Here is a 72,089-nt window from a genome sequence, read left to right as displayed (position 1 = left end):
TGGTCTCATTACTGCTGGGCAATGCTGAGGGTCCTGACTCTCCGCTAAGCCTCCTCTGATGTCCTTGCCTCTACCAAGTGATGAGAAGGGCTCCCTTAAAATGGCTGGATGCGAGGTGGAAGTCCAGGTTCTCCATATGACTTCCACTGACACTGCAGGATGGAGACCTCACAGTGTAGCGGGTGGAAGGGGGATGAAAATCCTGGGTCTCTACTGGCTTCTTTGACACCACCCTAGTAGGGATTTGGGAATATCTCTTACAGCATCAAGGGTGTGGAAGTCTAGGCTTCTCTCTGAGTCTTCACTTGCATGATTGGAGGTGGGGCTGCAGTTTTCTCTATGGTTTTTGACTGGAGCTGAGAAGGTATTATCTAAAAGTTTTTTGTTTTGTTAGGTGGCCTCTTTCCTGGCCCTTTAGCTATAAAGAGTAAGCTTTTTTGTTTGTTTGAGCTCATTGGCATTTTCAGGTTGCTTGGCTTCTTTAGTTCCAAATAGGCAAATTCTGGGAGATGGTGAGGAACAGGAAGGCCTGGATTGTTGAAGTCCATGGGGTAGCAAAGAGTTGAACACAACTTGGCAACTGATCAGTAACATGGGACATATGAGATAAAAAGAAAACCCAGAGAACTCATTACTCTGTTTCTTGAATGCTAGGTTTCTAGCTGGTTTGCAGCTTCCCTCAGTCTCTCAAGTTCTTCTGTTTGTCTTATATAATGCTCAGGGGTTTTAATTGTACTTAGTGGGAGAAATAGGAAAATTATTTATATTCCATCTTCCTGGAAGCAGATGTCATTTTTTTCAGTTAGTGCATTTTCATTCAACAAATGCTTTCCTGAGTTTCATATATAGACAGATCTAAAAAACTCAGAAAGGAACATGAACGCTCACAAAATACACACACAGAATCTAAGAACTCTTCATTGCTGCTACTACTGTGGCTCAAACCATCATCTCCCATCAGAACTATTGCAGTTATCTCAAGGTTACTTGACTGCCTACTATTAAATCTAATATAGCAACTGGGGAGACTCTGTTAAAACATAGACTAATCACTGTGCTCAAAATCTTTCAAGGGTTCCCTGTCACCAAAGACAAATTCCAATGGCCTATATGGTCCCATGCATTCTCCTTCCCTCCCCCTCCATTTACCTCTGACTCCTTTCCTCCTGGTCTCCCCTTATTCACTCTGTTGCTGCCACAGTGGCCATCACAGCTAGACAGCTCACATGTTGGACACAGTTTCTTTCATTGGGAACATTCTTGCCCCAGCTCTCCTCATGAGTAGCTCTTTCATCTCCTGCAAATCCCAGATGTTACCTTCTTAGGCCTTTCTTGACTACCACACTTAAAACTGTAACTACCCATCACTTCCTCTCGCCATTACATTCCTCTTTTTGCTCTATTTTCTCTGCAGTTTTCCTTCTAATAATCAGATTATTTACTAATTTGCTTATTCTCTGCCTCTCCCCAATAAAATATAAGCCCCACGAGAGACATGGGGTGTCTTGTCGGCTATTTAACTGCTGCGTTGTCCACATTAAGAACAGTGTCTAGCATATACTAAGTGCTTGTTATATAGCTGCTTAATGAATAAATGACCCATGTGTCCAAGTTCCAGTGAGACAAATATCTTCATGACACAGCAAATTGCTCTAATGGTCCAATTGATGGGAGCTCTGGTGATACAAAAGGAATTCTAGTCAACCTTCCTTTAAAGCACTTATATATAGATCCATGTTCTAATATTCCACCACTGTGTCTCTCAGATCCTCCCTTTGTTTCTTACTATCTGTCTCATTCTAGACCCACTACAAAATTTTTTCAGTAATTACAAGCCTAAATGAATAACAAGATTGACTTCGGTCCAGCGATATTGTCATCACACCTTAGCTTGAAAAAATCCTTATAACAGATCACATTATAGGTTAGTGACCAGGGCCTACCCTTGGGTCAGTTGTGGGTCAAGTGGTATAGTATGTGACCACCTCAGCTGGATAAATTGCATTGGGCAGTTCTCTCAAAAGCAGCAAGCAGGCAAGGCAGAGGCCCAGAGAGGAGTAGATTCTTCTTTCATATGCTGAACCACTTTGTCGATTTACAAAAATTTGTACAAATTTTAAAATCCTTAAATTCTTTCCTTGACTATTATACCTGTGTACAGGTTAGCCCACACATTAGAGAAAAGAAAACCAGATTATGATTCTGCATTTACCAAAGAGCTCTCTGACCTCTTCGACATTCTGTCTGGTAGAGGACTTTGCCCTTTGAAGAACTTAAGAATCCATGTGCAAGAAATAACAAATAGTTTAACTCAACTTTTATTTTTGAAAGGAAATTGAATTTCAATACAAAACGGAAGAAGGCTTTCCTCTTGAGTTTATGCATTGTCAGAAAAGTGACAACACTCTTTGCTTTGCAGTATATCCTGGAGGGATCCCATAAAACCCTTGAGAGTTACTGGGGGAGGGCGGTGCCATGTTTCAGATCTTATGGCTCCACTACAGTGATTTTGAGCTCTCTGAGCTCTTTGGAAGCATACATAAATAAAGTAGAAATGTCAGAACTAAGTGCTGAGAAGCATGATAGGTAAGGGATGGCAGTCTGGAGTCAGTGCGTATTTGGAATTTTTGGTTAAGAATTCTTTTCTGGCTCTACTTGGGCAAAAATTGTTTCTAACACACAGGGCATAATTAGGCTCAGTGTAAAATATCTCACATTTTATGCAATATGAAAACACTTCATATACAAACTGTGCTGTGACAAGCAGCTTTCAAAACACAACAAAAAGATGAAAAAAATATTAAACATATTTTCTTTCCCAGGAAATTTCTATCACCTCCAACAGCTGCTGGTTGGTATGCTGTTTGGTGGGTTTCTTCCCTACCATCATACCTAATGATGAAAGGAAAAAGCTATTATGAATAAATCATGATAAAATTATTAAAGCCCAAAGAACCAATGGGATGATTTAATGAGTATATTTTAGTTTTGGAAAAATGGGGCTAGTTTCAAATTTTAAGAGACTTTTGTTTTCACTTCAGAATCTTTTCCTTTTCCTTATTGAACACAAGATACTGATTATTAAGCAAACATTTATTTACTTTTCACTCAACAACCAATTGATTTTGAAAGTAGACTCAGAGTTTGCCTTTTGTTGGTGACACATAAGAAGGTGCTATTAAGCAAAATGCACATACAAATATCTGCTTCTGCTCTCCTACCTTATGGAACACTCCTTTATAATTGAGTAAGCTTTAATTACCCTGATTAGAATGCAACATTACCCAAATTGAAAGGAGGTAGATTAAATAGTAGCATGTCTGAGCTTACATGAATTATCTTCTGATGACATTAGAATGACAAGTGATTACCATGCTTTTTTCATCTTCATTTGCCCAATTATTGTTGTTTAATTATCCTACTTAGAAAGTAAGGCCAATAAAATTTTCAAGACAGAAATTTGTATCACCTTTGTACAGCTTTATATTAATAAACGGCAACCAATAAAATAATCAGGGCACAAAAATGTTAACATTTAAAAAGTCAATTTTATGATATTGCTTTCTTAGCATTTAGTACGCTTACTGTCGGAGCCATCTGAGGAAAGGACAATTATTAAATAAAAGCCTTGAAAGAAGTTGTGCTCCATATTTTTGCCTTTCTGCCTTTTCTCTGGCTGTAGTGCTGCGATTTATTTCTGCAAGAGAAACCCTGTTCATTTGGGTTGGTGCGTCTGAGTAGATCAGACTCTGAAACAAAAGTTAAATTGCTTTTATTGTGAGAATCAAATTAATTCTGGCTTCATTCCTTCAGTTGTTAAAATTGTGCGAAATTCAGTCTGGAGTGTTTTTGGAAACCTCTCTCCTTCTCTAGAGGGAATCTTTCATATTGTCTGAACAAGAGGTCCTGCTACCATCTTTGCTCCTGCTGCCTGCGGCTGTTGACCTGTTTCTCATAGGAGTCCTCTCTCTGTTCTGTCTCAGAAATCTTTAACACCACTCTCAAGTGTGTCTGATTCAGAGCCTGCTTCCAGGGACATTTCACAGCCAACACCAAATATGGGGCCCCAAGAGTAAGGAAGACACATATATCTGCCCTTTGAACATACCCCCTAAAACCCGCCATCTCCCACATGCCTGCAAAAGCCCTCTGTCTTTTTCTCCTCTCTCTCTCTCTCCTCCTTCCTTCCTTCCTCCTCCTTGGCCACCCGCCTCATTTTTTGGTGTGCTTCATGTCCCAGCAACAACTTCTCTCCCCATCTTTATTCTCCTTCAAAAACATTTTGGCTATTATTATTTGGCATCTACATTTCTATATAAATATTAGAACCAGCCTTTAACTTTCACAAAAGAGCCTGTTGGAATTTGGATGGAATTCCACTGTGGCTCAAACAGTAAAGTATCGGCCTGCAATGTGGGAGACGAGGTTCAGGCCATGGGTCAGGAAGATCCCCTGGAGTAGGAAATGGCAACCCACTCCAGTATTCTTGCCTAGAAAATTCCATGGACAGAGGAGCCTGACAGACTCCAGCCCATGGGTTCACAAAAGAATAGGACATGACTGAGCAACTGACACTAATAGATCTCTATTTATACAAATATAAGTAAATGTAAAATATGCATATTTTTATTCCTCCAGCCTTGACTGACTTACACAAAAGGCAGCATACATTATACACTATTGTAGACTTAAAAAAAAAAAATTTAACCTATACCCTGAAAGCTTTTTATATCAATGCACAATGTATCTTCATTCTTTATAGTTGCATAATATTCCATTTAGTGACTATATCAGAATTCACTTAAAAGATTCATATTGCTTTCAGAATTTTACTATTGCAAATACTGCAATAAATTTTGTGTAGAAATATAATTTCAAAGGTATCCTAATATGTCCTAATGTACCTGTAGAATGAATGCTTTAAAATGGGGGTGCTATAGCAAACAGCAAGTGAATTTGTAATTTTTAAATTTATTGCCACATTGCCCTCCATTGTGTACTGTATTATATTCTTCACCAGTAGAGGAGGAGAGTACCTGGGCTTCCCTGATGCCTCAGATGGTAAAGAATCTGGCTGCAATATTGGGAACTCGAGTTTGATTTCTGGGTCAGGAAGATCCCCTGGAGCAGGGAATGGCTACCCACTCTAATATTCTTGCTTGAGGAATATCATGGACAGAGGAGCCAGGTGGGCTACAGTCCGTGGGATCACAAAGACTCAGACACGACTGAGCGACTAACACATATACAGGAGAATATCTGTTTCCACTAGGAAGATTGTAAAGTATTGAGCCAAATTTTGTAACAATTTTAGAAAATTTTAGTTTTTCTCTTCTTTAGTTTTGGTAAATTTGTATTTTTCTAGAAATTTATGCATTTTGTATAAATGTCTATTTATTTCTGTATATATTTGTTAGTAAGATTCTAATTCAGTTCAGTTCACTGTCTCAGTCGTGTCTGACTCTTTGTGACCCCATGGACTGCAGCACACCAGGCTTCCCTGTCCATCACCAACTCCCGGAGATTACTCAAACTCATGTGCATCGAGCTGGTGATGCCATCCAAAAGTCTCATCCTCTGTTGTCCCCTTCTCCTCCTGTGTTCAATCCTTACCAGCATCAGGGTCTTTTCAAACAAGTCAGTTCTTCGCATCAGGTGCCCAAAGTATTGAGGTTTTAGCTTCAGCATCAGTCCTTCCAATGAATATTCAGGACTAATTTCCTTTAGGATGGACTGGCTGGATCTTCTAGCAGTCTAACGGACTCTCAAGAGTCTTCTCCAACACCACAGTTCAAAAGCATCAATTCTTTGGTGCTCAGCTTTCTTTATAGTCCCCACTCTCACATCCATACATGACTACTGGAAAAACCATCGCTTTGATTAGATGGACCCTTTTTGGCAAAGTAATGTCTCTGCTTTTTACTATGCTATCTAGGTGGGTCATAACTTTTCCTCCAGGGAGCAAGCGTCTTTCAATTTCATGGCTGCAGTCACCATCTGCAGTGAATTTGGAGCCCCCCAAAATGAAGTGTGTCACTATTTCCATATCTATTTGCCATGAAGTGAAAGGACAAGATTCCATGATTTTAGTTTTCTGAATGTTGAATTTTAAGCCAATTTTTTCCACTCTCATCAAGAGGCTCTTTAGTACTTCTTTCCTTTCTGCCATAAGGGTGGTGTCATCTGCATATCTGAGGTTACTGATATTTCTCCTAGCCATCCTGATTCCAGCTTGTGCTTCATCCAGCCAGGCAATTTGCATGATATACTCTGCATATAAGTTAAATAAGAAGAGTGATAATATACAGCCTTGATGTACTCCTTTCCCGATTTGAAACCAGTCTGTCGTTCCATGTCCAGTTCTAACTGTTGTTTCTTGACTTGCATACAGGTTTCTCAGGAGGCAGGTAAGGTGGTCTGGTATTCCCATCTCTTTCAGAATTTTCCACTGTTTGTTGTGATATGCGTGTCTAAGGCTTTGGCATAGTCAATAAAGAAGAAGTAAATGTTTTTCTGGACTCTCTTGCTTTTTCAATGATCCAGCAGATGTTGGCAGCTTGATCTCTGGTTCCTCTGCCTTTTCTAAATCCAGCTTGAACACCTGGAAGTTCATGGTTCACATACTGTTGAAGCCTGGCTTGGAGAATTTTGAGCATTACTTTGCTAGCATGTGAGGTGAGTGCAATTGTGTGGTAGTTTGAACTGTGGTGTTGGAGAAGACTCTTGAGAGTCTGTTGCTCTGCAAGGAGATCCAACCAGTTCATTGTAAAGGAAATCAGTCCTGAGTATTCATTGGAAGTACTGATGCTAAAGCTGAAACTCCAATCCTTTGGCCACCTGATATGAAAGCTGACTCATTGGAAAAGACCCTAATACTGGGAAAGATTGAAGGCGAGAGGCAAAGGGGATGCCAGAGGATGAGACGGTTGGGTGGCATCATTGACACAATGGACATGAGTTTGAGTAGGCTCCAGGAGTTGGTGATGGACAGGGAAGCCTGACGTGCTGCAGTCCATGGGTTCACAAACAGTCTGACACAACTGAGCAACTGAACTGAACTTGAAGATTCTTTGGCATTGCCCTTCTTTGGGATTGGAATGAAAACTGACCTTTTCCAGTCCTGTGGTCACTGCTGAGTTTCCAAATTTGCTAGCATATTCAGTGTATCACTTTCCCAGCATCATCTTTTAGGATTTGAAATGGCTCAGTGGGAATTCCATTACATCCACTAGCTTTGTTCATAGTGATGCTTCCTAAGGCCCACTTGACTTGGCATTCCAGAATGTCTCACTCTAGGTGAGTGATCACACCATTGTGGTTATCTGGGTCATGAAGATCTTTTTAATATAGTTCTTCTGTGTACTCTTGCCACCTCTTAATATCTTCTGCTTCTGTTAGGTCCCTACCATTTCTGTCCTTTATTGTGCCCATCTTTGCATGAAATGTTCTCTTGGTATCTCTAATTTTCTTGAAGAGATCTCTAGTCTTTCCCATTCTATTGTTTTCCTCTATTTCTTTGCATTGATCGCTGAGAAAGGCTTTCTTATCTCTCCTTGCTATTCTTTGGAACTTTGCATTCAAATGGGCATATCTTTCCTTTTCTCCTTCACCTTTAGCTTGTCTTCTTTTCTTGGGTATTTTTAAGGCCTCCTCAGACAACTATTTGGCATTTTTGCATTTCTTTTTCTTTGGATGGTCTTTATCTCTGCCTCTTGTACAATGTCATGAACCCTCTGTCCATAGTTCTTCAGGCACTCTGTCTATCAGATCTAATCCCTTCAATCTATTTCTCACTTCCACTGTATAATCATAAGGGATTTGATTTAGGTCATACCTGAATGGTCTAGTGCTTTTCCTTTCTTTCTTCAATTTAAGTCTGGATTTGGCAATAAGGAGTTCATGATCTGAGCCACAGCTAGCTCCGGGTCTTGTTTTTTTGCTGACTGTATAGAGCTTCTCCATCTTTGGCTGCAAAGAATATAATCAATCTGATTGCAGTATTGACCATCTGGTGATGTCCATATGTAGAATCTTCTCTTCTTTTGTTGGAAGAGAGTGTTTTCTATGACCAGTGTGTTCTCTTGGCAAACTCTGTTAGCCTTGGACCTGCTTCGTTTTGTACTCCAAGGCCAAATTTGCCTGTTACTCCAGGTATCTCTTGATATCCTGCTTTTGCATTCCAGTCCACTATAATGAAAAGGACATCTTTTTTGGGTGTTAGACCATACAACTTCAGCTTCTTCAGCATTACTGTTTGGGGCATAGACTTGGATTACTGTGCTATTGAGTGTTTTGCCTTGGAAATGAACAGAAATCATTCTGTCATTTTTGAGATTGCATCCAAGAGTCTTTTGTTTGCTATGATGGTTACTCTATTTCTTCTAAGGGATTCTTGCCCACAGTAGTAGATGTAACTGTCGTCTGAGTTAAATTCACCCATCCTAGTACATTTTAGTTCACTGATTCCTAAACTGTCAGTGTTCACTCTTGCCATCTCCTGTTTGACCACTTCCAATTGGCCTTGATTCATGGACCTAACATTCTAGGTTCCTATGCAACATTGCTCTTTACAGCATCAGACTTTACTTCCATCACCAGTCACAGCCATAACTGGGTGTTGCTTTTGCTTTGGCTCTGTCTCTTCATTCTTTCTGGAGTTATTTCTCCCCTCTTCTCCAGTAGCATATTGGGCACCTAGTGACCTGGGTATTTCATCTTTCAATGTCCTGTCTTTTTGCCTTTTCTTACTGTTCATGGGGTTTCTCAAGGCAAGAATATTGAAGTGGTTTGCCATTCCCTTCTCTAGTGGACCGCATTTTGTCAGAAATCTCCACCATGACCACCATCTTGGGTGGCCTTATGGCATGGCTCATAGTTTCATTGAGTTAGACAAGCCTGTGGTCCATGTGATCAGTTTGTTTAGTTTTCTGTGATTGTGGTTTTCATTCTGTCTGCCCTCTGATCGATAAGGGGTTTATGGAAGCTTCCTGATTGGAGAGACTGACTGAGGGGGAAACAGGGTCTTGTTCTGATGGGTGGGTGCATGCTCAGTTCAGTTCAGTCGCTCAGTCATGTCCAACTCTTTGCGACCCCATGAATCGCAGCACGCCAAGCCTCCCTGTCCATCACCATCTTCCGGAGTTTACTCAGACTCACGTCCATCAAGTCCGTGATACCATTCAGCCATCTCATCCTTGATCGTCCCCTTCTCCTCCTGCCCCCAAGCCCTCCCAGCATCAGAGTCTTTTCCAATGAGTCAACTCTTCACATGAGGTGGCCAAAGTACTGGAGTTTCAGCTTTAGCATCATTCCTTCCAAAGAACACACAGGGCTGATCTCCTTCAGAATGGACTGGTTGGTTCTCCTTGCAGTCCAAGGGACTCTCAAGAGTCTTCTCCAATACCACAGTTCAAAAGCATTAATTCTTCGGCACTCAGCCTTCTTCACAGTCCAACTCTCACATCCATACATGACCACAGGAAAAACCATAGCCTTAACTAGATGGACCTTAGTCGGCAAAGTAATATCTCTGCTTTTGAATATACTATCTAGGTTGGTCATAACTTTTCTTCCAAGGAGTAAGCGTCTTATAATTTCATGGCTGCAGTCACCACCTGCAGTGATTTTGGAGCCCCCAAAAAATAAAGTCTGACACTGTTTCCACTGTTTTGCCATCTATTTGCCATGAAGTGATGGGACTGGATGCCATGATCTTTGTTTTCTGAATGTTGAGCTTTAAGCCAACTTTTTCACTCTCCTCTTTCACTTTCATCAAGAGGCTCTTTAGCTCCTCTTCACTTTCTGCCATAAGGGTGGTGTCATCTGCATATCTGAGGTTATTGATATTTCTCCCGGAAATCTTGATTCCAGCTTGTGTTTCTTCCAGTCCAGCGTTTCTCATGATGTACTCTGCATAGAAGTTCAATAAGCAGGGTGACAATATACAGCCTTGACATACTCGTTTTCCTATTTGGAACCAGTCTGTTGTTCCATGTCCAGTTCTAACTGTTGCTTCCTGACCTGCATATAGGTTTCCCAAGAGGCAGGTTAGGTGGTCTGGTATTCCCATCTCTTTCACAATTTTCCACAGTTTATTGTGATCCACACAGTCAAAGGCTTTGGCATAGTCAATAAAGCAGAAATAGATGTTTTTCTGGAACTCTCTTGCTTTTTCCATGATCCAATGGATGTTGGCAATTTGATCTCTGGTTCCTCTGCCTTTTCTAACACCAGCTTGAACATCAGGGAGTTCACGGTTCACGTATTGCTGAAGAGAATTTTGAGAATTACTTTACTAACATGTGAGATGAGTGCAATTGTGCGGTAGTTTGAGCATTCTTTGGCATTGCCTTTCTTTGGAATTGGAATGAAAACTGACTTTTTCCAGTCCTGTGGCCACTGCTGAGTTTTCCAAATTTGCTGGCATATTAAGTGCAGCACTTTCACAGCATCATCTTTCAAGCTCAGTAAATCTTTAATCCAATTTTCTGTTGATGGGTGGGGCTGTGTTCCCTCCCTGTTATTTGACCTGAGGCCAAACTATGGTGAAGGTAAGGGAGATAATGGAGACTTCCTTCAAAAGGTTCCATGCAGGCACTGCTGCTCTCAGAGCCCTTGACCCTGCAGCTGGCCACTGTCGACCTCTGCCGGAGATTCCTGGACACTCACGGGCACGTCTGGTTCAGTCTCTTGTGTGGTCACTGCTCCTTTCTCCTGGGTCCTGGTGTGCACAAGATTCTAGTTGTGCCCTCTAAGCATCTGTTTCCCCAGTCCTGTGTAAGTTCTGGCAGCCCTATAGTGCGGTTAATGGCAACCTCCTTCAAGATGGCTTGTGCCATACCCTGGTCTGCTGCGCCCTGAGCCCCTGCCCCTGATCCTGCGGCAGGCTACTGCTTACCCATACCTTCGCAGAAGACACTGAAACACAGTCTGGCTCAGTCTCTGTAGGATCTCTGGGTCCTGGTGCACACAAAGTTTGTTTGAGCCCTCTGAGCGTCTCTGGCAGATAAGGGGTTTGATTCTAAATATGATTTTGCCCCTCCTACCATCTTGCTGGGACTTCTCCTTTGCCCTTGGATGTGGGGTATCTTTTGTTGGTGGGATCCAATATTCTCCAGTCGACAGTTATTCAGCAGTGAGTTGTAGTTTTGGAGTTCTCACAGAAGATGAGCATACATCCCTCTACCCCTTCATCTTATGTCACCAATGTTAAGATTCTAATTATCTTAATATTATTCTGTATTTGTGGACATGAGCCCCTTTTCATTCCTAATATTGTGTATTATGGCTTCTCCCTATACTTAATCCATTTAACTGAATAGGATTTCTCAACTTTGACCTTTTGGGTCAATGATTTTTTGTTAATAGGAGCTGTCTTGTGCTTTGCAGGATTTAAAATATATATATATTTTTAATGTATTGGCTGTGCTGGGTCTTCACTGCTGCACAGGCTTTTCTCTAGTTTTCGGTGAGTGGGGCTACTCTAGTTGCCGTGTGCAGGCTTCGCACTGCAGTAGCTTCTCCTGTGGTAGAGCATGGGCTGTAGGTGTTATGCCCGAGTCGTGAAATCTCCCATTGACCACCAGGGAGCTGGTATCTGATGCAAAAGCAAGAGAGTTTTTGTTACCAAGCTCGAGCTGGGGCTCCCACCGTTACCAACGCAGCAGCTAAGGAGAGGAGCCCCGAACTCTGGGTTACATTGCTTATATAGGGTATTCTCACGAGAAAAATTCAAAAAACAGGAGTTTCTGGGTTGGGAGACGTCTAATTGGTTACCTTCTGTGGAAGGGTTAGGTGTTGGGTTCTGATTGGTTTTCATTTCTCGGGCTGGCCACGGGTTCTGATTGATTCCCATTTCCCAGGCTTAATTCAAATTTCCCGGGCAGGTCATAAGTCCTGAACGTAAAGTCAGGAGATCCTGATCTGGGATCTGATTGGCTCGCAGGTGGTGGGGTGAGGTCAGGGGATTTCCAAAGACTCTTTCCTCAGAACTCTAAAATGGAGTCTTTTTTTAACAAAATGGGGTGGCTTAAGTTCTTCAGGCACTTGAGCTTCAGTGGTTGTAGCAGTAGTTGGGGCTTGAGACATGAACCTCAGTAGTTGCAGTTGGGACTCTAGAGCCCAGGCTCAATGGTTGTGGCACACTGGTTTAGCTGTGTAGCATATGGGACTCTTTCAGATCAGGGATTGAACCTGTGTTTCCTGCATCGTCAGGCGGATTCTTTGACAATGAGCCACCAGGGAAGCCCACATGCAGGATTTTTAGCATCATCTTTGGACTCTACCCACCACATCCCAGTGACACACCCCACCCCAGGTTATATTTCCAATCACAATTTGTCTTCAGTCTTCTCCAGATGTTCCCTGGGGAAGGGTTGGAAGACGAGGAAAGCAAAATTGCTCTCAGTTGCAGATCACTGATATAGAAGCTTGAAAGTATTGACATTATACCTTATCAAAGAATCAATTTTGGCTTTGCAAATTCTATCTTTTCCTAATGAATTGCTGCTCTTTGTTTACTTCTTTATTTAGACTCTTGTTTATTGCCAACATTTTACAGTTGATATTTAATGCTTGGTTTTCACCCTATTTTTTAACATGAGTTTTAAGACTACATTTCCTTCTAAGTATCAATTAAAACAACCCAAAGGTAGGTGGAATCATAGTTCAGCTTTACCTCTCAGTTTTAACTTTCATTATTCTTTTATCCATGTGATATTTAAAAATGTGTTTATCATTTCCAAATTTACTTACTTTTTAAACTTATTTTTTAACAAAACAACTTTTTTCTTAATTGTCAAAGAATATGTCTGTAATTCTGCTTTTTTGACATATACCAAGGCTTAGTTTATGGCTTAGAATGTGGTCAATAATTTTCATAACTGTTCTATGTGTTCCTGAAAATATCTGGTTACTGAATATAGTTTTCTATAAAAGCCCACTGTTTCAGTCCCTCAGATGTTTTCATATCATGTATTAGTAGCATAAATGAGTGGGGTTACTTGAGGTCAGATGAGACTGGTCTGAGAGGCTCAGGACAACTACTTCAGCACTCGTAGGGCAGAGAGACTTAAGATCTGGACCAACTTGTAACCCTTTCACAGCGTAACAGTTTGCCAGAGCATAGCAGCTTATAAGTTTTTCATTAAGTCAATATTAACAATATTTTCTACATCTTCCAAATCCTTATCGATTTCTTTGTGTATTAATCCATAAATTACAGAGAAAATTGTGTTTAAGTTGATGTGGCTCAGGGCAGGTCATGACAAAATATGCCAAAGTGGCATGTTGATTATTTTAAAGTTATTTAAGAAACAGCCAGTGCCAGAAGGACACTCTGACCCTCTTTGTCCCCTTCCTTTGTTCCCCTGAAAGCAGGAGATAAATCTCCCATGAGAAAGGTAGCTTCCCTGTAGCAGGATGTAGAGAGACATCCTTATCACCAGCGACAGGGAATTAGGGCTGAGAAGGCTGTGTAAACAAATTCTGTTAGATTCTTCACTAATTAGTACTCAGACCTAAGCTTCTTTGTCTTGTCAGTTCCTCACAAATTTATTGTTTCTTTGTCTAAAATGTATGAACCCTTCCTTCTTTGCTTTGGTACCTTCTCTGAGTTTCAGGTTCTGGGGGGACCCCATAGTTACAAAGCTAAATTGACTTTTCTCCTATTAATCTGTCTTATTTCAATTATTACACCAGCCAAAAGAACCAGTAAGAGTAGAGGGAAAATTTCCTCCTCAGAGTCTTACTTTTATACTTTCTCTTTTTGGTTCTGTAAATTTTGGCTTTATGATATTAAGTTCAGTTCAGTTCAGTCGTTCAGTCGTGTCTGACTCTTTGCGACCCCATGAACCGCAGCGCGCCAGGCCTCCCTGTCCATCATCAACTCCTGGAGTTCACTCAAACTCACATCCATCGAGTCAGTGATGCCATCCAGCCATCTCAACCTCTGTCATCGCCTTCTCCTCCTGCCTTCAATCTTTCCCAACATCAGGGTCTTTTCGAATGAGTCAGCTCTTCACATCAGGTAGCCAGAGTACTGGAGTTTCAGTTTCAACATCAGTCCTTCCAATGAACACCCAGGACTGATCTCCTTTAGATTGGACTGGTTGGATCTCCTTGTAGTCCAAGGGACTCTCAAGAGTCTTCTCCAACACCACAGTTCAAAAGCATCAATTCTTCAGTGCTCAGCTTTCTTCACACAAATTAGAAACACTATATATTCTTACTAAATGTTAAGTTTACCAATTGCTGTGCTTTATTATTGCTTTCTGTTGTCATGTCTCTTTTGCCTAACACTATTGTAACTATCAATTTATTTTATGTTATTTGCTTATTATATCTGTTTTTAATTTTTATTTTCAACTTTTGTATCCTTTTTTTTTTGGATATATTGCTTGTAGGACACTTATAGGTGGATTATTCCTCCATTCTCAAAATATTTGCAAAATATTATTTCTCATAAGTTAGTTGATTCAATCTCCTAGTTAAGAAAAATTGCAATCATTGGCTTTAAGTTTTTTGATCATGATTGTGACAAAATTGGAAAATGCTAGTGATTATTTCCTGATGTGACTTACTAATATGACAAGTATTTCTTAAGTTGGTACAAAAATAATTGAAGTTTTGGACATGAATTTTAAATCACAACTAGGCTCAAATACATCTTTACTAATAAAAATAGGGACCATTGCAATCAAAATTTTTGCCAACAAGAAATGTCTGTATATTCCTGTAGTGTAAAAATGCATGCTTCCGGATTTGCTGAACCCTTGGAAAGCATTTTGTGCCTCCTGCTGGTTGTAGAAGCATTTTCCCTATAAAAAGTTGTCAAGATACTTGAAGTGGTACTCGGTTGGCAAGAGGTCAAGTGAATATGGTAGATGAGGCGTAACCCAACTTGTTCAACTTTTGAAGCAATTGTGCAATTGCTTCAATTCTTTGTGCACAATTCTTCAATTCAAAACTTTTGAAACAATTAGTTGTGTAACCTGTGGTTGGGCATTGTCATGGAAAATAATTGGGTCCTTTCTGTTGACCAATGCTGGCTTCAGGCATTACAGTTTTCAGTGCATTTCATCAATTTGCTGAGCATACTTCTCAGATGTAATGATTTCACCAGGATTCAGAAAGCTGTAGTAGATCAGACCGGCAGCAGACCACCAAACAATGACCATGATCTTTTCTTGGCACAAGTTTGGCTTTGAGAAGTGAGCTGCTCATTGTTTGTTGATGTATAAAATACACTTTGTCACACATCAAAATCCAATTGAGAAATGATTCATTGTTGTTGCATAGAATAAGAGAAGACACTTCAAAATGACAATTTTTTAAACTTGCTCATGAGACACCCATTTATTGAGCTTTTTCACCTTTCCAATTTCCTTCAAATGCTGAACAACTGTAGACTGGTCAACGCTGAGTTCTTCGGAAACTTCTCATGTAATTCTAAAAGGATCAGCTCCGATGATCCTCTAAGTTGGTCATTGTTAACTTCCAGTGGCCAGCCACTATGTCCTCATCTTCAAGCTCTCATTTCCTTTACAAACTTCGTGAACCACCACTGCACTGTACATTCATTTGCAGTTGCAGAGCCAATTGTTGTTGATATTGATGTTGTTGTTGATGATGTTGCAATTTGTCTCTGCTGCTTTGCAAACCACTTTGAATTCAAATAAGAAAATTGCTCAGATTTGTTTTTTGTCTAACATCATTTCTATAGTCTAGAATAAACAGCAAATAATAAGTCATTAGCAAAAAAACAAAGTGAGAAATGGGCATTAAAATGATGTATAACATAACCATATTTATTTAAGGATGTATTCCAATATCATTGCAAAGTTCAACAATGCAAAACCACAATTACTTTTGCACCAACCTAATACAATCTTAAAAACCACTGAGAAGACAGTTATAATACCATCAGTTTGGGTAAAATAACTAATCAGAACTGCAGATTTCTTTTGGTTATTGTTATTACAGGGCATGGCAACAATCTCTAAAGTCTTCAAAGTCTTACAAGAATCTTATCTTTAAATGCTGCTTCCAAGGACAAGTTTATATTAATAGAACAGTTATGAATATTCACAAATCCCCTTGTTGCACAGGAAACGCGATTGATATTCTTGTGAATACTCTCTATTTAATACTTTATCAAATCAGACTATTTAAATTTGTTTTATGATGTAGAAAGCTCTCTTTCTGTAACTTCAGGAGAGAAGGGACATCATTTCTTTTAGACTCTTGTTAATTGTGAAGACTTCTACTTTTTTAATGCGAGTCTTTGTAAACTACATTACTTAGCATAAAAAGTAAAAAGCAGGCCTGCGACCTCATTTTTACTTGCAAAAATGGAATAAGAGATGAATGGGACTGTATTTATTAACAGTGAGAGAGGATGCATATAACATTAATCTTCCACATTCTGATTCTGCAAATGAGATATGTGCCGTTCCTCATTGAGTGCAAAGTATGCAAGAACGACAAAATTGACAGGACGATGTCAACAGATCCAGGAAAAGGTATTCCTCTTTTCAGGATAATTAAAGTTTCAACACTATAGAGCAGAGGACACTGCAGCACTCCTGGCTGGAGGAAGAAGGAAACTCGCTTGCCTAAGTGCCCTGCAAGAGGCTGCAGACCTGCCTTCCTTCTTGTTAGAATCTGATCACCTCACATCTCCATTGCTTGCTCTGACCTGTATCAGAGTTGGACTCTGCAGGCCACTTGATTTACATCTTTGCTGGAACCTTGTCTTTCAGAGCCAGCTAAACTGACTGAATTAGGTCAAACTGATATCAACTCGGTAATTAAAAATACAGCAAATGTTATTGTCCTAACAATTTTATAGTAATATTTAGAGTGAATGAAGTATAATCAGTTAAGAGATAATTGTTGGTCTTTTAAAATTGGTTGTTTTAATATCTATTTAAAATGTCTGTAAATGTCTTGCTGAATTTTCAGTGATCTCCTTAAGGCACAGTTCTTTTGCTTCCTCTGAACTTGTAATAACCAATAAAGGTATGCAAGTGTAGTCTTCAAAATCATATGTAATAGGCTAAATTTAAAAGGAGAAGAAACAAGCTTATGCATATGTGTGGAATTTCAATATGCATTTTTCTTCCTAAAATGTGGCTTTTCTGTGATCTCTAAGATTATTCTGAGTAGTATAAAACAGATACTAACCATGGATGTATGTCAATGGATCTCATTTTACAAACTTCCCTGCACCCTAAAGGACACAGTTTTAGCATTTCATATTTCATCTTGGAGAAAAGTTAGGTAAAAAGTGAAACCAATGTATTTGTGGATACATGACTTAGATAAGGCCCACCTGGAAGTAAACAGAAAACTCAAAATAGCAATGGCTTGAATAAAACAAATTTCTCTCACATTAAGAAAGCTGGATATAGTTGGCCCAAGGTTGGAGTGATGCTGCATGTGTTAGAGGCTTACATGCTTCCTGTTGTTTCTCTGCAATCCTTAGCCTGTGGCTGCCATCCTTAGCCTGTGGCATCCATCCTGTGATCTAACATGGCTGTTCAAAATCATCCATCACATCTTTTTAATTGAAGTATAGTTGACCTACAACATTGTGTTAATTTCTGGTATACAGCAAAGTGATTCAGTTTTATATACACACACATATGTAAATAAATATATATACATACATATTTATACATGATTTTTCATATTTTCCATTATGGTTTATTATAGGTTATTAGATAGTTCCCTGTGCTATACAGTTGTTAACTCCAAATTATACCACCCTCATCCCATTTCCCTTTTGGTAACCATAAGTTTGTTTTCTGTGTCTATGATTGGTTTTGTAAATTTATTTGTATCATATTTTAGATCCCACATATAAATGATATGGCATGTTAAGTCCTGTTTTCATGTGTGCTCAGCTGTGTCCAACTCTTTGCAACCCCCTGGATTGTAGCCCACCAGGCTCTGTCCATGGAATTCTCTAGGCAAGAATACTGGGATGGGTAGCCATTTCCTCCTCCAGGGGATCTTTCTGTCCCAGGGAATCAAACCTGTGTTTCCTGCTTTGGCAGGCAGATTCTTTTACCACTGAGCAAACTGCAAAGCCCTAAGGCCGACTTGGTCACCAGTTAAAAAATCAAGATTCTGTATGGAGAAAGAATAAATGGGATTATGAAAACTAGAGGACTACTGGCAGTTTGCCTCTGCTGGCTCAATAGTATTCTCTCTGTTCTTTTGAAGAATACAAAAACACAATAATGCTTAGTTCAGAAATTAATTTTTCTGTTGGTAGATTTTCAGATGCTGCTATTGCTATAACACTTACAGTCAGCTGAAATTTGTCCCACCACCAGGGTTGTAGACTTCCCAAGAGTCAGTTTAGTTCAGTTCAATCACTCAGTCATGTCCGACTCTTTGCGACCTCATGAACCGCAGCACGCCAGACCTCCCTGTCCATCACCAACTCCCACAGTTTACCCAAACTCATGTCCATTGAGTCGGTGATGCCATCTAACCATCTCATCCTCTGTCATCCCCTTCTCCTCCTGCCCTCAATCTTTCCCAGCATCAGGGTCTTTTCCAATGAGTCACCTCTTCACATCAGGTGGCCAACCTATTGGAGTTTCAGCTTTAACATCAGTCCTTCCAATGAACACCCAGGATTGATTTCCTTTAGGATGTACTGGTTGGATCTCCTTGCAGTCCCAAGGACTCTCAAGAGTCTTCTCCAACACCACACTTCAAAGGCATCAATTCTTCTGCACACAGCTTTCTTTATAGTCCGACTCTCACATCCATACATGACCACTGGAAAAACCATAGCCTTGACTAGATGAACCTTTGTTGACAAAGCAATGTCTCTGCTTTTTAATATGCTATCTAGGTTGGTCATAACTTTCCTTTCAAGGAGTAAGCGTCTTTTAATTTCATGGCTGCAGTCACCATCTGCAGTGATTTTGGAGCCCAGAAAAATAAAGTCAGGCACTGTTTCTACTGTTTCCCTATCTATTTGCCATGCAGTGATGGGACTGGATGCCATGATCTCAGTTTTCTGAATGTTGAGTTTTAAGCCAACTTTTTCACTCTCCTCTCTCACTTTCATCAAGAAGCTCTTTATTTCTTCTTCACTTTCTGCCATAAGGGTGATGTCATCTGCATATCTGAGGTTACTGATATTTCTCCTGGCAGTCTTGATTCCAGCTTGTGCTTCCTCTAGCCCAGCGTTTCTCATGATGTACTCTGCATATAAGTTAAATAAGCAGGGTGACAATATACAACCTTGACGTACTCCTTTTCCTATTTGGAACCAGTCTGTTGTTTCATGTCCAGTCCTAACTGTTGCTTCCTGACCTGCAGGAGTCAGTGGTGTTTGTCTTATAAACTTGCTAGCTACACTTGTTATTGTAATTACATAAGACAACTATTATGTGTCCTAATGATATATGAGTATGGCTAGAACTTTTTGAATGATAAATAAGCTTACTGTTTTGCAAAGAAAAAAATGTGACTTGCTTAAAAATTGCTGCCAATTTAGATGTGGGTAAAGTTCCCATAAAAATCTTGGAGGAAAAGGTCTAGAGGAATTCTGCACTTTGATTTCATCACAGATGTTTCTTATTTCACTTTAAAGAAACTAAAACTGGGGCTATAGACATTATTTTATGGATAGTGAGATTTATATAAGAAAGATAGCATGAAACTCCCATCATAGACTTTCTTAAGAAATGGCCTTGGGCCTACATCAAATGTTTAATAAAAGATGTTTATACATTTTAAGCTAAAATGCTGCTGCTGCTAAGTTGCTTCAGTCGTGTCCAACTCTGTGTGACTCCATGGACAGCAGCCCACCAGGCTCCCCCATCCCTGGGATTCTCCAGGCAAGAATACTGGAGTGGGTTGCCATTTCCTTCTCCAATGCATGAAAGTGAAAAGTGAAAGTGAAGTCACTCAGCCATGTCCAACTCTAGCAACCCCATGGACTGGAGCCCACCAGGCTCCTCCATCCATGGGATTTTCAGGCAGGAATACTGGAGTACAGGAGTACTGGGGTGCCATTGCCTTCTCAAGTTAAAATGCTAATGGTACATTTTTATTACTCAATACTTGGACCCATGGACTGGACCCCACCAGGCTCCTCCATCCATGGGATTTTCCAGGTGGGAGTACTGGAGTACAGGAGTACTGGGGTGCCATTGCCTTCTCAAGTTAAAATGCTAATGGTACATTTTTATTACTCAACACTTGGACCAGTTTTTTAATCTACTGTCTCAATCAATTTAGATGTAAACCAAACCAAATGTCTAATTCTCAAGTTTGGTGATGGATACTCACTTGTTAAGAGAATTAATTATATCAGAAGTGGCCAAAGATAGTACTGACTGAAACACTTATTCCATTCTTTCCATTTTGGTTTAAATAAAAATTTCTAAATGAGATAGCTTTCCACACCCATGTTCAATATTAGACAAAACTGGGCACAAAACCCGGTGTTGCCTGTAACACTGAAAACTTTTTTGCAAGTTTGTTTTGGGTTTTGTCTTTTATAGGTGTGAATATGACTTTAGCATCCAAAGTCACTAAAGTGATGACCTCTCTTTCCCCTAAAATTGGGATAGAAGACTGTTAAAGGGAAGGCATTTAAAAGCAAGTGGCATTAATAAAATGCTTGCCTGTGAAAACACTTTAATATGAAACTGTAGTGGCAGATGTCTTGGTGTTTATTAAAAGCCACAAACTCTCGTTTACATGGATTTATATTTAGATTCATCCTACATTAGAGACGTTCTTAGTTGGTGAAAACTGCAATAGATTTTTACTATTTTTTCAACATTTCTAATACTTTTTCTTCAATTTGTCTTAGTTAACCTTTTTTACTTTTAAATATGAGAAACCCAATATATTTAAAGTAGACATGATTATCGGAGAATGGCACCCCACACCACTACTCTTGCCTGGAAAACCCAGTGGATGGGGGAGCCTGGTATGCTGCAGTCCCTGGGGTCCCTAAGAGTCGGACACAACTGAGCTGCTTCACTTCACCAAGGACAATCCAAAACTTGGGCCTAAGGTGCTTTTAACCACCTGAAGGGATCAATTTCTCAACTTATCCAGCTCTGCACTTGGACTGCTATTTAAATTCTGAATCTATATTTGTGAAATATTGGGCAAGTTAATCTTTATCAGCCTTGGTTTTCTCATATGTAAGATTATAACAGCATCCATCTTTTAGGGTGTTACATGATTAAATTAGATATGCAGGTAAGTACTTAGCCCAGTGTCTTGCACTTAGTAAGTTCTTAATAAATAAGAGTTGTTATGATTTTCTGATTGATCAGAGTCTTGAATTCCATTCTCTAGCAACAATCTTCTTGTGTTTACTCTTAGTTTCTGCCCCCTTACAATTGTGCCTTGTTTATCAAGCACCAAATTCTCTTTAATAGCGTGCTGTTGGCTCTGCCCCCACTGATAGTGCATCTTCTACACCAATCTATAGATTAGACAGCTATCTTGATTCAGGTACCCACTTCAGATACAGTCAGCCATGACTTAGTAGAAGCTGTGAGTAGGCAGGATGGCTTCTTCGAAGAGGTTAAAGGAACACAAGCATCATTACTAGTGCATCTGTTGAATTTGTCTTATTATCTTCTGTTAATTTTAATGTTCTTGTTTTTCACTGTCAATATAAATTATCAATTCTTTTCATCAAATGAAGGCAAAACCTCAGAGATTTAAGTATATGTCAAAACTAATCAAACTGCCTTTAATCTGCTAGAAATAAATCCTTTAATACCAAAGGAAAATGAGTTACTGCTCCTACTCTTGAGATTTGAGTTGAACTTTTTGGAACCTTAAGACATTTTCAGTGAAAATCTTAAGACTGTGGAATTCATCTGGTTTTTGAGTCAAAATGTTCTCTGTTTTCTTTACATTTTTTCAGCTGAAATGTGAAAGTTTATAATGATATGTAATACTAAAATAACAGATTTATAACCAATAATCCAGCCATGAAAATAAAATGGAATCATAAAATACTGATATAATCTAGAAGCTGTCATAAAAAGAAGAAAACAAGAACAGATGAGACAAATAAACATATCAAAAGTGTTGCTTTGAACCCAATAATATCAATAACTGCACTAAATGAAAATAAACACCCCAATTAAATGATAGATTTTCAGACTGGATTTTTTTAAAAAGCAAAACTATATCTGGCCCACAAAAAGTGCACTTTAAGCATAAAAGATATACCTAGGTTGAAAAGATATAAAAAGATACCATGTTAACATTAATCAAAAGAGCTAAAATAACAATATTAATACTAGACACAGTAGATTGCAGAGAAAACAATACTACCAAGGATGAAGATGGTTATATCATAATGATAAAGATTAAATTCATCTCAAATAATGCTCTGAACATGTATGCCCTAATAATAATAGAGCTTTAAAAAGCATGAAGTGATAACTGACAGACTAGTACAGAGAAATAGACAAAAGTACAAATACAGTCAGGTTTCAACAATCTCCTCTCAATAACTGATAGAACACATAGGCAAAATCAGTGAGGCTATGCATGTGTGTGCACGCTCATCCACTTCAGTTGTGCCCAACTGTTTGCCACCTGACAGTCTGTAGCCCACCAGGCTCCTCTGTCCACAGGATTCTCCCAGCAAGTATACTGGAGTGGGATGCCAGGGCCTCCTCCAGGGGACCTTCCTGACCCAGGGATTGAACCCACAGCTCCTGTGTCTTCTGTATTGGCCGGGCCATTCTTCACCACTAGTGCCACCTGGAAGACTTGAATAACTCTATCAACCAAATTGACCTAACTGACACTTACAGAACACTCTATCAATAGAACATACATTTTTCAAGTACACATTGTTACCCACCAAGATAGACTGTATTCTGACAGTAAAGCCACAATAAATGTAAAAAGATTCAAGTCATATGTTCTATGACCTCAACAGAATTAATTTAGGAGTCAACAACAGAAATATCTGGAAAATTCTCAAGTATTTGGAAACTATAAAATACATTTATAAGTAACCCATTGCTTAAGAAATCAAAAGGGAAATTGAAAGTACTTGAATAAATGAGTATGAAAACATCAAAATTTGTGGGATATAGCAAAACAATATTTTAGAAAGGGGAAAATTTATGAGACTGACTACTTTAGATAAGAAAAGTTTTATATTAATGACCTCAGTTTCCACCTTAAAATGTTTTTTTTTTTTAAAAGAAAAATGAAACATAAATTAGGCAGAAGAAAGGATATAGGATAGATCAGAGGGTAAGTCAATGAAACAGAAAATGTAAAAACAATAGGAAATTGAACAATAACTTTTTCAGGGAATCAAAATTAACAAACCTCTAGATGGGTAAAAATGAACAAATTATCAGTATAAAAGAAAAGTCACTACAAATTCTACAGATATTAAAAGAATAATAGAGAGTATTTGAACAACTTAATGCTGATAAATTTAACAAATTCCTCAAACGACACATTCACCAAGATCACACAATAAGAAATAGGTAACTTAAAGAGCCTTATATTTATTAAAGAATTTAAATTTGTAGCTAAAAATCTTCCTAATGTGCATCAGATATATCTGGTACATAAAACCTCAAAATATTTTAGAATTCAAATGATATAAACCAGAGGCAAAAAATTCAAATATTTCTAGATGCCAGGTAAATAATACAAGTGAATCCTGTAGAATAGTTATAGGAAAAAATAGCTGCTGTAATCACAATCTAACTTTATTTTTATTGAACTATGGTAATATATAAACATGTAACAACATAAACATGATAGCCAAAATTTTATTTTAAATTAAACATTAAACACAAATTCAACATGTATTATTAATTTCATTTCGGTTCTTCGGAATCAGAAACCTGACTTCTTCTGAACTTAGATATTAATATTTTTTTGTCTTTTCTATGGCATTGTGGACAACTTAAAATATTTTATAATCAGCATTTATTTTTCTACAGATTCATAATGGAAAATAATTATTGATAGAAGTAGGCACTTCCAAATAGGGATAGAAGCTTTACACAAAATGTGCTCTTTCTTCCTCCTTTTATGTGGGTGGCTCCTTCTCATTGTTCAGTTCTCAGAATTAAGATTTCCTTCAGAGATGCCCTCTCGCTGTTATTGTCTTTCATTCATTTCTCTTAATAATATATATATATATTTTTTACTAGTAGCTACACTTCTCTTTAACCTAATACTCATCTTCTATCCTAGTCTAGTTCAATGGGTGCAAAGCCTGTTTCCATGGTCATTGCATAACTTATGATATCAACAGCCACGGGAGCTCCACACATAATTGAAGAGTCACTAAAATCTTCTAAGCTCTGGTCAGAGGGCAGGAGCAATAGCTGTCAAGTATAATGTTGTTGTTCAGTGATTTCGACCCAATTGTCTACTCCAAATGGAGAGAGAGAGAAAGCATTTTAGAAAAAAAAATTTGGAGAGCAATTTAAGAGCACTTAGCATTTAAACAGGGCACACACTTTGACCTAACTCTTAGCCTTTCAGAAATATAATCTATAGAGACTTACGCAATGCACACCTTTTAAAGCAGCAATCCTTTTCCTGGACATTTAGCCATGAGAAGTCAGACAAGTACCAAACATGTGCAAAGATGGATTCTCATTAAAATGTTATTTGTAAAAGCAAAAAACAAAAAAAAAACCCAGAGATTGGAAATGAGCTAAATGTACTTCAAAATTATTTAAGTTTTGGTACAATCATCAATGAAATACTATGTAGTCATTAAATTAAAATTATTAACTATAGTTAGTTATAGTTAAAAATAACAGTGGAAAGAAATTTATGATATATTAAGTGAAAAAAGTTTAAATAATATGTATACAATCATCATTCCCCCTTTTAGTAAATTCAAAATCTAGTGGGCCTATATACGGGTATATGTATGGTCACGCCGAGAAAAATATCTAAAAGAATATATAGAAAGTTGATCATGGCAATTATCTCTGGCTAGTAGAATATCTAAATTATTTTTCATACTATTTATTATTATAAGGAGTATGTATTAATTTTATAATTTCTAGAACTAAAATTTCCATTTGTGGAAAATATTAAGAAGCTTATCTTTTTACTCTTAGAAATAAGTTTAAATGCCTCCTATGCCTTTCAATCAGAAAATTTCTCCAATTATGGGGTATTTCACATTCAGAAAGGAGAACTTTAAAAAAATATATTGACTTCTTTCAACATGATCAAGAACATATACTTAAAACCTTTTTTCGGGGGAGGTTTACGTCACTGAGTATTGTTTTGAAGTTATGGCTTCTATCAGGATCAATCTGCAAAATAAACTTGATTTTATTTATATTTTACTACATAGGTGTTTTTAAAGTGAATTCAAATAACTAAATAGCTAATTAGTATGGTATTCCATTTGGCGTGCATAACATAACCTCTGGATAAAAGGTAAGCGATCATCCCACCAACGGATGGTCAGATCATCACCGTGACAAGTCATGCTGTGTCAAATGGGTCTTCATTTCTTTGACAAACACGTCCAGTAAGAGCCAGTTCACTGAGCTAGATCATAGTCTAGTGAGTGTAAACTTTCTTTCTGTGCACGGATCAATCCAAACAGCCTGATGGGATCATCGTGAATGTTTTCCTCTATTTCCTCGCTTTCTGGTGGGAAACTGTCCACCAAAGTGGTCTTAGAAAGGCTGATATCCATTGCATGCATCTGCCCCTCTTCATCTTTGTCTGACAAATGAGTTTTCTGTTTCCTGGGCTTTTTTCGCTTCCCCTCATTGTTGTGATCTAATGAGGCATAGCACAACCTTACTTCAGTTTCCTAAAAGAGAAAGGCATGGTAAGTTTTCACTGTTAGCCATTCTTTTAACTTTGACCTCTGGGAAACTCTAAAGCCTACCAAAAACACACAAGTTTGTTTTCTGGTCTTCATGGCCTTATTTGCCAAATTTGTCGATATAACTACAAATAGTAAATTCAAGATTTTGGAGTGGAAAATGCTTAAAAGAAAACGGTTTTCTCTCTTATCCTCAGAATACACATGAACTTTTTAGATGGATTTTTTTAAACCAGTTTCTCCCCCTGCATTCACCTCAGGGAGTGCCTGCCCTGTATTTCACCTACCAAGTAACAATGTTCTGATTTGTTAAACTGGGAACAAAGCATGACAGGAAGGAATATAACCAATCAGATATGCTTTACATATGTTTAATAATTGGTTATTTGATACCCACAAAAGTCTCTACTTTCTCTACATTTGAGACTCAGAAGTACAAGGTTAACAGGGTTTATTTGTATGACTGGGGCTTCCCTGATGGCTCGGTCAGTAAAGAAGATACTTGCAATGCAGGAGACCCAGCTTTGATTTCTGGGTTGGGAAGATCCCCTGGAGAAACCCACTCCAGTATTCTTGCCTGGGAAATCCCATGGGCAGAAGAACATGGGAGGCTACACAGTCCATGGGCTTGCAATGGTTGGACATGGCTTGGCAACTAAACAACCAACAACCATTTATATGACCAGCATTTGGCGAGAGTTGCATTTCCCATTTTCCCCTATTACTTCCTTCTGCCTACCTGTCCTCAGATCCTCTTTGAGCTCATTTAGGTTTATCTTGGATTCATTTGCATCCAAGAAAGCCTGGCGGTCCTCTCTGGCCTAAAGCTGGGTCAGCACTAGATTAAAAAGGGCAGGAGACTAGAGGAACTTGCAGAAAGCAATAAGCCGGAAGACAAGATCTTGAATTTGGTGTTTGAAAGTTTTAGGATTGAATTCCAGCTGTGACATTCTAATCATGGGACCTTGGGCAGTTTTTTTTTTTTTTTTTTTTTTTAAACTATCAATATTTTTAACCTCTTGCTATCAAATGAGAGTACCTATCTTAGGATGTTGGGTGGGAAGTTCTCCTGGAGGAGGGCAACCCATTCCAGTATTCTTGCCAGGAGAATTCCATGGATAGAGGAGCCTGGTGGGCTACAATTCATAGGATTGCAACGAGTTGGACATGACTGCTGTGACTTAACATGCATCTTACAATGTTATTAGCAAATGGAGGTAATTTACATTTGACCCTTAAACAAGGTGGGAGTGAGGGATGCCAACCCCTTGAGCAGGTTGAATATACATATAATTTATATGTAATTTAATATCACATATAATTTTATAGTCTGCCCTCCATATCCACAGTTCTGCACCCACAAATTCAACTAACCCCTTGCTGTATAGCTCTGCAGTATGCATCTAGTGAAAAAAACCAATGTTTAAGTAGACTGCACAGTTCAAACCTGGTTTTCGAACCAAGATAAGGTCCAAGGCATGGTGGTATTATGGAGCTGTAGGCTAAAACTTTAGAACAGCCATTGAATAAACAAAAATAAAGTTTACCATTCAGCATAAGCCAAACTTATATCAATTTGTGGGGTTTTGGGTAAAGAAGCAACATTTGGATTAACAACCCCCCGATGCATGGATTAGCTTCTCCCTGTTGGCACTTGTTTTATGCTAAAAGTTAAAAAGTCTTATCTCCTCTACCAGGCAGGGGAATGGTTCTATTTGTAACCTCTCTGGTATCTTTGGTCTGACTTCATTTCTAAAATAATTTCTGGATAATTGTGGATAGGTAATCGGTATCATTGCCATCGAATCTCTATACTCTGCCAGATAGCCCATATGCTATTTTCAAATTATCTTCCTAAGGCATAACTTTTATATTTTACCATCCTGGCCCCGAAACTTTAGCCTAGAGTCTGAATTTTATAGCATAACATTCAAGGTTTCCTATGCTCATAATTCACACTTTCTATTTGATTCCCGGTACTCTCCTACATAAACTCTGTATTTCAAGGAAACTGGACATTTCACTGCTTTCTTAACATAACTTATGCTTTAAAAGCTGGTTTGCCTTTGCCTAGAGAATATGTCAGTGAAGTTAGCAAAATTACCAAAAGGCATTCAGTAATAGAGAGGGGTGGGTAACATTTTTGACTGTCTAGCACTTTATTCTATTCTCTTTCTTTAATAAATTCTCCACTTTGTTTTAGGAAATTTCTTTCCTCTATCTGGTCCTGGAGAGCCAGTCAGTTTACAATGCTGTATCCCATCTCAGCACAGGAATAAGCATTCGACCCAGGCTGGAACCAATTAAACTACCCATCCTTCTGCCAACAGAAGCTGGGTCAAGAGTAGGCATATGACTTCAGCAGAGCCAGCTACATGGCCTTTTGGGGACTGAGTTACAGGTGCAGAAATAGAAAAGATATCTTTCCCTGGATTTGGGAGAAAGAAAATCTGGGTCTCCTGTGGCTTTGCCAGCCTCAATGGAAGAGCCTGTTGGTAACAGAAGAGAATAAAGTCAGTAACAAAGAAGTTGACTTATTGGAAAAGACTCTGATGCTGGGAGGGATTGAGGGCAGGAGGAAAAGGGACGACAGAGGATGAGATGGCTGGATGGCAACACTGATTCGATGGACGTGAGTTTGAGTGAACTCCGGGAGTTGGTGATGGACAGGCAGGCCTGGCGTGCTGCAATTCATGGGGTTGCAAAGAGTAAGACACAACTGAGTGACTGAACTGAACTGAACTGAACTGAACAAAGAACTAGGGAGAAGAAATGGAGGAGCCCTCATATTTAATCATTTCAAAAATAAGATACCCTCATATCTCAGTTAAATGAGCCAGTGATTTCCCTTTTATGATATAGCTTGAATTGAGTTTTTATACTTATTACTGAAAGTATTCCAAATGTTTTTCTGGTCCACAACTGGTCAACATTTATCAAGTCCTGCAGAGTTCAATGAATGTGAATCTTGAGAAAAGACCACAAATTGTACGTGTAATGGTCATTTGTGATTTACCAAGTATTGTTTCAGTTGAATAGATGGGTGGAAAATACACGTGCATTGCATGCTCATGCATGTTCAGTTGTGTCTGACTCTTTGCAACCCCATGGATTATAGTCCACCAGGCTCCCCGTGCATGGAATTTTCCAGGCAAGAATACTGGAGTGAATCACCATTTCATCCTCCAGGGGATCTTCCTGACCCAGGGATCAAACCTGTGTCTCCTGTCTCCTGCATTGGCAGGCGAATTCTTTACCACTGAGTCACTTGGGAGGCCCAGGAAATATATAGGCAGGGATAAAAAATATATGTATCTGTGAATATAAACAGAAATTGGAGAAAAGTAAAAACCAGTTTAGGAATTAGAGACAAAAACAGGTTGAAGTAAAAGTTTTGTTGTTTTGTGTTTTTAAATATTGCAGAGATTTGGGTATATTTGTAAGTCAATAATACTTCATTCATTTAAAGAAATGGAGGCAAATAAATTGAAGGTGCAAGATCTTGAAAGAAGTAGAAGAAATAGTCAAGAGCCCAAGTAGGACTATTGGCTTTGGAAAGGGGAGAGGATGCTTCTGACATGGAGGGAAAGGAGGGATGGGTGAGGTTTTGATGTGAGGATAAGAGAAAAATAAGTTCACATTCATGTCCCTAAAATTTTTTAGGGGACTCTCATGAACCCATTTTGTCACTAAGTTTCCCAGTCAACTCTTCCTTGTTAATAGCAGACTTAGAGACTGAAATTGCAACTTTTGAACTGTACACATCATTTTCAAAGGACAAGGAGCTTTTTCCTGTTTCCAATATTTGATCCATCAAGCTTTTTTTGCATTGCATTATGGATTCTTCACACTTTTGTAACTGAACAAAGTAACTGAGTACCATGGTAGCTAACTGGGCAGTGTTTTCATGATAATTGTCATTGTGACCCCATGGACTATATAGTTCATAGAATTCTCCAGGCCAGAATACTGGAGTGGGTAGCTGTTCCCGTCTCCAGGGGATCTTCCCAATCCAGGGATCGAACCCAGGTCTCCCACATTGCAGGTGGATTCATTACTAGCTGAGCCAGCAGGGAAGCCCAAGAATACTGGAGTGGGTAGCCTATTCCTTCTCTAGCTGAAATCTCCACCCAGGAATTGAACCACTGTCTCCTGCATTGCATACAGATTCTTTACCAACTGAGCTTCTAGGGAAGCCCTCTAATAAAATGGAATTGAGCAAATATAAGGAGATTGCTTCTGGTGGGATAAATTAGGAAATTGGGATTGATCTATACACACTGCTTACTATATGTAAAATAGATAGCTAATAAGAACCTACTGTATAGCACAGGGAACTCAACCCAATACTCTGTAATGACCCATATGGGAATAGAATCTATAAAAGAGTGAATATACATATATAGCCGATTCACTTTGATGTACACCTGAAACAAACACAGCATTGTAAATCAACTATACTCCAATAAAAATTAATTTAAAAGTAGAGATTACTTCTAATTTGTGCAATTAAATTTGTGAGAAGGATAAAGACTAATTCCCTTAGAAGTGTCTTTAAATATATAATTTATAAAATAACAGATTTTAATGACACTTTAAGGCTCTGCACAATTTGCTCTTGAGTATAAACCAGATGCAGTATAAATAAGGCTGACCTATTTAATTTACATATATTAAACAGCAACTTCTATTCAAACAGCAACAGAAGTCTCAGTTCTATTATAACTAAGGTGCTGTGGATCACTGCATTTCCGGTGGTATAGTTATATTTTAACCTTTCTCAAGAGGTTTTCTTTTTATTATCATGAATTTTGCAAATCATATTATAACAAGCAGTTTTTTCATATCTTTTATCTAAAATACATTTAACAATTAATTGAATGTCACATGGCAGATTTGCCCATGAGAGAGTTACTTTACATTCTGCTTAAATCTCACCACATCTTGTTTTCATTAAAAAATTTTTAAGAATTTGATTTTTAGAAGGCTCCTATAAAGAAAAAGGAAATTCTATCTTAATGGGAAGTTTCCAAGTTTTGACCCATTATTGGGAGGAAAATGTTTTCTGTCAAGTGAGATTAACTTTGGATTCTGTTTCCCTACTTGGTTTCTGAGTCTCCAGGGCAAGTTTTATATCATCTCTGTCAAATGGGAATAATCATACTGCCTCCCTCATAGGAATCTAAAATGCTAATACCTATAAAGCACATAAGACAAGTCTGATGTATAACGAGTACATAGGAAACGCTGGCCCTATGCCTGTTTCTAGGAAATAGCATGAAAGCACATTAAAAAAAGGGATGCGATAGGGAAAGAGAAGAAATAACCATTATAACTGAAATTTATAACACTTCAACCACAAATACGCTAAGAACTGTGAACAGTAGTGCTATGTCTGAGGAGGCTGAACTGATGTGGGTAGGAAAAGTATAAACTACTCATTTCTTCTTGGGTTTTTCTATTTCTGCTTATGCTTTAGTCCTGCCTATCCCCAAAAAGCCGTGTGTAAATCTTGCCATAAGACAATAGCCATGCAGCTTGCATTAAATTTACACTCATTTTCCTTATAAAACAGAAGTATGTTCTTTTATAGTTAATTTCTTTTCACTAAGATCTTTCTCTCCCCATTCACCATCCATTCCTGACATGTAGGTCTTCTGAGCATTCGGTATGTGTCACTTTTTATAATTATTTCTTTGATACATGTAACTTTTTTTTGCTCTGAAAGAAAAAAAGCTTAATTATTTAGAAAGAGAATCCACTTTTCCCTTGAAATCTACTGCGTTTGTAGTTGTACACAATTTTGACTCTTTAAGTGTGGCTCTGAAAACTATTTATTTGCCTTCTGAGTTTTTCATTACAGCTTAGGTGCTAGAATTTGACAGCAGTTCAGAATGCAAAATTTCTAACAGGCTGCTTCTGATGTTTATCAGAATATGCTGCCTTTATGCTCTTGAAACAGGGAGATGTGCCATGACCCAGGCTGCATCTGGCCCTTGATACAGGAAATAAAACTTACCTGCGAAGGTGGGGCGTCTTGCAGTTTGTTCACAGATCTGTCTGGTCGTGCTTTCATCTGTTCATAGCAGTTTTCATCCACTGGTTCTGGGGAGTTGAAAAGAGGTTTACAATGGGAAAATTTAAAAATGCTGGCACAAATCGTAATACATGACCCAAACAACACTTAGCTATAAATGTGAAACCCTTGGGAGTCACTTGATTAGTCTATTTTTGTGGCAGTGCAAAGGTAAGGAGGTACAAACTGCTCTCTACAGATCAGACTGTGGAGAAGCCTGTTGCCCCACAGTATTAATATCTAGACAAAAGATGGTCACTTGGCTATTATTCTTTTTATACCATTGCAGGACATGACAGTCTCTGCTCAAACTACCATTTATATGTTACAGAGATCCTATGAGTTAAAGGCTTGCCTGCGCCCTTCTATTTAAGTATGATTACAAATGGTACAGGTGGCATAAAGCACGGAGCACATATATTGATGACCAAAATTTGGTAATTTTTTCCATAAGAAAGATATTTTACTCAGAGGCCTTTTTAACCCTACACTATTTTTGAAAAAATATATTTTAGATTATGTTTGTTGTCCCACATATCAGTGACAGGACAGTTCATCCAGGCTGTTTTGAGGGGTATGCAGTGGGGAATATAAGGCTGATACTAAGTTGTTGGGGAGGTTTGGCCATGTCCACCAGCCAGCAGGCATGAACCTATTTCCTTCTGTGGGGGATGCTTACTGAGTCATCCATACCTTTCTTTCCCCAGATACTCTATGTAAAAGGGAGAGGAAGGAGAGCTAATGACTTGTAGGATGGAGAGTAACGCTGAAGAAATGTTGATTGCACCAATTTGACCCCATAGATGAAAAGATGTGTTTATAATACAAGGTACTTTGTAATGCTCCAACCCTTTCTGATAAGCAGTGTAGAGAACTGGCCCATAATGTTTCTCAAAGCGTAAACCATGGGAAATATGCATTAGAATCACCCAGGAAGCTTGTTAAATAGGAGGTTCCTAAGTCCTACTGTGGAATTACTAAGTCAGAATGCACCTGTGCTCACTGCTCATGAAGCCTGCAGATATGGTAGGCTTTGAGCTACCAGGACACAAAAGAAATAAAATCTTCAAATAGTATAAGTGGGCACCACAATTCTGCAAAGGGAAACAGGAAGAAAAATTCTTTAATAGTCTATTCCTGAAAAATAGTTTTGATTCCGCAGAGAGCAGAGGATTAAAGGATGCTTTACAATGGTGGCAGAGGGTGGGGAGAGACAAAGATTATTTAAATTCTTGACTTCTATAAAATTCTCATGTGTTTAACTTTAGGAGATTTCATACTGTCTTGATATACAGATATTCAGATAAATGTAATTCATTACTGGGAATCTGTTTGAGACATCAGTCAACAGGAGTTAACCCCACCTACCCACTCCAGTACTCCTGCCTGGAAAATCCCATGGACGGAGGAGCCTGCGGGGCTGCAGTCCATGGGGTCGCTGAGGGTCGGACACGACTGAGTGACTTCACTTTCACTTTTCACTTTCACTTTTCACTTTCATGCATTGGAGAAGGAAATGGCAACCCACTCCAGTGTTCTTGCCTGGAGAATCCCAGGGACAGGGTAGCCTGGTGGGCTGCAGTCTATGGGGTCACGCAGAGTTGGACATGACTGAAGTGACTTAGCAGCAGCAGCAACCCACCCTCCACCAATCATGAATTAAGTGCTTACAGGGCAGGGATAGAAATAATTGGTAGCCCTTGTCTGACGGCTTCTCTCATCAGAGGGCTGGGATCAGATCACAGCTGCTTGTTTTGAAACATTTAGGGGTTTTTTAGTTGTGGGGGAGTAGAACGTTTCAAGGAATAAAGGATGCTGGGAATTGAAGAGTACTTATTACAAAAGAACAAAAAGTGTGTAACCCATCACTCATTGATGGTTTGGCTCTTCTCTTTCCCTGCTTTGTCATCAGTGTAACCCTATATTCGCTACTTTAAAAGAACCAGTTAAAACAAAGGAAACCAGAGAATCTGTTCTTTTAGCCAAATTATTCACTGTAGATACACTTTTGTATACAGAGCATAAAGCACTGTTCCCCTGGGCAATCTTCTGTTCTAGAAATAGCTTTATTTCATAGAAATCTGTGTGTGTCAGAATTCATGGTAATTGAGTCTTCCGGTATTCTCACTACAAACTAGAGTGAAATAAAGAGAATATAGCAAAACAGGATGTTGATTCACACTGAATGTTGCAATACAACTTACAATACGCAGCTTTGAAAATACGTAATAAATGATCTGCTAAATATACTCGAATGTATGGTTACCATTGAAATATTTAAATATGATTGTGACAAAAAATAAGCTACCTCAAATTATTTGTGGAATTATGTGGGGGTAATTGATTTATAGGTAAATTTAATTTTTGGAAAAATAAAACTTACCTAAGGCCACATTATCTACGTTACCATAAATTGGTGTGTCTTCGAGATCATACTCATCTTCCCTATAAGAAGGAAATAATTTGCCTTGTTAGAATCTACATAGTTCATATCTAATTTCTCAGGTATTTTCAGTATTGAGTAAATTATTGCACATTCTTATCCAGCCTTGACCACCCAAGGTAGATATGCAAGTGAGTCAGTAAATACAAGTGTGCATGCATGTGCGTATGTATGAATTTGAAAAGTATATTCTGGATCTTCTGTTAGTAAATAATAGCAAATACTTATTTAACATTTACTGTGTGTCAGGAGTTACTTGAAGTGCATTATATATATTCATTCTTTTATATTTCTCACAATAATTTAACCAGACAGGCACTATAGCATTCCCACCTTATAGATGAGGAACCTGAGGCACAGATTGGTTATATAATATGCTGAAGGTCACAGAATCAGAAAATGGCAGAGCCAGGACTAGAACCTAGATTATCTGTGCACTAAACAAAATCACTGCAGATGGTGACTGCAGCCATGCAATTAAAAGACGCTTACTCCTTGGAAGAAAAGTTATGACCAACCTAGATAGCATATTCAAAAGCAGAAATATTACTTTGCCAACAAAGGTCTGTCTAGTCAAGGCTATGGTTTTTCCTGTGGTCATGCATGGGTGTGAGTGTTGGACTGTGAAGAAAGCTGAGCGCCGAAGAATTGATGCTTTTGAACTGTGGTGTTGGAGAAGACTCTTGAGAGTCCCTTGAACTGCAACGAGATCCAACCAGTCCATCCTAAAGGAGATCAGTCCTGGGTGTTCATTGGAAGGAATGATGCTAAAGCTGAAACTCCAGTACTTTGGCCACCTCATGTGAAGAGTTGACTCATTGGAAAAGACCCTGATGCTGGGAGGGATTGGGGGCAGGAGGAGAAGGGGACGACAGAGGATGAGATGGCTGGATGGCATCACGGACTCGATGGACGTGAGTCTGAGTGAACTCCGGGAGTTGGTGATGGACAGAGAGGCCTGGCGTGCTGCGATTCATGGGGTCGCAAAGAGTTGGACACGACTGAGTGACTGAACTGAACTGAACTGAAACTATACACTGTACTTCCTGTTTGCTTGCTAAGAATATCACTCCGACCCTAACACTGTTTACTAAATATAGAGTGATTAAAAAATAAGAGGCCAGAGAAATATTGTAGACTTAGGCTGGCAGATGCAATAAAATGATTGATTACCTATTACATCCAAATACTGTGCTGTTTTACATACATTATATAAAAAACCCAGGGAAATTCTACAGAAATATTATTTCCCACTTTTCAGATAGATTAACATATTTTCCCTAACCTTATGTGTAATATCAGCAATAAATAGCAAACGTCAAAGCTTCTCTTTATGCCGGTGCTCATTCAACCCTCAGGACAACCCTACGGGATTCATTTATCAAAACTCCCCCTTTGTGCACATAAGGAATTTTCAAGCTATAGAGGCAAATTGCCAAAAGACACATAGTAACTGACAGTGCTAGGATTGTAATGCAAGTCTGGCCCTAAAGTTCTAAATATTATTTGCTCTTGATGTCTAATTAAATTTCCTTATTGCTTCATCTGAATAATCCTATTAGGATTACAGTAGACTACTATTGTCGCAGGCAGTGACAAGGGCCCTGGTGACCAGCTTTCACAATAGCAGGCTGGCAACAGAAGAACATTTTAGGCAGTGAGTGGCATTTCATAAAATAGCAGCAACTGCTTTAACTTTGAGATTATATATCACCAAGAGCTGGAGGGATTTGCATCAAAAGGAAAAGCTCTAATCACAAGGCATAACACCTATATTAGTCCCATGCTTCTGAAAGAAGACAGTATACTTAAATATCAAGAATGTATCCTTAAAAAAAGATCAAATGATACCTGTATGATATTATTTGAAAAGTCCAGTTGCTGGTATGTATTTGCCTTATTTGATAACAAAGAAACTTGTCCATACCCTTTCTGTCTATTGGTAATTCACTACAGCTTAATATCAGGATACAAAGTTAAGTCCCTGCTAATGGTTTTTCTCTGGCTATGCAGAGAATAAAATAGCAAAAGGTGAGGAATTTTTAATAAGACAATCCATCCATTTTCCCAGCACACATGAATAGCAGATACAACCTGCAAATGATAAATCATGTCCAAAAAATGAACATCATTTCATTCCCTATGAAGAAAATAGGATGTGATTTATAATGCAGTGGCCTGTGTCTGCAGGCAGGTCTCAAATGATTAATCATCACAAATAATCTATTATAAAGAAGCAGTCTAACCAACAAATTAATAAATATATTTTTACTTGGCAATGCCAAATAGCTCCAGCCTATTGCAAATATCTAATAAACTTCAAGCACAAATGTTTGGCAGTGTTTATGTTGAAGACATTACTATTTAGAGTAAATTAATAAATATGCCCAGAGGCTAGTGCACCTCTGAGTTTTGGGCCAGATCAGGTTCTCTATTGTTCTCAACATGTCTGAAATGATCCTCTAACCAATTAGCACATTTACTGACACATCAAAATTTAAAACAATATTGTGATTGTGTTGTTCAGTCACTGAGTCATGCCCAGCTCTTTGTAACACCATGGACTGAAGCATGCCAGGCTTTCCTCTCCTTCACCATCTCCCAGAGTTTGCTCAAACTCATGTCCATTGAGTCAGTGATCAACCATCTCATCCAACCATCCAACCATCTCATCCTCTGCTGCCCTCTTCTTTTGCTTTCAATCTACATCTTTACGGTTCAGATTTTCCACTTTCACATAAATTTTCTCTAGTCTCTATTTTTAAAGTTCTTATTCATATTTTATCATTTTTATTGTGAAGTCCTTTTAAAGAAAATGCCTCTTACTTTATTATTTAAGATTAAATAAGTGAGTTCAATTTTTTTTTAAATCATTACTTTTGCCTGGATGACTTTGAACATAAATTCCTGAAGTTTAAATTTCCTGATTTAAAAAACAGAAATATTAAATTATTCCCTATGTTGTTCTTTTCAGCTTCCAAATTCTAAGACATAAATGCGGGTTTCAACATCCAAATAAAAATGAAAAACACTTCTGGAAAACTAAATAAAACTATTTTAAGGGTCTGGAAAGTTGAAAGGTTGAGCAAAGAGTAAGCTTAGGGGTCTGTCAGACATTGGTTTTGCTTAACTTTATTTGTTTAATAGATATTTATTTAAAAGACTTCCCTGGTGGCTCAGATGGTAAAGCGTCTGCCTACAATGTGGGAGACCTAGGTTCAATCCTTGGGTCAGGAAGATCCCCTAGAAAAGGAAATGGCAACCCACTCCAGTACTCTTGCCTGGAAAATCCCATGGATGGAGGTCCTGCTAGGCTACAGGCCATGGGGTCGCAAAGAGTCGAACATGACTGAGTGACTTCGCTTTTTCTGAATAGGCAGGTAAAAGTTTGGGCTTTGCCCAGTGTATAAATGTTACTTAAAGCCATGAGAGAGGATGCAATTACTAATGACATGAGTGTAGATAGAGAAGAGGTTCACTAGATGAGCCCTGGGAACTCTGTCATCTATGGTTCAGGAGCCAGCAAAGGAAAAGGAGCTCCAGGTAATTGAGGAGGAAAGCTAAAATGGAGGTGGGCCTCAGAGCCTGGATGAGCAAGTGTCTCAAAATTGGCACTAGTGGTAAACCTGCCTGTCAGAGCAGGAGACCTAAGAGGTGTGGGTTCAATCCCTGGGTCGGGAAGATCCCCTAGAGGAGGGCATGGCAACTCTCTCCAGTTTTCTTGCCTGGAGAATCGCATGGACAGAGGAGCCTGGTGGGCTCCAGTCCATAGAGTCGCACAGAATCAGACATGACTAAAGCAACTTAGCACGCACACAAGAAGGAGAGAATGACAATGTGTCATGCTGCAGATGGATCACAGGGGAGACTAAGATTTGCCACACATATTTCACTGGTGACCCTGACAAGAGCTGAATCAGTGGATTATTGAGGACAGAGAATTGAATAGAGTAGATTCAAGAAAGAAGAGGAAGAGAAGCTAGCAAATATGGACAGAATGTACATGGAACTTCCAAGTTTTCCTGTAAAGAGTACAGAACAATGAAGAGGTGACTGCACGCAACCTGCTATAAAGAGGGTCTTTCTTTTCTTAAAGATGTAAGATGTTACTGTCTCTTTATATACTGATGGGAATCAGACCAAAGAGACCAAAAAAAAAAAAAAAATGATGCAAGAGAGAAAAGGGGAAGTTGCTGCAGCAATGTATTCCTCTGTATATCCTCAATAAATTTTTACTTTGATAGGGACTGTACCATGAGTATAGGTTTCCTGAACTTGGCATGAGTAAACATCAAAGATAGACACTTGATCCAGGAGAAAAACATAAACCCTAGCAATTTTTGTATGGCTAGGGTTAGCTAAGAACCAGTAGTGTTTCCTATGAGGAGATATTTTAATAGGGTCTCAGAGATATGACATCTAATACTAAATTTTTATTTTGATCAGTGTTCAAGTGCTCTTCTAATAATGCCCACTTTTTATTTTAGATAAAGTCAAACAGAAGCCTGTATTGCCAATGCTTTGGAGCACTTAAAGGACACTTAAAAAGTGTTTTTGTTTTTTTTTTTCTCAAAGTTTGAGAGAAGGGAGGCTGGAAAGTTCTGCTATCTTGAAGAACTGTAAAGAGATGGGAAAGAAACCTAGAGCAGTGACATAGAGCTAGGCATGCCCCAAAGACAATCAAGAATGAGCTTTTTGAAACCTGTAAGTCCATTTTGGGAGATTCTCACAAAGATTTGGGCAAGGGACGGGACTTCTTGCATTCACACAGAATTGGAGTTTGGATTATGGTTACTTGTACATTAAAACAAACAGAAGGCTGGAGAACATGGAGATGTTTGGGTTCCAAATGCAGCAGTGGTCATAGCGAGGGCCTATTCTGTGTATCTACTTGGAAATCTGATGCTAGGGAAGGCTACCCAAGAGTTCCACTATCATTAGGATGTTCAACCCGGGGAACAGGTGGAGACGACAGCTGAGACTAAAGTCTGTTCCAGGGCACCAGGTCAGTATATTCAGCAAAGAGGGGAAGTGAAGCGGGGTCCTCAACCTGCAGAGCTCTAGAAATCCAAGAGATCATTTTAGGTAGAAGAATAACTGAGATGAGATACGTTTTGTGATAAAAGCACCTTTCAGTGCCATGCAGGAGGAGACCATGCAAAAGTTGCTGGAAATTTGTTCTTAGTCCTTGAGAGAGACTCTGAAAACTGAGCTATAATAAGCTTAATGTAAATCTGAACTGCTTTCCTAATTACCTGAACTGCTTTCTTTAATTAAGAGGTAAATATGCTTTTGAACTGTGGTGTTGGAGAAGACTCTTGACAGTCCCTTGGACTGCAAGGAGATCCAACCAGTCCATTCTGAAGGAGATCAGCCCTGGGATTTCTTTGGAAGGAATGATGCTAAAGCTGAAACTCCAGTACTTTGGCCACCTCATATGAAGAGTTGACTCATTGGAAAAGACTCTGATGCTGGGAGGGATTGAGGGCAGGAGGAGAAGGGGACGACCGAGGATGAGATGACTGAATGGCACCACTGACTTGATGGACGTGAATCTGAGTGAACTCTGGGAGTTGGTGATGGACAGGGAGGCCTGGCGTGCTGCGATTCATGGGGTCGCAAAGAGTCGGACACAACTGAGCGACTGAACTGAACTGATATGAATAATCCAAATGGGTGAGTATTTTCTTAGACCTTAATTTAGACCTATAAAGTAGTCAGCTTCTTTTTTTTAACCAGCTACTCTCTGTAAGTGTAGTATTATGTTATGATTCAACTTTAGAAATGCTCATTTCCGCAAGATTACAAACCTAGTAATTGCAAGAGTTGATTAAAATCCAGAATTGTTTGGATCTCAAACCCATGTTATTCTCACTGCATTATCCCGTTAACACAGATCATAAGATAAGAATTGTGCAGAATTATGTTTAAAGGAAAAATAAAGTACCCTGGGATAAATAACAGGAAGCAGGTATTTAACTTTCTATTAGATGTAGACACTTTCCTGTCCTTTAAGTGATCATGTTCCTGACTTACTAATGCAGGAGCAGAAGATCAGAGAGGCAAATTTCTTTCCTCTCCAGCATAGCTTCCCACCTAAACCAGTGCTGAGAAGGAGCAGGGAGAGAGGCAGCAGGGAACCCAGGGTGGGGTGAGCTTGCCTCCCTTCTCCTGGCCTCAGACCATGTAAGGAACTGTGGAAACATCCACGATTCTAGCCCTACCTAAGAAAGATACCTACCTAAGTCCTACCTAAGAAAAGTCAGTCCTACCTAAGAGCCTCTTGATGAAAATCAAAGAGGAGAGTGAAAAAGTTGGCTTAAAACTCAACATTCAGAAAATTAAGATCATGGCATCTGGTCCCATCACCTCATGGCAAACAGATGGGGAAGCAATGGGAACAGTGACAGCCTTTATTTTGGGGGGCTCCAAAATCACTCTACATGATGACTACAGCCATGAAATTAAGACACTTGCTCCTTGGAAGAAAAGTTATGACCAACCTAGACAGCATATTAAAAAGCAGAGACATTACTTTGTCAACAAAGGTCTGTCTAGTCAAAGCTATGGTTTTTTCAGTAGTCACGTATGGATGTGAGACTTGGACTATAAAGAGAGCTGAGGGTCACAGAAATGATGCTTCTGAACTGTGGTATTGGAGAAGACTGTTGAGAGTCCCTTGGACTGCAAGGAGATCCAACCAGTCCATCCTAAAGGAAACCAGTCCTGCATATTCATTGGAAGGATTGATGCTGAAGCTGAAATTCCAATACTTTGGCCACCTGATGTGAAGAACTGACTCATTGGAGAAGACCCTGATTGATGCTGGGAAAGACTGAAGGCGGGAGGAGAAGGGGGCAGAGGATAAGATGATTGGATGGCATCACCAACTCAATGGGCATGAGTCTGAACAAGCTCTGGGTGTTGGTGAGGGACAGGGAAGCCAGGCGTGTTACAGTCCGTGGGGTCGCAAAGAGTCAGACATGACTGAGCAACTGAACTGAAAGAAAGATAGCCCTTATTTCCACTTGCTGTTTTAATATAATATTAAAGACAGGAGACAGTTCATTTGTTTTTTGTTTTTTCCCTGAAGCCTCCATGCTCTCCTATAAAGGTGACTTTGGCTTCCGAACTACATAATCAGAGAAATAGACAAGCTGTGAAGTATATACATAAACTTGTGAATTAATAAGATAGCCTCTTTATAGATACAATCTGCATTGTATATTCAAATTCTGCCCAAATGGAGATTTATTACAGTTGATAACAGATTATTAAATCCTTTTTGGAGGGATCCGCATCTTTTCATCTTTGTATCTCTATTGTCTAACAAACGCTTATTTGTTAAATGAATATTTATTGAAAGAATGAATGTTATAAAAGAATCAGCCTTTTTTCTGAATTTTCCCTGCAGCCAAGAGCTTGCTTGTTTTGAGATGGGTATTTTACCAATTTTCCTTTCTGATTTCTTATCATCCTAATTCAAAAACCACCAGTCCCGTCTTTGGTAGAATGATTGTATCATATTACTTTCTATAACAATGCATCTTAACTACCTTTCAAGTGAAGAGTATAAAATCAACTGTCAGATTAAGTTCTGCATGGCTATGTAGGATTCTTTTTGTCACATTTTTTTGTTGTAACTGAATCAGCAAATCACTCTTGATATGAACTAATGACTTAAATTATCTCATGTTGTAAAATGTAATGTTAAAAATAATCATGAAATATAAATTTTCTTTATTGTGTGGGTCTGCCTGTAGCCCAGATCTGAATCTTCCAGACATTTCCACAAGGAGAATAATTTTTTAAAGGACCTTTTTCAGTTCAGTTCAGTCGCTCAGTTGTGTCCGACTCTTTGCAACCCCATGAATCGCAGCACACCAGGCCTCCCTGTCCAACACCAACTCCCAGAGTTCACTCAGACTCACATCCATTGAGTCAGTGATGCCATCCAGCCATCTCATCCTCTGTCGTCCTCTTCTCCTCCTGCCCCTAATCCCTCCCAGCATCAGAGTCTTTTCCAGTGAGTCAACTCTTCGCATGAGGTAGCCAAAGTACTGGAGTTTCAGCTTTAGCATCATTCCTTCCAAAGAAATCCCAGGGCTAAGGACCTTTTCAGAGGACAATAAAAGTTTACAGTGTTACCCTATACCAGTGAGAAAGCTTTATGTTTTTGAAAGGCATTTTCAACCTTTCAGTTTACCATTTCAAAGAGGTCTTAAAGAATCCTCTAGAAAACTTTCTATATTTAGATTTTTTTGTCCCAAAAGAGAAATTTCCAATTTAATGATACACTTGGGTCAGAATATACTGTCTAAGAAAATGAAACTTCTTTACTGTGACATCATAAACCTTTTCTTAAAAAAGTATTGCACAAATTTATCTGTAACTTGCTTAATAAATATAAGAGATTAAGTTATGTTACATCTATAACTGTATATTATTTAGAGTTATTTATTGGCAATACCCTTAAAATGGCACAGCACAAAGCATTCTTGTGTATGTGCATACATATATTAAATTGTATTAGATATTGCCAGATTTCCTTCCACCTTGAATTCTTAAGAGCCACACAATTCTATATTTAATTATTCTACATTCTTACAGTCTGAACTGAATCATAATCTAGGATATCTTCTTCCAAAATTAATGAGGATTCTGTAGATACCAGATTAGTTTCATTTTGTCCTTCATCCAGCTCTCTCATTGACTCAGGGACAGTAAATAACTAGGGTAGATAATGTTATGACTATTAATCTTCAGATGGAAGTAAAAGTAATTAAAACTCATTTTTTGTTTTAACCCAAGTGAAACATTCCTAATTCAAACTTATAAAGCAATATAACACTAGTTACTTTCCATACTATTTGGGAATCATAATCCATGACTTATTTTCTACGTACCTGGGAAAGTAGTCGTCAGAGTATGCACATATTTTTTCTGAAAGATATTCAAAATAGACAAATTAAGAGAAAATTTGACATGTGTTAAACCTTTTAGAGCATGTTCTGAGAGGAGCTTAGTCTCAATGTCAGTTAACATTTTTAATCAAGCCACTTAACTCTCACTTAGGGGTAAAGATAACCTCTGATTTGGGCTAATCACATTCTCTCTTGGTAATCTGGAATGCAAACATAGTACAGCTTGGAAACCACACAGAGCTCAAGTGAGTAGCCACTTTATGCACGGAAAACACCAAGCTGAGACCAGGGGAACCCTGGGCCTGTCTATTCTGTGGTTCCAGTCTGTTGTGGGGCACAGCTGTACTTTTCTGCCTTCAGGTTCCACGAAACACCTCTGCTTCTTACTGACAAATTGCCCTCTTTGCTCTTGCAGATTTGAATAGGCTTTTCTTCCTTATCAAAAAACAAACAAACAAAAAAGTCCCTAGAAGACACTTCTATTTACTTATCTAATTATGGAGTGCTTTTCTTGGTGTGTGACAATCACATAAAAAAGGTGTTCAGGAACTTCCTTTGTTTATGATTCCATTTCATCCACATGGTACAAATAGAGAGGTAAGAAGAGAAAAGGGTTCTAGGAGAGGAAATTCAAAAAAGGTTGACAATGCGGTCTCTAATGTTAATCAAAACAGTAGAATAGCTTTTAAACAAAACAGTATGCCGGTCTGCAAAACCAAGCTGGACCAGAGATTTGATGTAAGATTATAAATTCAAGAAAAAATTATGTGTGAAATCTCAAAGTACCCACTGTTGAAAATCAGATGTGGTGGCTCAAAGGCAAACGAAAAGCAATATGTTTACTTTAAATTAGATATATATATTCAAAAATGGTAAAAGTTTCAAGAAAATTTTAGAAAGGCAATAACTGGCAGAAATTAAGAGAAATTCAGAGTTCAATTTTAATAATTAAGATAAAAATAAGCCTGTATTATATGATCATCAATAAAATTTCTTTTAACTGGATATATATATATATAATGTGATATTCATTATATTTTGATTGCATGTTATTAATCTGGCATTAAATCAAAATCAAAATCAAAATCTTACAAAGGCTGTCATATGAAAGTGAACCTAGTATTATCTATCTGACAGTGACTCAGAGACAACTGTATGTTGGTAGTAAACCAACTAACATTTCCAAATAATTGAACAAGTCACCAAACAACTACCAAAAGTATTTTTAGTTAGATTTATGTATGACAAAGTTATTATCTAGAGAGGTCATTAAATGTTAAAGAAATATTATTCAGTAATGTTTCAAATTATTAAAATCACCATTTGGAGGGTAAAATAGACATGCCACATGTCAATATATTTGGAAGAATTCTGTGAAAGACCAAATGTGGGAATTTTTTGCAAATCACAAACATCAAGCAGCTATGCGACCAGAAGTGGTGAATGTAACCTATTTGGGATGTGTCACAAATATGCTTCTTTAGCCCACAGTAAATGTCTTACCATGGACTGTATCAGAAAGATGTAGCTGTTTTCAACTACCTTCAGGTTAGTCTTGTGAATATGAATGTAACACGGATGCTGGGAGAAGCCCAGAGAAGTCTACTGCTGCACAGTACCCACAAGCTGGAAGCCCAACAAAATGAGAAAGCTTGAGAAAATGTGAATAAGTTCAATAAGCATAGGAATAAAAATTAGTTAATATGGACTAGAAAATTGTTAACTGGAAGATATAAAGTATGTATCGATTTCTTTTTATATGAAGTACATGTTTATACTCAGGTCATTATTATTCAAATTTGTCTGAAATTAAAGTGCACACACAAGAATTTAGTCAAACTGTAGCTTGATGTATTCAGGGTTAAGAATCAGAACTGGATTTGGGTACCAGCTCTTCAATGTATTTCATTGCAGAAGAAAAAGCAAATCATTGTAGAACTCATTCTTGATGTATCAGTAGGGTTAATAATGCCTATATCATGGAGTAGATGTGGGAGATAAATGAGGTAATTTATATAAAAACATTTTAGAAAATTACAAAGTTGGTTATCAATATTATACATTCTAAGTCCACATCCTGTAACAAGCCACATTTAATGAATTTGGGAAGTTTTCAGATTAAATGGATTAGCTAAAAAGTAGCTGATAGAATATAATTTAAATGCTATTTTGAAGACTTATAAATAAATCCTGATTTGAGATGAAATCTTCTTTTAGGAAGAAGATTGTCATCAACCGAGCAGTAAATTCAAAGAAAAGATTAAAACTAAACAAAAATAGTGATAGTACAAGGAAAAGAAATAAGTGTGGAGTAAAAATGTTTCTCCAGACTGACTAATACTTCGTAAAGATGATGTGGGTTTTCCAACTGGAGGTGTTTAGAGCATAAATGATGGTGCCTGGAAAATACACTGCTGTAATATGTAAGAAGGATAGCTCTCTAGAAGGAAAATGTAGTTCAGTGTATTAGCAGCAGAGAAAAGCAAAACAAAGATTTAGACCAAAAAGTTTTGTGTGAAAAAAGGAAAGAGAAAGGAAACTAAAACAGTGTGAAGAAGAAAATAAGTAATGGGTAAAGGGCTTGGTACATCAGAACGAATCATACTGAAGAAGCACCCTGAAAGGAAACATTAAAAGTTCAAGGTCACCATACCACACTACTCTTAAAATTTAGATGTATAATCTGAAGCGAGACCATTAGTACTTATGCCCTTTTAGTCTTACAATGCTTATCATAAGAAGTGTGATAGAATCTGATCTCTTTAAATAGGGGTACTACAATCAAAGGTTTAGAGGTTATAGCAAAGGAAAAAATCAGTAAGTTCAGACTCCTGAAAAGAGCTTGCCCTGTCATAAGTGTATTGGTTTATTTGAAAATAAATGACATGATTTAAAAGCTACTTAAACATTTCTGTTATATTTAATAAAACACATTTTTTATTTTATTATAAAGCAGGTATGTTTGCAAGGCTCAGTTTGAGAAAAGCTGGGTGAGTTTTCATAATCCTCTCCTGTGATTCAGATATAAACGCTGTGGTCAGGTTCATAGCTGAAAGGGTGCGAGCTGACATTTGCTTTTGTTTTCCCTTTTGTGGTGTTCACCCTTCCATGTGCAATACAGAACAATAAGAAACAAAGAGTACGTGGCTTAAACTCCATAATACAAATTTTATGATATGTCTTTAGTGTGAAATATGTGCCGTAATTTTCTAGCAAATAGGAGATACACTGATAGGACTTTGATGTATGAGCAAACCATACAGTTGTTTATCCTTCTCAAAACATAGAAGAAAGGTTAAAGAATATTTTTTAGGCTTAAAGGAGGAAAAAATGGATGCATTCCTATTAGAAAGAGAAATAAATGTGATCCTCCTAAAGAACATATTTGGACAAAGAATCACATAAAAATGAAAGATTTACTTGGGGGGAAGGGAGAACTCCATTTCAAAGCTTCTACGGAGCCCTGCCTGCTACAGAAAACATCAAGGAGAGGCTTATCTTGTCTATCTGATTGAATTTGTAGATACTGCATTGTTGCTGGAATAGAGATTTTCTTTTGCAAGCTATTTAATACAACCAGAAAAACTTATTCACTAACTGTTCACCAAGGTGGAGTCATATCTTCTTAGCTGCAAAGAATAGCACAAAGATGTAAAAATAAAAGTTACACAAGGCCAGATGTAGGAGCATTGTGTACACAGACCAAGGGACAGAAAAGCTGGCTAAATAGGATAGAATCACTGGTAGTCTGTCTGTCCAGGAGAAACAAGTCAGGGAGAGTCCTCAGGTTGACTGCCAAGGAATCAAACAATTTGCAGGACTAATCCCAAATCCACTTGGAATCTCTGAATAAGAAAGAAAGATAGTGTTCTTTGTTCATGTGAAGTGGAAAGGATGGTGATCATTAGTAATACCGCAGTGGTTGAGAATGGGCTACAGAGAGAAAAGGGGGAGATGGGATAAGAACATCCACAAACAGTGTTCCAAGGTTAATCTTAGATTTGCACACCAGTAAAGTGCAAGACCCAGGGTAATGTGCTCCTCCTGAAGAGTGAAGATCGAGGAAAGTCAAAACAGAAAGTCTTTTGTTTTTCCTGGGTCCATGAGCTCAAGGGTGAATCTGCCTATGACTCAACCCCTGCCCAAGCCCTGGTGGAAGAGGGTGGTACTATAATTTCTAGCAGATTGCAGGTCTAAGGGGTTGTGGAGCAGGTGTGGGAGAAAGAGTGTATCTGAGAATAGGAAGGTGCACATAATGGTGTGAGGTAACACCCATGTGTAAACTTGACCCTGTGCTGAAACTTGGGACTCCCCTTCTGAAAACCTCATCCTGCCCGGAGTAGCCAGACAGTCTGGACCTGGCTCAGACCTGGGGAGGGTGCAGAGTCCTTGGCTGGAAGCGATGGGGCACTGCTGCGTTGAGGAGCCTGAGCACCAGGGGCCTGTGGCAGGACTGGGATACTCTGGCATGGCTCCACTCCCCTCCCTCTAGGTGTCTGTTTCTCCCCATCCCCGGGGTCTCTCTTTCTCACCATCCTTAGAAAGGGAGATAAAGGGTCTGCAGCAGGGCAGCGCACTGGGCTCACATCTGCAAGCATAAAATCCCCAGGAAGGAATCGGTGTGGGTACAGAAGAGGGACACATTCCAGAAGTCTTTAGCTCTTTACTGCTCAAATAAATTAATTTGAGGCAGGTTGATATTTAGAAGGAATTCTACGAAGCCTACAGAAAATTCTCTAAAATGAACCTGTATGTGATTTGAACAAACTGTTATCACTAAAACTCAGGTTATTGTGCAGACATGTTAAATAAGAGACAGGGAAGGAATTGGGACGAAAGCTGGAGAGTTTGGGGATGGTGGGAGGGGTGACGAAGCCAGAGAAACGAATGTTCACTGAACAGAGGAACAGATAAAGAGATGTGGTACGCATATACAATGAAATATTACTCAGTCATGAAAAGGAATGAAATTAGGTCATTTGTAGAGATGTAGATGGACCTAATCCATCATACAGAATGAAGTAAGTCAGGAAGAGAACAATATCATATTAACATGTAATGTGGAAACTACAAAAATGGTACAGAAGAACCCATTTGTAGGGCAGGAATAGATATGCAGATAGAGAGAATGGATTTGTGGGCACAGGAGGGGAGGGAGAGGGTAGGAAGTACTGACAGAGTAGCATCGACATATCTGCACGTAGGAAGCTGCCTGTAGCACAGGGAGCTCAGCTCAGCGCTCTGTGTTGAACTAGAGGGATGGGAGGTCCAAGAGGGAGGGGATATATGTACACACATAAATGATTCTCACTCAGCTGGTAAAGAATCTGCCTGCAATGAGGGAGACCTGGCTTTGATCCCTGGGTTGGGAAGATCCCCTAGAGGAGGGCATAGCCACCCACTCCAGTATTCTTGCCTGGGGGATCCCTAAGGACAGAGGAGCCTGGCAGGCTACAATCCATGAGGTTACAAAGAGTCGGACATGATTGAGCGACTAAGCACAGCACAGCACATAGCCAATTCACTTCATTGCCCAGCAGAAACCAACACAACATTGTAAAGCAACTATACCCAAATAAAACAAGGGGTGACATGAAGCCATAGTAAAACTTTGGCAAACATTTGTGGAAGGAAGGACCAGAGCCACAGAACGGTGGCGTGGGCTGTGCCTTGTGCAGGACCCACCTAATAAATCCCCAGGACTGTGCTAAGGAGACTACGTACTTCTCACAGAACCCCACGGTCTAGATAGTATTTCCTACACTTTGGAGATAGAAAGTCTGAAACTCAGAAGTTACATTACTCTAACAAGATCTCTTAGGTAAATAGTAGCAGAGTCACCTTGATTTCAAAAGTCATGATTTTAAAAACAATTGAGGGAGCCAAAATTGATTTTTTAAAGTACATTAATGTAATTTACAATTGCCTGTTTTTTTAAAGTGCTCTTTCCCACTCTGCTGATTTTAGGCAAGAGTCATTTATAGCATGCCGGAGGTGATAAGGGATTGTGCAATTATAAGGGGAAAAAAGTCTGTCTTTTAAAAAACCTGCTTTTTTTTTTTTTTAAGTTTAGGCAACTGTCTTTTAACCATGGCCAACTAATCATCATAAACAACTGCCAAAAAAGTTTGTATGGTGGGAAAATGGTACGAATATCCAGTACTCTTTCCTGGAAAATCCCATGGACGGAGGAGCCTGGTAGGCTGCAGTCCATGGGGTCGCTAAGTCGGGCATGACTGAGCAACTTCACTTTCACTTTTCACTTTCATGCATCGGAGAAGGAAATGGCAACCCACTCCAGTGTTCTTGCCTGGAGAATCCCAGGGACAGGGGAGCCTGGTGGGCTGCTGTCTATAGGGTTGCACAGAGTAGGACACGACTGAAGCGACTTATCGGCAGCAGCAGCAGCATGCATTAATAAATTCCAACGCACAATCAAAAATAAGAACTGGAAAACCTATTCACATCGTGTTGTAACAGACAAGCACAGCCAAATACTATTGGGGCAGCAGTAATAGATCAGCAAAATTAGACCAGTTCTGATCTTATCATGTTAATGAAAAGTGATTCTACACATTGATATTCACCATAATTCAATGTAGCCATAGGGCTGAAATAAGGGACTACATGGTTGAAAGTGGGCTTCCCAGGTAGCTCTAGTGGTACAGAACCTGCCTGCCAATGCAGGAGACTCCCTGGAAACTGACCATGGTTCCAAATTAGCTTCATGTACTTTTTCTTGAACACATGTGTCTAACTCGATTTTGTTAACTTTGTTTTATTTATTTTCATCTGTTTAAAGAAACTGTATTTACATTTTCTGTTTATCACTTAAATGTCCCACTTCCAAGAGTTCTTTGGTTCTAGAATATTAAGAGCACTTAGAAATAGCTGAACCTTTATTCCTCCATCCACCCATCCTTGTATTCAACATACATACCTACGCTGAGTGTCTACTGTGTGCAAATGCTGCGCCACTTACTAGGCATCACCCTAATTCAATCATGGCCCAAGAGGGTGAAAGCCACATGGTTAAAACTTCTGCCCAGTTTATTGAAAAGAGAGGCTGTCGGTGGCTGACCCTGGGAGTGTTTGATAACAAGACTGTGGTTCAGTCTATCGCTTTTCCATTCCCTTCTGATCCTCCATTGAAGCCTGCTGCACTTTAGAGGCCCTGAATAATACTGAGAAGCTTGAGTAGACTTGAGTGGAAACTTAAAGAGCTAAAATTGGGACTCTGTTTACATTTCTAACATGAATATATGCTTAAGCAAACCCTCAGGGTAAAAATGGCATCCCACTCCAGTACTCTTGCCTGGAAAATCCCATGGATGGAGGAGCCTGGTGGGCTGCAGTCCATGGGGTCACTGAGAGTTGGACATGACTCAGTGACTCACTTTCACTTTTCACTTTCATGCATTGGAGAAGGAAATGGCAACCCACTCCAGTGTTCCTGCCTGGAGAATCCCAGGGATGGGGGAGCCTGGTGGGTTGCCGTCTATGGGGTCGCACAGAGTTAGACACGACTGAAGCGACTTAGCAGCAGCAGCAGCAGCAGCAGGGTGAAAAAAATGTATCAAATAGATTTTCTATAGATAAAAACATATTATGAATAACATTCTATAAAGTTATTTTATTCTACAGGTTTTCCAGTGACTCCATCTCCATTTAAGCAGATATCATATGGCTATTTCTCAATGTCTTACCTTGTCGCTGCTTTTCCACATAGTGGAAAATGTTGAAGATCAGCGATATAGTCAGAGCTAAGCCCAAGAAGGCTAGAATTGCCCAGACAGAAAAATGGCATTCACTGCTTCCTGCAAATAAAAGCAAACACATGCTTAGTAATACTAGCTTACTCATTTTTTTGGAACTGGGTATTCCCAAAATCAAAACAACTGTATTTTTTCAGAACGAAGGACGAATCCGTCAAGAAATAAGCTAGCATTTGTTAGTCTGCTGCTGCTGCTGCTGCTGCTGCTGCTAAGTCGCTTCAGTCGTGTCTTCCAACTCTGTGCGACCCCATAGACGACAGACCACCAGGCTCCCCTGTCCCTGGGATTCTCCAGGCAAGAACACTGGAGTGGGCTGCCATTTCCTTCTCCAATGCAGGAAAGTGAAAAGTGAAAGTGAAGTGGCTCAGTCGAGTCCGACTCTTAGCAGCTCCATGGACTGCAGCCCACCAGGCTCCTCCGTCCATGGGATTTTCCGGGCAAGAGTACTGGAGTGGGGTGCCACTGCCTTCTCTGATTTGTTAGTCTAGCTACTAAAGATTTGGTTCTAAATCAAGAACTTCAAATTATGCAGAATCATAATTGGCTACACTTATCCCCTTTTTTTAATCCTCTGTGTGTAGTCATACATGCTTTCATTTCTGTGGAGAATCACTTATTACCTTCTATTAATCCCAGTACTACAGGACGCTGTGTGTTGGGATAAAAACAATAATACTGGAATCAGAGTAACCCGTTTTGTCAAGACTAGTCAGAAGGAATTTTCTCATACTATTTGGAGCCCCAAGAAGAGGTAATGGTGGGTTGATTATGGTTCTCCTTCCCCTCTGCAAAGGTCTTTCTTTGTTCCTGAGCTATAAAGGGGGTTTTGTGAGATACTGATCATCAGCTCAGAGAAGGCAATGGCACCCAACTCCAGTACTCTTGCCTGAAAAATCCCATAGGCGGAGGAGCCTGGTAGGCTGCAGTCTATGGGGTCGCGAAGAGTCAGACACAACTGAGCGACTTCACTTTCACTTTCCACTTTCATGCATTGGAGAAGGAAATGGCAACCCATTCCAGTGTTCTTGCCTAGAGAAACCCGAGGACGAGACAGCCTGGTGAGCTGCCGTCTATGGGGTCACACAGAGTGGGACACGACTGAAGTGACTTAGCAGCAGCAGCAGCAGCAGCAGTGACCATCAGCTGCCCTGAGTTATTTACGTCAATGTTGACACATAGATGAGTGACTGCTAAGATAATTAGCCTAATTACAAATATATTATAAAATATAAATGTTATATTTACATACATGTATAAAATTCAACTAATTATCTTAGTTGTCATATACCCATGTGAATGCTGACCCCAGAAAAATAGCATGTGATTCTATAATACTACATATTTGTGTATTCACTCAATATCAGTTAGACATTTCTTCGTGCCAGGAACTATGCCCTATATTATGGAATCAACGGTAAAGAAAACAGAACCTTTGTCCTCAAGGAACTCTGTTTAGTTGGGGACATGACTGTGTAAACACATAATTAGAAATGCAGTGTAAAAAACAATTGCAATAGAGATTATGTTCCTTCATAGCTCCCACTCTCTTTCTCTCTGTGACTCCCTAGAGCATTTTAAGCGCTTTCAGAGAAATCCAAATACCATGATGTTAAACACAATAAACAGTAGAGGCAAAAACTTAATAGGAGGAAAATTAGTTCTACGCCCTTAACCTACCTTTAAACCATCAAATAAAGACTTCCTAGCACAAATGTTCTTTGTGTTGCTCTATTTCAGTTATTTTTTGTATCTCAGATTTGACATTTGAATTGTTTAATTTCCTTTAAATTATTGACCTTGCAGTGGTTGTTGAACTGCCTTCTGTGTATTTGAGTTGCTTTATTTATTTATCAGAATCATTTATTTTTAAATGAGCATAGTTAGGCATGCTGCTGCTGCTGCTGCTAAGTCGCTTCAATCGTATCTGATTCTGTGCAACCCCATAGACTGCAGCCCACCAAGCTCCTCCGTCCCTGGGAGGCTCCAGGCAAGGATACTGGAGTGGATTTTCATTTCCCTCTCCAATTCAGGCATGCATTCTAAGTTGTTTCAGTCGTGTCCAACTCTGTACGACCTCATAGACGGCAGCCCACCAGGCTCCTCTGTCCATGGGATTCTCCAGGCAAGAATACTGGAGTAGGTCGCCATTTCCTTCTCCAATAGTTAGGCATAGAGGTGATTAAATATATAAAATATATATTTCTGATATAGATGTACATATACATATAATTTGCATATCATTTATTCATCTATACATTGGTTTTGTTTGAACTCGTCTGGGGGTCTTTTTGCACATCAGAAACTCTGTCTACTAATGTCTGTTATCTCTTTAATTTTGTATTAATCAGATGCTCAAAATATTACAAGTCTCACAAAAGAGGGCCATTTCTGTCTTCTGTTCTGCTGTGCCAGACATATAGTACATATAGGATTTATAAAATCTTGTCAAGAATTAATAAATGGGAAAAGTTAACTGATAATGGTAGTGAAATGTGTGGCTTCATTTTCTTTATGGGAATTTTTATATTTCATAAAGTATAAGAAAACTGAGAAGACTTAAAGTCTTCTGCAATAGTTTAATAGAACTGCTGCTGCTGCTGCTAAGTCACTTCAGTCGTATCCAACTCTGTGCAACCCCATAGACGGCAGCCCACCAGGCACCCCTGTCCCTGGGATTCTCCAGGCAAGAACACTGGAGTGGGTTGCCATTGCCTTCTCCGGCCATTGTACCCTGCTGCTGCTGCTGCTAAGTTGCTTCAGTCGTGTTCGACTCTGTGCAACCCCATAGACGGCAGTCCACCAGGCTCCCCTGTCCCTGGGATTCTCCAGGCAAGAACACTGGAGTGGGTTGCCATTTCCTTCTCCAATGCATGAAAGTGAAAAGTGAAAGTGAAGTCGCTCAGTCGTGTCTGACTCTTTGAAACCTCATGGACTGCAGCCCACCAGTCTCCTCCGTCCATGGGATTTTCCAGGCAAGAGTACCAGAGTCGGGTGCCATTGCCTTCTCCTAGTCTTCTGCAAATTAATTTGGTTTAAAACACTGAGATTTGGAGGGGCCTAATTTATTCATCATGCACATAATACCATAAATATTTATAGAATTCTATAACATAGTAAATTATCTTAAATATATTAGAAATTCTAGTTATTTCATGATACTGCATATATTTTTAGAAGTGTTTGATTTTTATGTCTAATTTAAAAAAAACAAGTGCTTATTGAGTACAAATTTTTAAAAGTCTGACTATCAAAATATAGAATAACATTCAAGGTCCTCTATTAAAAAACAATGGAGAAGGAAATGGCAACCCATTCCAATATTCTTGCCTGGGAAATCTCATCGGCAGGGAAGCCTGGCAGGCTATAGTCCAGGAGGTCACAAAGAGGTGAACACGACTAAGCAAATGAACAGCTTTAAAACATAAACAGTGGGCCTCCAAGGTGGCGTTAGCTGTAAAGAACCTGCCTGCCAATGAAGGAGATATGAGATGTGGGTTCAATCCCTGGGTCAGGAGGATCCCCTGGAGTAGTAAATGGCAACCCACTCCAGTATTCTTGCCCGGAAGATTCCATGGATAGAGGAGCCTGTGGGCTACTGTCATGGGGTTGCCAACAGTCAGACATGACTGAGCACACATACATGAAGGACACTAATACGACACTCAGAGAATGAGGATCACGGCATCTGGTCCCATCACTTCACGGGAAATAGATGGGGAAACAGTGGACACAGTGCCCGACTTTATTTTGGGGGGCTCCAAAATCACTGCAGACGGTGATTGCAGCCATGAAATTAAAAGACGCTTACTCCTTGGAAGGAAAGTGATGACCAACCTAGACAGCATATTGAAAATCAGAGACATTACTTTGCCGACTAAGGTCCGTCTAGCCAAGGCTATGGTTTTTCCTGTGGTCATGAATAGATGAGAGAGTTGGACTGTGAAGAAAGCTGAGTGCCGAAGAATTGGTGCTTTTGAACTGTGGTATTGGAGAAGACTCTTGAGAGTCCCTTGGACTGCAAGGAGATCCCACCAGTCCATTCTGAAGGAGATCAGCCCTGGGATTTCTTTGGAAGGAATGATGCTAAAGCTGAAACTCCAGTGCTTTGGCCACCTCATGCGAAGAGTTGACTCATTGGAAAAGACTCTGATACTGGGAGGGATTGGGGGCAGGAGGAGAAGGGGATGACAGAGGATGAGACGGCTGGATGGCATCACCGACTCGATGGACGTGAGTCTGAGTGAACTCCGGGAGCTGGTGATGGACAGGGAGGCCTGGCGTGCTGCAATTCATGGGGTTGCAAAGAGTCGGAAACGACTGAGCGAGTGAACTGACCTGAACTGAGCCTTTTTAAAAAACCTACCAGTGTGTTTGACAGATTTCTACCATGTTAGTATGTTACTTTTAGTGGTTATATGGAATTTCTTAGTGTTGCAGTAATATAAATTACATACCCGATTCTCTGAGACAGACATTCTGATGTTTTAAAAACATTTTTCTTTTATAAACAATAATGCAAGAAACTCTACTAGATGGACATTTTCCACGTACACGGGCTTATCTGCAGAAAGGTTCCTGGCAGTAGAATTGCTGGGTTAGAGCAAATTTTTAAGGCAAACTTTCAGAGCTTAATTGTTCCCCACCTCCTTTTGATAACAACCCCTTTCGGGTGGTTGATTTAACTGTAATGAACAATGGAACCAGCAAGCTCTCTCTCGCCAGATGGCTCTCGTTTTCTTTCTTTGCTGTCATAACGTGTGTGTATGTGCTGAGTTGTGTCCGACTCTTTGCAACCCCATAGCCCACCAGGCTCCTCTGTCCATGGGACTTCTCAGGCAAGAATACTGGAGTGGGTTGCCATCTTCCCAAGCCGGGATTGAAACCACGTCTCCCACCCTGGCAGGCAGATTCTTCTCCACTGCACCGCCTAGGAAGCCCACGGTTTAATTGCCACTGTCACAATACAGGGTTATTAACTTCTGACTTCTGTTATTAATGATTAAGCTAATGATTTTTATTATTAAAGATTTTTCTTCCTTTCTTTTCCTTGTATATGTCCCTTTAGGACCACAGTCTAGACACAGTCTCAATTCTTCCACATTTTAAAGCAATTTGAATGCACACAGTCTTTTCTATTGCAGTATGTCACAACCATCATTTTAGGTTGTTCACGCAACCAAATGTAGACTCTCATCATCACTGTAGCTGCTGCTGATGCTGATGCTAAGTCGCTTCAGTCATGTCCGTCTGGTGACACTTAAATAAATGAACTTTAATTGCTACAAAAGAGCCAGACTTATACAATCATCCATGTTCAAAGTTAAAAACAATTAGTAAACTCAGATAAGCAAAAAAAAGGATAAGAATCACCTATAATCCTACTATCAAGAGACAGTCACTGGGAACACTTTGGTTAATGCACTTTCAAACTTATTTTCTGTGTAGAAGCTGTTTTGGTCATGAGGCATATGATTTAATTATACTGACTATACTGTTATCTGCTTCCCCCTGGTAATTATATAGCATGCTTCTTTTCCTATAAGCTAAATATTCCTTCATTTCTTTTAGCTGCCCTATATTCCATTGTATGGATTTCCCATAATTTAATTAATCCTTTATTTTTAGACATTTAAATTGCTTCTAATTTTTGTTTATGTAAGAAATTTTGTGATGATTATCTTTAACCAAAACTATACACCCAATCTTAATTTATTTTAAGGTAAAAATTCCTGAAACTGAATTACTGGATCAAAGAATTTTACCATCTTGATGGCCAGTGTTTGAAAACAGAGTGCTAAGCAGACCCTTTTCGGGTCAGTTTGGCCTCTGTTCCCGTTAGTTCAATCGGCCCTGACTTTATGGCTCTTTGTGTTAATCCTCGCTCCATCAATCACTACTCTTAACCCAACTACTATCTTTACACACCCTGTTCCCATACACTCCTCTTTTCCAGAGTTTCTGGAGAAAGTTTTCCCTTTTTCTCTGGAGCCTGTGACATAGGTCCTTCAGGAGAAGGTGGCTGCTCCTACCTCTGCCCTAAACATAGAGGACATCACACTTTTCTTTGCATATTGTGTGCTCAAAACTCTTTGTGATTCTGTGGACTGTAGCATGCCAGGGTGCTCTGTCAATGGAATTTTCAAGGCAAGAATACTGAAGTGGGTTGCCACTTCTTTCTAAGGGGAACTTCCTGACCCAGGGATTGAACTCACGTCTCTTGCATTGCAGGCGGATTCTTTACCGCTGGGCCACCTGGGAATCCCTTTTCTTTCTTTACCATGAGTTTTGTCATTGTTGTTGTTCAGTCACTAAGTCATGTCCGACTCTTTGCAAGGTCATGGACTTCAGCCTCACCGACCTCCCAGCCCATCACTGTCTCCTGGAATTTGCCCAAGTTCATGTCCATTGAGTTGGTGACGCTATCCAACCATCTCATCATTTGTCACCCTCTTCTCCTCCTGCCTTCAATGTTTCCCAGCATCAGGGTCTTTTCCAATGAGCTGGCTTCTTCCCATCAGGTGGCCAAAGTACTGGAGCTTCAGCTTCAGCATCAGTCCTTCCAATGAACATTCAGGGATGATTTCCTTTAGGATTGACTGATTTGATCTCCTTGCTATGCAAGGGGACTTTAAAGAGTCTTCTCCCAACGCCGCAATTTGAGAGCGTCAGGTCTTCAGCACTCAGCCTCCTTTATGGTTCACCTCTCACATCCATACACGACTACTAGAAAGACTTTAGCTTTGACTAAACAGACCTCTGTCAGCAAAGTCATTTCTACAAAATATTACTTTAAGTTTTCTGTCTTTCAGGACTTGTCTACTATACACAGTCAATAATAGATGATGCTCCAATCATTCTGAAGCACTTGCAATTTTCAATAGAGACAGTACTTTGTGTCTGGACACTTGCCTCTTTTCCTGAAATACCTTTCTCCTTGGCCATCTGACAAATTCCTTGTCATCCTTCAAAAGTGCCTTCTCTCTGAAGCACTCACGCAGTACTGCCTGTCCCTCACCAAGTGACATCTCATATATCCCTTTACATTTCAACAAACATCAAAGTAATCATTTATGTATAAAAACTCCTCCCTGCTAGACTGAACCTCCCAAAGGAAAGTCTCTTTTATCTTCACACTTCAAGTTCCTCAATGCACCTATTGTTAATAAGACTCATATAAATAGATTTGTGTAATGATGTTTCTCACTAATAAAATGCTCAATAAATGGTAGCTATTGCTATTGTTTTTATCTTATTACTTTGGTCACCTGATGTGAAGAGCTGACTCATTTAAAAAGACCTTGATGCTGGGAAAGATTGAAGGCAAAAGGAGAAAAGGTCGAAAGAGGATGAGATGTTGGATGGTATCACCAGTTCACTGGACATGAACTTGGGCAAACCCCAGGGGACAGTGAGGGACAGGGGGGCCTGGTGTGCTGCAGTCCACAGGGTCACAAAAGGTTGGACATGACTTAGCGACTGAACACACGTAATAGTAAGACTCCTACTATTATTTCTATATCCTATTCAGCACAAGTAGGTGCTCACTAATTATGTGTCTGACTAAATGAAGAGTAAAGGGAAGAGGGGAACTTAATAAGCAGGGCCAACAGAAGGGTTCTGCTCAAGTATCAAATAGAGACACATCCACAACCCAGGAAAAGACAGACTGAAAATCCTGTTACATTTGTCTCTAGGACTATTGAGAAGAAGACCTATTTCCCAGGAGCTAGGAAACAGAACCCCTGAGAAAGGAGTAACTCATTGTCGCTTTGGTGAAGCTACTCATCAATTTACCATCCTAATTCTTTTTGCCCTGAGCCTGTATTTGCCAAAAAAATCTACCTATAAGTTGTATCCTCGGAAACTTGATACAAGTAAGCTAGTGCTAACAGTTGGCTATCTGATTAGATTTATGGGTGGTCACAACTATAAAGGTAAAATTTTATTTTCTTGTTTAAAAAATCAGTCTTTGAGGAGTTTGAGTAGTGTCCATTCAAATCTCCTGAAAAAAGGAATTTAGAAAATACCATTAGCTGAGCTAAGCTGTGAACTCTACTGCAACCCGGGATACATATGCTTGCATAAACCTGGGATGCTTACATAAAACACGAGAGTCAGGGTGAGTAGAAACAATTGTCACAGACCACATATCATTTTGAAAAGCATGAAATGGAGATGTGCTTTCATTCTCTTCTCAACCTTTACCTTAAAAAACTCATGTGTTTACTTCTATGTATCAAATATACACTTTCCTACTATGAGAACAGAAAAATGGATGTCTTCCTATAAGCTGACAACAAGGTTCTATCTACATAAACCAAGAGTTGCCTCATGAAATAGTTGTTTTAGCTATTCATTGTCAGAGAATAATGGAAGACTAACTCCTGCATTTAAAACTCAAATAAGTTTTTGGCAAATGTTCTTTATGATTTCTTTTTATTTTGGGCCTAGAAAATAATATAGTGTAGTATAGTATAACTTATCTAAGAATATAGCATATTAACCAAAAAGCTGCACTGCCTATAATTAAGAATTTAATAGATATTTTAATAATTTACCTTTGGCCAAATTAGGGGTGACTTGTAGCCTTGCTTGGGCTTCCCCGGTGACTCTGTGATAAAGAATCTGCCTGCAGTGCAGGAGTCTCAAACGCTGTGGGTTCAATCCCTGGGTCAGGGAGATCTCCTGGAAGAGGGCATGGCAACCCATTCCAGTATTCTGGCCTGGAGAATCCCCTGGACAGAGGAGTCTGGCAGGCTACAGTCCACAGGGTCATAATAAGTGAGACAGGACTGAAGTGACTTAGCACAGCATAGCCTTGCTTTAGAAATGGTCCATCTAGAATTCAGTTCAGTTCAGTCGTTCAGTCATGTCCGACTCTGCAATCCTGCGGATTGCAGCATGCCAGGCTTCCCTGTCCATTACCAACTCCCGGAGCTTACTCAAACTAATGTCCATCGAGTTGGTGATGCCATCCAACCATCTCATCCTCTGTCGTCCCCTTCTCCTCTTGCTTTCAGTCTTTGCCAGCATCAGGGTCTTTTCAAGGAGTCACTTCTTCGCATCAGATGGTCAAAGTATTGGAGTTTCAACTTTAGCATCAGTCCTTCCAACGAATATTCAGGACTGATTTTTTAGGATGGACTGGTTGGATCTCCAGCACTACAGTTCAAAAGAATCAATTCTCTAGCACTCAGCTTTTTTTATAGTCCAGTTCTCACATCCATACATGACTACTGGAAAAACCATAGCTTTGACTAGACAGATCTTTGTTGGCAAGGTAATATCTCTGCTTTTTAATATGCTGTCTAAGTTGGTCATAGCTTATCTTCCAAGGACCAAGCATCTTGTAATTACATAGCTGCAATCACCATCTGCAGTGACTTTGGAGCCCAAAAAAATAAAGTCTGTCACTGCTTCCATTGTTTCCCCATCTATGCGCCATGAAGTTATGGGACTGGATGCCATGATCTTAGTTTTCTGAATGTTCAGCTTTAAGCCAACTTTTTCACTCTCCTCTTTCGCTTTCATGAAGAGGCTCTTTAGTTCTTCTTCACTTTCTGCCATAAGGGTGGTGTCATCCGCGTATCTGAGGTTATTGATATTTCTCCCGGCAATCTTGATTCCAGCTTGTGCTTCATCCAGTATGGCGTTTCTCATGATGTACTCTGCATACAATTTCAATAAGCAGGATGACAATATACAGCATTGACGTACTCTTTTTCCTATTTGGAACCAGTCTGTTGTTTCATGTCCAGTTCTAACTCTTGCTTCTTGACCTGTAAACAGGTTTCTCAGGAGGCAGGTCAGGTAGTCTGGTATTCCCATCTCTTTCAATATTTTCCATAGTTTGTTGTGATACAAATAGTCAAAGGCTTTGGCATAGTCAGTAAAGCAGAAGTAGATGTTTTCCTGGAATTATCTTGCTTTTTTGATGATCCAGCAGATTTTGGCAATTTGATTTCTGATTCCTCTGCCTTTTCTAAATCCAGCTTGAACATCTGGAAGTTCACCATTCATATACCATTGAAGCCTGTCTTGGAGAATTTTGAGCATTACTTTGCTAGCATTTGAGTTGAGTGCAAATGTGCAGTAGCTTGAACATTCTTTGGCATTGATTTTCTTTGGGATTGGAATGAAACCTGACCTTTTAAAGTCCTGTGATCATTGCTAAGTTTTCCAAATTTGCTGGTATATTGAGTGCAGCACTTTCACAGCATCGTCTTTAGGATTTGAAATAGCTCAGCTGGAATTCCATCACCTCCACTAGCCTTGTTTGTAGTGATGCGTCCTAAGGCCCACTTGACTTCACATTCCAGGATATCTGGCTCTAGGTGAGTGATCACACCATTGTGATTTTCTGGGTGATGAAGATCTTTTTTGTATAGTTCTTCTGTGTATTCTTGCCACCTCTTCTTAATATCTTCTGCTTCTGCTAGGTCCATACCATTTCTGTCCTTTATTGTGCCCATCTTTGCATGAAATGTTCCCTTGGTATCTCTAATTTTCTTGAAGAGATCTCTAGTCTGTCCCATTCTATTATTTTCCTCTATTTCTTTGGATTGATCACACTGACCATCTAGAATTACTGCATCTAATCATCACGTCATATATTTTAGGGATTTGATCATTCATTTATACACATGGTTAAAAGGTGCAAAACAGATTTTGGAAGATTTTTTGACTCTCCCTGCAGATTTCCCCTAGGTCAACCTCTGAATGGAGGCTTTGATTATTTTTACACCAGGACATGTCCTAGTTAAGTTCCCAAGATTTCTTAAGAAAATATAGGACTTGCTTCCATCTCAGCTGATAACCTGTGTAAAATAGCAACAGAGCTAAACTTCAGGTTGTAGTCAGAAAATAAAAATTAACTCTTTATTGCTCTTTTTATTCTCTTCCATTTTCTACATTTTCTGCCTTTGTTATCAGGACAAAATAAAACTTATTTTAAGAAAAAGAACAAACTGTATGAAACTTGCTGTTGAATTTATTAATTATAGAGATGCTATGGACTAGAAGATATTATTTAATACATCACTGGTATCAAAAATGTCATGAAATACAAAGCTTCTGAATGAAAATCTTCCTACTTGTAACTCAGACCATGTTACAAAATATGTAAGAAGCTGAGGATCTCCTCAAGAAAGGATAAATTTTCACTCTAACAATCCATGTGAATATTGTCACTGGTCAATATTGTCACTGATCGTCTGTCTAACCTTGTATATCATTTGACGCGCAATAGGATTATATACTACTCTTGTGAATTAATTGCACCCTTTGCTCCTCTTCTCTTTGTGCTGATTTCTTTGGATCTCCTTTATGTGTACTATTCTATGTATTATTTATACGTACTGTTCTATGTATTAATACTTCTCTTTCTTGGGGAAGGGTAAGAGAGCAAATAAACAGATAGAAAATATAATAAATCTCTAGAATTTGTCATCCTTGGGAGAACTAATAAAATCATCCTTTGGAGAACTAACAAAATCAGTCTCCTTTGTACTTACCTATTTTTCCCTTTCCATTTCCCACAGAATCTAGTATTTAGTATATACTCAATAAATAGTTGTGCTTTTTGTAGATAAAACACAGCAGAGTACGAAAAGGTGTACGTCAAAGCAGTAAGCAGAAAATCCTAATTTCTTTTTTTTTTTTTTCAGGACTATTTGCTTTTATTTTTTTTATTTTTTAATTTAATTTAATTTAATTTTTTTAACTTTATTTTACTTTACAGTACTGTATTGGTTTCGGCATACATTGACATGAATCCACCACTGATTCTAGCTATAAATTCTTATCATTCACAAAAGTATATTTCACTTATGAAGTTTCCTTCATCCATTAATTTTTACAAGAAGATAATTTTGCTCTGAGCAGCAAAGAAATAAAGCAATATCACAAGATTATATTTATACTAAAGGCTTTAGGAAAGCCCTAATAATTTTCATGAAATACATCAGCAACTCCAAGGAAAGAACTTGGACCACACTGTACATCCCTTTAGGGCTGGGTTTTGTCATTTGCTAGGACAGTAAATTTGCTTTATCAGTTACAGACATTTTAAAACAGGCTAGATTCTAATATGTACAGATTTGTTTCACATGGTCTCTAGTTTTCCCCTGATTTTAGGAGTCTATGATTCCTGTGTAACCCTTCTATTTCCCAAGATATTTTTCTTTTGTAATGCAATCAGAGTTAAAAGTAGGAAGGTTTTTATTTGGAAGCTTTGTATTTCATGACACTCTTGATATCTTTCAAAATTTTTGATTGCCAACAATAAATGCCCTATTTTGAAAAGCAAAACAAAAAAACACAGAGATGAGAAGATATTGAATAGCTAAATGGTGGAGATTTTTAACTTGAATGGTAGTTTTGTGTAAATGTTCACATATACCGACTCACACATATACTTCATACCTCCTCTTACTGAGCTCCTTTCCATATGCAGTATGCCCATGTGGGTGTCTATTCAATCCTAACAGTGCCTCTTATAACAGTGGATGTGCAAAGTACCTAAAATTTCTTGCCTGACAAATGCAATCGTTAGTACCATTATTCATTAATTGTAATTACTTTCACATAGCTTTTAAAGAGTACTCTTACACAATTTTAATTTAGTTATCTATACTGTTAAAAAAAACTGAAAGTTTTTGGATGTTATTAGTGAGGCAATGTCAGGTAGGAAAACTATGACTGAAGTTTCTAACTCGCTTTCAACTACCAGGGGCCAATGTGTGTTTGTGAGTTGCTCAGTGATGTCTGACTCTTTGTGATCCCATGGACTATAGCCCACCAGCCTCCTCTGTCCATGGAATTCTCTAGGCAAGAATACTGGAGTGGGTTGTGATTTCCTTTGCCAGGGGATCTTCCTAACCCACGGATCAAACCCGGGTCTCTGCATTGCAAGCAGATTCTTTGCCAGCTGAGCCAGTAGGAAAACCCACCAGGGGCTAATAGTAGTAGTTTAAATATAAGTTGGCTTAAAACTCAACATTCAGAAAACTAAGATCATGGCATCTGGTCCTTTCACTTCATGGCAAATAGATGGGGAAACAATGGAAACAGTGAGAGATTTTATTTTCTTGGGCTCCAAAATCACTGAAGATGGTGACTGCAGCCGTGAAATTAAAAGATGTTTGCTCCTTGGAAGAAAAGCTATGACCAAACTAGTCAGCATATTAAAAAGCAGAGACATTACTTTGCCAACAAAGTTCTGTCTAGTCAAAGCTATGGTTTTTCTAGTAGTCATGTATGGATGTGAAATTTGGACTATAAAGAAAAGCACCAAAGAACTGATGCTTTTGAACTGTGGTGTTGGAGAAGTGTCTTGAGAGTCCCTTGAACTGCAAGGAGATCCAACCAGTCCATCCTAAAGGAAATCAGTCCTGAATATTCATTGGAAAAACTGATACTGAAGCTGAAACTTCAATACTTTGGCCACCTGATGCGAAGAACTGACTCCTTGGAAAAGACGCTGATGCTGGCAAAGATTGAAGGCAGGAGGAGAAGGGGATGACAGAGGATGAGATGGTTGGATGGCATCACCAGCTCAATGGACATGAGTTTGAGCAAGCTCCAGGAGTTGGTGATGGACAGCGAAGCCTGGCATGCTGCAGTTCATGGGGTTGCAAAGAGTTGGACGCGACTGAGCGACTGAACTGAACTGATAGTTCAACATAAAAGTTCTGATATTACAGTCTCCATGGATTCTACTCATGGAATGAACATTTCTTATTGCAGTGATCATTTGGTTGCAAACTAGGCACATTATTGATGACTCTTTGTTGCACGCTGCCACTGTCTACACAGCCTCTGCCACTACTGTCCATATGCATTATCCCATCAGTAAAAGGCATCAGAATCATGGACTGGATCACTGGAAGAGATTCTCAAATCTAGTCCCAGGCTTTCAAGTAAATAAGAAATTTTTTAATGCAAAATTGAAAACTGCCAAACTTAAATGTGCCTATTATGAATAGGTTATTTGAAAAGTGAATGATACATGTTAGGAAGGGGCCATGATGGGAAGAGGGACATTAGCAATATGAAGCTTTGGAACGTCTGTTTTGGAGCAGTGTATAGGGAAAGAGGCAGAAGGTGTGACTTTCTGCAGATCACTGACCCTCACCATAAAGTGAAAGTGAAAATCGCTCAGTTGTGTCCGACTCCTTGCAATCCCATGGACTATGCCCTTCATGGAATTGTCCAGGCCAGAACACTAGAGTGGGTAGCTATTACCTTCTCCAGGGGATCTTCCCAACCCAGGGATCAAATCCAGGTTTCCAGCATTGCAGGTGGATTCTTTACCAGCTGAGCCACAAAGGAAGCCCGACTGTCACACTACTGCTGCTGCTAAGTCGCTTCCGTCGTGTCCGACTCTGTGCGACCCCATAGACAGCAGCCCACCAGGCTCCGCTGTCCCTGGGATTCTCCAGGCAAGAACACTGGAGTGGGTTTCCATTTCCTTCTCCAGTGCATGAAAGGAAAAAGTGAAAATGAAGTCGCTCAGTCGTGTCCGACTCTTCGTGACCCCGTTGGACTGCAGCCCATCAAGCTCCTCCGTCCATGGAATTTTCCAGGCAAGAGTACTGGAGCACTAAGCCAACTATAAATCTGGTGTTCAGAAACCATCTATGTGACACAAAGGTCCCCTCTTTCTAGTACATCATGATTCCTCTTAACCAATACTTATTGATTTTACCTGAGGAAAGTGTACATAGGGGAGTGAGACGGAGGGTAGATTTTAAGACAGCATGTTATGATTCCTCTAGTATTAGACTCGTCATTTCTTTCATAATTAAACTCAGAATTGGTAAGCTTGGGAAGACCTATTGGGATTTTGAAGTCTGCCAAAATCTCTACTGTAGATGAATCTGTATTTTTCTGTACTTTTAGCTGCTCCATTTTGTATATGTACTTACTGTTTCCTGTGGGAGAACCACCTTGGTAAGAGCCTCTGAAGAAGGCATAGTTGTGCGCAACTTCATCCAACAAAATACTGTAACTAGTACATTTCTTTAATGTTTTAAGAAGGCCTGTTAATTGTTTCTTTCCTTTTTAAGTCAGGAATGCTGAGAAAATTAAATGAAAAAAAAATGTCTGGAAAAGAATTCAATATTTATTTATTTATTAACTAGCAATTTGTAGGTATTAATTTCTTAGAGTTGTGAGCTTTACGTGACAATCATTGCTGGGTTAACTGTTCTTAAGAGCACTATCAATTATTACCTAATTAAATAACTGTGTTGGACCTGCTTTTAAAGAACATCTGCGTTCAAAAGAATCATAAATGAGTCCTATCTAGTCTCTAAAAGAGAAGCTTTCATTGCTCTCAAAAGATGACTGAGACTCAAGGGAAAAGAAACTGAGTAAAGACAATGAAAATCTTCTTTTTTTCCTTCAAAAAACAGCAGTGTGTAACTAGAGTGAATCATTGTTTAAATTAAATTAATAGCAGCCCAAAGGAGTTGTTTTTGCCATTCGATTCAGAAAACCCTGATTGTGAGACTACAGAAGCACAGTAGGAACTGGGATGCTGGCACATTTACTGATGCAGGGACTACAAGCCACGTGTGCGGTGCTGTACTTGGTCGCTCAGTCATGTCCGACTCTTTGTGACCTCATGGACCGTAGCCCGCTAGGCTCCTCTGTCCTTGGGGATTCTCCAGGCAAGAATACTGGAGAGGGTTACTATGACCTCCTCCAGGCGATCTTCTAGACCCAGCAATTGAACTGGAGTCTCCTGCATTGCAGGCTGATTCTTTACCAACAAGCCTTTTAGGTAGGAGAGAAGGAAAACTTTGGATTTTACTTTTCACACATTGTTTTTATTCAACTAGGAATAATCTCACTTTTCCATTGTGTTCACATTTATTTTCTCCTTTACTTCACCTATCTAATTTAAAAAATACTATAACCTGAGTCTCTCCTTTCATATTAAGCATGTTTCATTTTGTTTCTTGGCTTTTAAGATCTATGAGTCTTTAATGGCAAATATTGTACATATTTTATCCTATGGAATTTTAGGTCTTAATTGTCAATGGAGGAGCTCCTGCATTACACTGGAAAAATCTAAATCTAAATTATGAAATCCTAAGGGAAAAATTTTATCATCTCCTCAAAATTTGAAATTAATTGATGGGAAATAGTTGAATGTCATATTCACTGCCCTCAGCCTTCCCACACTTGCCAAGTTTCCCATGACTGTCAGCTCATAGCAATTATTCATAGTATTGCTATGTTCATTTCTGCAGGGCATTAGCAAAACTGGTACAATTGTTTTCGTTCTTTGCTAATATATGTACATGTACCTGGGAAAGATAAAGAGAATTGTGAAAATCACATATCAATTTATGTTCCCTGTGGAATAATCTAATCAGTTTTAAGATCCATCAACCAAAACACTGGGAAGCAAATTCACAGATATTATAATATCTATTATCTTCTACAAATGGCTCATACATATTGATATTAAAAATACTATTAGCACAATTAAAAGCAAAAGATATAATCAGATAATTCACAAGTGCTAGAAGTATAAACAGTTTTAAAACCCATGCAAAAATGTTCATTTTCATTATAATCAGAGTAAGACATATTAAACAATGGCTTAGCATGTTGTTAGTCATAACTTTCCTTCCAAGGAGTAAGCGTCTTTTAATTTCATGGCTGCAGTCACCATCTGCAGTGATTTTGGAGCCCCTCAAAATAAAGTCTGACACTGTTTCCACTGTTTCCCCATCTATTTCCCATGAAGTGATGGGACCAGATGCCATGATCTTAGTTTTCTGAATGTTGAGCTTTAAGCCAACTTTTTCATTCTCCTCTTTCACTTTCATCAAGAGGCTTTTTAGCGCCTCTCCAGGAGCTGGTGATGGACAGGGAGGCCTGGTGTGCTGCAATTCATGGGGTCGCAAAGAGTCAGACACAACTGAGCAACTGAACTGAACTGAACTAGCATGTTGTGCTTATCACATTAGTAAAGATTTATAAAACTGAGACCAGCTTGTTAAGGAGAAATGCTTCTAGGATGAGAGTGAATTGACAACAACCTTGGAAAAGCAATTTGACAATAATGATACTTAAAATGATCATCACTTCTTATTCAGTAATTCTATGTCTAGGAATCTTTCCTAAGAAAATATCCTTAATATAGAAAAAGCTACAAAGTTGTTCATCCCTCTGTCATTTAAAATATAAAAAGACTGGATGCAACATAAATGTCTAACAATAAACAAATGACTAAGTAAATTATAACTCAACTGATGTCACTGTACATTCATATAAAACAGCTAAGCAGAAGATACCATGAAGATGGAGATGGTGATAATGTTAGTGAAAAACACTGAACACATGATTTTATAAACACTATTATTTTAGTTATGAAAAGCAAACTGAGTAGAATACAAAGAAGCAAAAGTTGGAAGGAAATACAACATAATATTTTCTAAAGTGATGGAAACCAAATTTTTTCATTTGTATTCCACACTTCCCCAACTTCATATATTATACATATCTTCTCTTATAATTGGGCTTCTCTGATAGCTCAGCTGGTAAAGAATCCGCCTGCAATGCAGGAGACCCTGATTCGATTCCAGGGTCGAGAAGGGATAGGCTACCCAATCCAGTATTCTTGGGCTTTCCTTGTGGCTCAGCTGGTAAAGAATCTGCCCGCAATGCGGGAGACCTGGGTTTGATCCCTGGGTTGGGAAGATCCCCTGGAGAAGGGAAAGTCTATACACTCTAGTATTCTGGCCTGGAGAATTCCATAGAATCACAAAGAGTTGGACAGGACTGAGAGACTTTCACTTTTCTCTTATAACATTTATTTAAAGAAATTAAAAGTACATTAAAGAATAAAGGAGGAATGATAGTTAACGTGGAGCAAAAATTAGGCTAATAAATGTGGATTCAATGCTTATAGTCCATTCCAAAGGTGATCGTTTTTCACTGGCCTTTGCAAATTGTCATCACTCTGAAAGTTGATGATTGAATTGATTTCTGGGAAGATAATATAATGCCTAAAGTGTAAGGAATTAGAATGTTGTTACTTATGACCTGCTTTTTTTTAAACTTTATTTTATATTGGAGTATAGTTAATTAACAATGTTATTAATAGTTTCAGGTGTACAACAAGGTGATTCAGGTATATATATACATGTCTCCATTCTTTTTCAAATTCCTTTCTTGATTAGGCTGTTATATAACACTGAGCAGGGTCCCCTGTGCTATACAGTAGGTCCTTGTTGGTTATTCATTTTAAATATAGCAGCGCATAAATGTCAATCCCAGAATGCTTTTCTTGCTTTATAATTAAACTATGAAAAGGAATATGCAAAGTCAAGGACAGATCCTCCAAAAATAACAAGTACTTTAAATGGGAAGATTATCAAGGAACAGGAGCTTCCCCAGTGGCTCAGCAAAAAAGAATCTGCCTGCAATGCAGGAGACCAGGTTCTATCCCAAGGTCGGGAAGATTCCCCTGGAGAAGGGAATGGCTACCCGCTCTTGCCTGGAGTATTCTTGCCTGGAGAAGTCCATGGACAAAGCAGTCTGGTGGGCTACAGTCTGTAGGATCACAAAGAGTCAGACATGACTGACGTGACTTAGCATGCATCAAGGAACACATACCCAATAACTACATTTAGCTTTATATTATAAAATACTATCCAACTTTTTAAGACAAAGTAGGCAATTTATGCTCATTGATATACTTCAAATACGTTCTAATCATAAAGTTCATCTCATGCTTTTAAAATAATTGTGTAAACTTAATTACTTTCCAAACCTTTATTAAGTATCTTTTTGCTAGAGGCTTAGACATTATTATGTAAATTCTTAGGCATATGAATTGAGCAAAATTTAAAATGCCACTTACCTGTCATGCTTTTTTTCTATGAGAAATCCTTATGTAGCCATAAGCAAGTGTATGAATTAAAAATACTCCCGCAAGCTTTTTTTCTAAGTAATGTTGCTCTGTTGTTAGAAGTGTCAGTAAACTTTATCTGTACCTCAGTTTTTTCTCTCTTCTTAAAATCTTCTGCGTGTACTTTGTTCAGTTACAAACAGGAAATGTGGTGATGGAGGCTTCTAGAGTTTTGATCTGAAACCAGTAGGCTGTTAAACTTTTTTGTGAAACGTGAGAAGTAAAATCCCACAAGCCTCTGTACCCTGGCATTTGAACTTTTATCAGTACCTAACTAACGTTAAAACAAATAATAAAATCAATGTGTAAATTAGACTAGGCAGGATGAGATGGTTGGATGGCATCACTGACTCAATGGGCATGAGTTTGAGCAAATTCCAAGAGATATTGAAGGACAGGGAAGCCTGGCGTGCTGCAGCCCTTAGGGTCGCAAAGAGTCGGATACAACTTAGTGACTGAACAACAACAAGGATTCCCCATCTCTCAGGAGAAAATCTAGGGATCTCCTCCCAAGTGAGGTCATATGAAGACAAAATAAAATACACTAAACTGAGGAGAAAATGGTAAGAAGCCCCCAGGCATGCTCAGCTGTCGATTGTGTTATATTTGAGATGTCAGAGGAAAGGAAATTTTGGAACACTTACTTATCAGGTACCTTCTGTACCTAATTCCACTGGGAGATTGGGTGCCTGCCTTCTTTCCTGCCAACCTTGCCCCTGAAACATGAGTCTCTCTATCCAATCTAGGGCCACACTGTGACAAGCTCCAGCTCTCTCCTATCCTGGAGTCTCAGCATCAGAAGTCCTTAAATGTTAGTGTGCATAGTATGTTATGTAGCATTAGTTTAACATGCATATTCCTTAGCCCTGCTGAACCAGAATATTTGGAGTACAAATCTGCATTTTCACAATTACCATTGCTTATTTTAATATAAGTGTTGTGGATAATTCTCTGAGAAATCCATATATATATGTGTGTGTGTGTGTGTGTGTCAATAATAGCATTTTATTTTTAATGTTAGATAAAAAATTGTCTTGGTCATATCTATGTATACAGTTTATAAGTATTTCTGTGTAAATATACCTGCTGCATATTTGCTTATATACTTTGCCACTTTTCTTTAATTATAAAGTAATGACAAACCTGAATCCAGTTTATTGCAAAAAGAGATGTACTTAAAGCTATAAGAACTAAAACTTAATATAAAATTAAAAATAGGACTTTTGATGCACAAACTCAGAGCAGAGATATTAGGTGACTTGCTTTAGCTTAAGATTCCTGAGGGCAGAGAGAGCACTGATCTTATCTGTCTGTAACACTCCAGCATCTAGAATAATGACTAGCACATTGTAGTCTCAACAAATATCTTCACAATAATTGAATAAATAAAAGAATGTTAGTTTTCTGCTTTCTCTCTGCTCCATCACAGAAAAGAACTTCCCAGTAAACAAAATACAGTGCTTCTCTATTTCTTGGACAGAGTTAACTAAGTCATAACAAATTTTTCTACCTTGATCACTTTTTTCCAAAACACTGAATTGGCCAAAAAATTCTTGTTAATCTTTGAATCAGAATCAATAAAACTGAAAGAAGTCATGGGGAATCCCTAGCCTAATCTTCTAAAACAATTTTTCAAAATATGTTTCATAGAACACATTTTGCTCTAGGTTTTTAAGAAATCCTGGGAAAAAATACTCCTTTAACAAATATATTTGGAAAAATTGTATATTTTCATCTCTATTGATGCATATTAGTATATTAAAGTCTTAGATATAATCCTACCAAAAAGGAAACCTGAAAAACAATTTTTAGCAGAGCTTTTTCTAAACTTCTTTGTCCAGAGAACTTTTTGTTCAGCTGCCATCCATTAGTCAGATGGCAGATTGTATGAAATGGGCCTGGATGCCCACAGACAAAGATCTCAAGGAAACAGAAGTCTCAGGTACATGTAGGGACAAAAGAACAACAAAAATCAGAAGGATCCATCCAAGATTAGATAGAACTTAGGAATGGAGACTGAAGAGCTGACCCTCAGATTTCCAGAGAGGTTTGGACATCTGCAATCGAGGAGAAGGCTGGCTCAGG

General features: G+C 38.9%; 1 protein-coding gene across 1 annotated transcript; it reads right to left on the bottom strand.

Annotated features, from left to right (window-relative positions):
• On the bottom strand, positions 23,741-70,115 carry LOC102175896 (T-cell receptor-associated transmembrane adapter 1). Its single transcript, XM_005674899.3, has 6 exons — positions 69,957-70,115; positions 51,005-51,115; positions 43,281-43,317; positions 34,315-34,376; positions 31,875-31,960; positions 23,741-25,840 (listed from the first exon to the last, which is right to left on the bottom strand). The coding sequence occupies exons 1-6, from the start codon at positions 69,961-69,963 to the stop codon at positions 25,562-25,564; spliced, it is 582 nt and encodes a 193-aa protein (XP_005674956.2). The 5' UTR covers positions 69,964-70,115; the 3' UTR covers positions 23,741-25,561.

This window comes from Capra hircus, chromosome 1 (assembly GCF_001704415.2).
Source record: "Capra hircus breed San Clemente chromosome 1, ASM170441v1, whole genome shotgun sequence".
Taxonomy (NCBI): Eukaryota; Metazoa; Chordata; class Mammalia; order Artiodactyla; family Bovidae; genus Capra; species Capra hircus.
Note: the sequence above shows the minus strand (reverse complement) of the source record. Positions and strands in the feature narration are given on the sequence as shown.

Excerpts from the sequence above, each read along its gene's own strand:
- LOC102175896 (XM_005674899.3), bottom strand. Across the intron at positions 43,318-51,004 it reads TGTGGAAAAGCAGCGACAAG|AAAAAATATGTGCATACTCT; the intron begins GTAAGACATTGA and ends AATATCTTTCAG. Across the intron at positions 31,961-34,314 it reads CGTAGATAATGTGGCCTTAG|AACCAGTGGATGAAAACTGC; the intron begins GTAAGTTTTATT and ends TCAACTCCCCAG.